At 49.9% G+C, this 61,713-nt stretch overlaps 3 protein-coding genes across 3 annotated transcripts in view; 2 read left to right on the plus strand and 1 right to left on the minus strand.

Moving 5' to 3' along the window:
* Nucleotides 1-7,670: 7,670 nt before the first annotated feature.
* On the minus strand, nucleotides 7,671-10,476 carry FOS (Fos proto-oncogene, AP-1 transcription factor subunit). The gene is made up of 4 exons (XM_080345576.1): nucleotides 10,138-10,476; nucleotides 9,417-9,662; nucleotides 9,191-9,298; nucleotides 7,671-9,070 (listed from the first exon to the last, which is right to left on the minus strand). Exons 1-4 carry the CDS (start codon nucleotides 10,276-10,278, stop codon nucleotides 8,462-8,464), a joined length of 1,104 nt encoding a protein of 367 aa, XP_080201702.1. The 5' UTR covers nucleotides 10,279-10,476; the 3' UTR covers nucleotides 7,671-8,461.
* Nucleotides 10,477-34,345: 23,869 nt separating this feature from the next.
* Nucleotides 34,346-48,352, plus strand: TMED10 (transmembrane p24 trafficking protein 10). The gene is made up of 5 exons (XM_080346114.1): nucleotides 34,346-34,607; nucleotides 38,694-38,814; nucleotides 43,202-43,275; nucleotides 47,372-47,498; nucleotides 47,968-48,352. Exons 1-5 carry the CDS (start codon nucleotides 34,386-34,388, stop codon nucleotides 48,087-48,089), a joined length of 666 nt encoding a protein of 221 aa, XP_080202240.1. The 5' UTR covers nucleotides 34,346-34,385; the 3' UTR covers nucleotides 48,090-48,352.
* A 6,622-nt stretch (nucleotides 48,353-54,974) lies between these two features.
* The window catches only part of NEK9 (NIMA related kinase 9), a 22,729-nt gene continuing 15,990 nt past the window's right edge, over nucleotides 54,975-61,713 (plus strand). Inside the window, exons 1-4 of the mRNA XM_080346264.1 lie at nucleotides 54,975-55,235; nucleotides 56,455-56,632; nucleotides 58,982-59,037; nucleotides 59,895-59,965. Coding sequence (XP_080202390.1) covers nucleotides 55,047-55,235; nucleotides 56,455-56,632; nucleotides 58,982-59,037; nucleotides 59,895-59,965 — 494 coding nt within the window. The 5' untranslated portion in view covers nucleotides 54,975-55,046. The remainder of the gene's footprint in view (nucleotides 55,236-56,454; nucleotides 56,633-58,981; nucleotides 59,038-59,894; nucleotides 59,966-61,713) is intronic.

A 61,713-nucleotide genomic window follows, 5' to 3' on the forward strand; every position in this document is an offset into this window, starting at 1 on the left:
CCTCGGTAAGCTCCCTAGAAACATAGGGGTATGTACAGTATACACGAAACTTTTCTCAAATAAATGTTCCTAATCGGGAACATACCTTCTGGGTGAGGTAGCTTGTATGAGTATCATTCTGCAGTTCTAAAAGCTATAGAAACCATCCCATCAGCTTGCCATCACCCTAAGCTCACAGACTGCAACAAAGATAAACATTTATACAGCCCTAAAATTATGTTTGGCACTTTGAAGGCAACCAACAAGGCTGATGTGGACCCAGTGAATATGAGTTGGACATTCCTGAGCTAGAGTAACATGTTTCCTTGTGTGTTATTTCACTGTATTTGTCTCCAATTAAAGCTATGTATCTACCTTTCAGTGAAAAACAAAAGTTCATGTTTCCCTTAAATCCCACCTAATATTTAGGATGATCCGGGGGTAGTTTACCACACACTGCAGTCATCAGGATTCCTTTTGGAGCACTGAACACTTCACATGACCCTTACAGTGAGAGGTAAATCCTTCTCTAAGCTGCCAGACCTCATTTATAGAGTGGTGACAAAAGTAGTATCTGCAATACCAAATGAAGCAGGGCCAGGAACTGCTCTGTGGTGGAAGGCCAGGCCACACACGCCCCACATCCACACTACACAGCACTTGGCCCATAGTCACCTCTGAACTGCGTGTGGTGTCCCCGTAGCCCTAAGGCATAAGTATTATTTGAGGGGTGTTATCTCAAACACCCAGAATTGAAGAAAAGAGCTGTGCTGTAGCCCAGAGGGGCAATCTATGGCATGAAGCTGAAGGACTCGTCATATGCCAAAGCACAGAGGTGTGCTTGATAGGATGAAATATGTTAGGATATTGCTGGATGACCCCCCAATAGAGTGGAGGGAGCCCAGTTTCACAGAGTCTTGCCTCCTCCTCATGGAAAACATGCTACCCTCTGAGCTACACCCGAGCACCATCTTGGAGATTGTTAGCTGACACAGGCCAAAACTGTTTCAGGGACCAGGTTTTTTTACCGTGTAATAGAGCAGGGTAGAAAATCAGCAGTCCAATGCTCAAGCTCACTACCTAACTCCTTTGATTTAACAGCTCAGACCTAGCCAAGGAACCCAGGCTTGTGGCACCTGGAACTTGCTGACAAACAGTAGGGAAAAAAAAAGGAGGAGGAAGGCTGAGACTCTCATGAACAGTTAAAGTTATAAAGAGCTGAATTCTTTGAAAGGCTCAGAGTGAAATCCTTATCTGTGCTGAAACTCCACTCTTGGCTTTGCATTCAACTTATGTAATGACAGCAAATTACTTTGGTTTCTCTTCCTTTGTGTCCTCAAGGTTAGTGACACATCATCATTAGGTTACATTACTACTTTAATTCAGTTGCCATACCACATGCTTAAATGCTGTAAGAGCTTGTCCTTCTTTCTACTGTGCGCTACAAGCAACTGTCATTCCTCCTACCATTAGAGTTCAAATGCTTCATAGCAGGAATTGCATCATTCTCATCCTAAAGCACCCACTGTGTTTCAGAGCAGTGTCAAAGTTGTGTTTTATTTAAAAACCCCAATAACTTGCTAATATCTGAATCTTGTACATTTCAGTTTATATGATTTAGGACTGATACTGCTACTGTATTTTACCACCTTTGCAATGCTGCTATCTATGCAAAACAAATATTTAGTTTTGTAAACAAAACCAGATAAATACTCTGAGTTGTGTTCACTTCCTTTATTCCCTAGCATAAGAAGATACAAGGTGGGCTATTTAAAAGGAGCTAAACCCTTGCCAAATGGAAGATGCAATGCAATCAGAATTAAAATGACTCCTTTAAAGTTGCAGCTGGTTGTCTTTAGCCAACAGGATCAAGTTACAAAACATTTGTATGAAAACAGAGCTCAAATATAATCAGTGAAGAAGATCTGAAAATGTTGTTCTGCAGGCCAAAGATGCAGTGGGGGGAAACAGAACAAGAGGTCCATAACTGGAAATAATAAAGATATTTTGTCCACATGATCGTTACGACCTTCTTTTGTTTTCCCACGATATCCTGTTGATATAATATCCATGTCCCTTGTGGACATCCGCTGCTTCCAAATGAGAAGAATGAGTGGTGTTAGTTTCACTTCAGCACCTCACCAGGTCACCAGCCTACCAACTGTCTGGAAAGTCTGCCGGAAGCAGCGTCAAAGAACAACCTTATCAGCAAACGATCTGAACGGATGAGGAGCATGGACAAATGAGATCACATCTTGTGGCAATTTAAACAAACTTCAAATACAATTACAATAAGGAAGCACAGAATAGGAGCAAAAGTTCAGCTAAGTACTTACAAACCCATACAGGAATAGTCATAGTTGATCAGGTCAAGCACACCTTTTCCCCCTCTCTGCTGTCAGCCACAGTCTTCTGACACTACCTGACAGCAACCACACGAAGCAGGCTGTGAGGACAAAGTCAGGGTGTAGTGCTGCCTCCCCACAGTATTCTCCAAGGCCCCAGAAATGTACAAAAATCAGGACTTCCACAGCAAAATGAGTTATTTTTATAATTAATAGTCCTCATTAGCTTTTTCTTATGTGCATTTTCAAGACTTCTTTTCAGGTCAAAAAAAAACCTTGTAGTATTCACAAAATCATGCAACAAGGTTTTCCACAAGTAATAACAATATGGAGTAAGCAACCTCATCAAGTTTGGGTTTATTCCACGTTTTTCCCAAGTTTAATTCGATGCACATCATTCTTATGCTGAAAGAAACCTGCCCTCACTCATGTCTCTGTAAAGCCCATGAGTGTTAGTTGTTTCTCACCCACGAGCTGTTTCACACCTCACATCACCTATTCAATTCTCAGCACCTCTCACAGTGCTCTACGTCCTTCTGAAGATCAGAACTGCACACAAAGTATGGGCACATGGTGGATTTAGCCCATGCCATAATGATGCTCTCTGTTTTGTTCTCTAGCCCTTCTTTCTTACTTCCTAACATTGGATTTATTCATTTACCAAGCCTTAAGCTGAGGTTTTCAGAGAATTGTTATTATTATGCCAAGATCTTGTTCCTAAGAGATAAATCAGCTTTTAGGCTGTTACTGGATATTTGAAGTTTGGATTATCTCCCATTTAAAACACTTTACATTTATCTGTGTCAAACTGCATCACCCATTCACTTTGTATTGTGAAGTTTTACTAAAGTTCCTCTCAGACCACAGGCTCCAAATTAGATCCGTGTGGAACGGCACATATTGACTCCTTCCATCAGGAAAATATTTTTTGCCCTTACAGCAACTTGTCTTTAACCCAGCATCATCTACCCATGTGAAAACTTTCCCCTCTTACTCTAGTTTCTTCAGAGGCTTTTGCTGCTAGATATTATTGAATGCTTTTTAGAAACCCAAGGAGATCACATGAGCTCTCCACACGCTTTGCCAACTCGTCACAGGACTCCAGGCGACATCTGACGCCAGGACTCCTCTTTAGAAAAGCTCTGCCACCTCTCCTGGTCCACCATTCCCACCACACACATCCACTAGATCGCCTTTTAAAATAGTTTTATTTAACTTGCCTAGTACAGTTAACAGGCTAATTGCTCAGAAGCACTCCAGAACTTTTCTAGTCACTTTTTTTTTTTTTTAATCGGCATATTAACTATCTTCACGTTCTCTGTTATCAAAGCACTTCTAAATGAGATGTTACACAAAACCATTAGTAAGCAGCTCAGCTATTTAAATCTTCCCTTAGAACTCCTGGATGAGCATCATGCAGTGCAACTGTTCAGCACTTTTTATATCTTTAATTATCCTTTATATGGACATTTCAGCTTAACACATACCCTCTGATAAATCTGTCACAAAACCAAGTATAAGCACAGGAATCTTCTTAACTTCCTCTACAGTGAGTGTAGAACAAAAACACTAATTTATTCTTTTCTAAAACCTTATCTCCTCTGAACAACTCATTTATTTTTGACTGTCCACTGGCTCGGATGACTTCTTTGGCAGGATTCCTGTTCTATTTTGACTGAGAGCAGGAGTCAGATTTATTGGCAAAGTAACAACAATACAATGAAAACCAGCAGAACAAGTATTCAGGGATACACGTAGCTGGACACCTGCTACACTGAAGTCAAGTTTCATAGGGTAGCTCTGACACTGACAGTGTAATTGTTTGCTTTCACTTAATTTCACATGGTGATGAAAGCTAGCTCTTATTATGCATTTTTTTAAGTTTAATTATGTAATCTTCGATTTTCCATCCTCATAGCTATCAGAGAGATTTGCAGGTGGGAAGGCAATGCTAGGGAAGCCCAATCTAGGACAGCGAGAGCTACAAGCTGTTACCTGTGAATCCGCCCAGTATCCAATGCCCAGCACTACCGGGAGCCAGGGAGGCTTCCACTCCTTCTCCTGATACCTCACCCCACAAAGCAGACAGGAGAGCTGGAGAAGGAGTAACGGAGCGCAGGCAGCCCGGTCAGCCCACCGCAGGCGCCCACCTGCCAGGAGCCCCACACGGAGCTCAGCCACGGGCTCCATGCCTTCCCCAGCCCGGGCACTGAGCGCTGTCCCCAGCTGTGGGGACGGGAGGGCCGGGCAGCCCGGGTGAGGCTGGAGCACAGCTCCGCGCGCCCCGGCCGTTGGACCAACGGCCCAGCCCTCGCGCGCCCCCCTCCCTTCTGGAACCTTCCCGCCCCCGAGCCCCACGCGCCAACCGAGACCCAGCAGCGGCCACGGGAAGAGGGCGCCGCCGCTTTGCCATATATGGGCACGGCCGGAAGTACTTGCGTCACGGCGTTGGCTCGCAGCGTCTCCGCGGGGAGCGGGACGTCACGTCCCTGACGCGCCCGCCGCGCGGCACCCTGGCAACCAAACAGACAACACGGCGGCGGGCGCGCAGGCGCGGCCCGGGGCGGCGGGGGAGGCGGCGGGGGAGGCGGCGAGGGAGGCGGCGACCCCCGCAGCGACCCCCGCAGCGCCGGCCGGGCCGGAGAGGGTGGTGGGGCGCCGGGTGACCCGCCCGGCCGCCCGAGGGGAGACCGACTGTGCCTGCGGCGGGGTGGGCCTGGGAGCGCCCGCACCGCCCCCGCAAGCACGGAGGGTCCCGGGGAAGGCCTGCTGGGCTGCTCTGGGCCTCTCCGCCGTTCTCCCGGCTCAGTCGCGCGGGGCTGGCCCGACGCTGCGAAGCTCCGCGGTGAATTCAGGTATCGGCAGCGGTGCCAGCTCCGGCCCCCGCGCCCAGCCCTCGGGCCTGCGGGGAGACGGGCCGCCGCGGCGCGGGGCCGGAGCGCTGAAGAGGAGGGGGGGGGGCGGGGTGCGCAGGAGCGTGTCGGCACGGCAGCCTCTGTCAGCACCGGAACAGTTCTGGACCCGCAGCACCCCCCTGTGTCCGGGGTCACTTTGCTAGGCAGGCCATCTTTGTTCTACTATAAACATGTTTAGGGCTCTTCACGTTGTTTTACAGCTCTACGTTTTGTAATTTATAATAACGATTCCACTATTCCTTGCGTTGTGTTGCAGTTTCATTTCTAAGAATTAATTACAGTACTGCCCTCAATGGGATCAGGAGCACAGGAGGTGTCAGAAATAATGTGAGCATTACCTGCTTGTCTTATCTCATTCCGTTGTTTTGTTTCACAAAGCTTTGTACTGATATCTGTGTGATGTATCAGATACAGTTTATAATTGAAGCACATGCATGCAATCCATTCCAAGCAGAGATTGATGTGTTACTCCCTCTCATGGCTCTGTTGAAGTTAGTAGAAAGATTCCCACTGATTTAAGTGAGATTTCACTACTGCATTCTCAAATGCGAGGAAGCAGATAAATCATGTCCATGACAAGCCATAAATTTTGTGTAGTACATCGTGAATTCTAGATCATCCCTGGCTGAAGGCAAGGAGTAGGGCTGGAGCCTGGGGTTAAACATGATGTGTCTCATGTAGTGCCACCCCTGAGTTTGACATAATCGCATAACAAATGCAAAACCTGACACACTTGGCACTTGCTGCTGTTGGAAATAAAAAGCCTCAGTTAGGCTGCAGGACTGCCATCTCTCAGAATTCAGCTCTAGATTTTGCTTTAACTTGTCCAGTGATCATTAGAGATGACTGAGCCAGGATCGCTCTGCCTGCTTTGGGGGAACTCTGTGATATTTAGGACTCTCTAAACCCCTGTCTTCTCTGCCTCTGTGCTGAACGTCTGGTGATTTCAACAGCATGTATGAGTGCTCAGAGAGCTCTCAGTTCTTCAGCTCTGAACCTGATGGTCTTTCAGCAGAAGGCACGTTGTGATTCCAGATTTACTGACTTCACAGGATTACTTGTCACAGAAGTCTCACTCTCTTGCAGCTACACCTACATGACTGCTTCAGAGGTCAGCACTACTGTGCATTTGCTGTGCCTGGGCGTTGCCCTTGTAAACTCAAGTGGTGATATCAAAGTAGCTGCTTCTCAGTGGGTGGCATCTCAGTAGCAAGTGGGGTCATTCTTCGTCAGTTGTCAATGCTGCCTCCAGCTTAATGTTGAAAGATGGGAAGCCGCGTGCATATTTGCTTTTTCACAGGGCTGGCCTTGTTGAGCAAGCTATGAAGCAGCAATTGAGATGAGATACATCCTGTGTGTGTTCTGATTAGGGAATGGGTGAAGAAAGCAGAGCCCGCTGCAGTGACCAGGAAATGTGGAGTTACACAAACCCAGCCATGAGCACCAGAGAAACCTCTAGCCTGCGGAGATTGCCTGAGAGCACAGCATCAAGGTGGCCTGCAGCTGGACACATGTGCCAGTGCAGGTGGCATCTTTACCTTCACCTTGAGAAAGGTGAAGAGCTGGAGGCCATCGGGGAGGTGGTGCTGCACCTGTGGGAATGTTCCTGTGTGAGCATCAAGGACAGAGCAGAGCTCTGCACACAGGGGCGGCCTGTCCCTGCTGCTGTCCTGACAGAGGGGCATGCACTTCACTGCACAGGGAGCAGGAATTGGCAGGGTAGCAGCCTCTAAACTGACTGGGGCAGGAGAGGCCATGTTGCACAGAGCCCCAGGAAGGACACATTCCCAGAGCATGTGGGCTGTTTGCTGTAACTCAGCTCATTCAAGGACTAGGCTAGCTTTAACAGAAGCTGTGGGGCAAGGGCAGTATTTTGCCTTACACCATTCAGCCAAAAGTGAGATAAAAGTGCATGAGCACTTTTCCTCCCCTCATGGCCAAAAGACAAATATGCTGTAGCTGCTCCTAGGGGTGCCAGACCAAGCATAGGTGTACCAAGAGCCAGGGTGCATGTCTAGCCTCTCCAGGCACAAAGAAGTTGGGCTGCTAGGTATATGTAAACAATTTAGTGGGCCCCAGCCCACAGATGGCCTCCTCAATTCAGAGGCATGAACTCACATGACCCTTTTTGCCTCCTTTCCAGTGAGGCCTCCAGCTTGTCACTGAAAGGCCACAGCAGGTGGCATGCAGAGGCACAGGAGAGGACCAGACTCAGATCAGATGGGGAAGGCATGACCCTGCTGCCCCCCAGGCTGAGTGAGAAGGGTGTAGACACAGCCAGCCCTGAGGTCTGGCCTTACTGGTATTCCCATCCTGATGGCTCAGGCAGCTAGCACTTGTCTGCAGTTTATAAAGCCCAGTCTAGATTAAAGGATAGGGAACCCATTCAGGGTCACAGGGAAGTGATGCAAAAAGGTAATACAAGGACAGCTCCAGTAGTCAACTTAAATGCTTTTATTGACAATGTCTCTGAACAATAATAAGCAAACAATGCTTAAGTTTCATCCAAATTCACTTTCCACATGTCAAAAAAGACCTCAAGGTAGAAAAAAATAAAATAAAAATATAAATATCTGAGAATCCATCTTAATAAATAAATTAAAAACACAATAAAAACGTTTTCATGGAAAACTTATGTCAGAACATTCAGACCACCTCAACAATGCATGATCAGTAAAGTTACAATGAACATCAATGTAGAACTACAGTACATGGATATAGCTAGTTATCTACCTACTAGAAAATAAAAGAGTCTCTTTCCCCCCCACGTAGGATGGGTCATTGCTAAGTCATTAGAACACAATATTGCCAGGAACACAGTAGTTATTGTTAATCAGCTGCACTAGATACAAGTTGGAGATACCCAGCACCAGGTTAAATTCCAATCATTTAAAACCAAGAGATTAAGTAGTTAATGCTAGTGATACTAAGGAGGGGAGGGAGTCACCTACCCAGCCATGTGGGACATGCTACAGACTACCAGCTCTCATGGATGGGCCATTGGGGACGAGACAAACTCCATGCGATTTGCTACATCTCTGGAAGAGGTACGAGGCCTCAGCGCGGGGAGCTCTGCCAGGCCCCGGGGCACCAGGCCAGATGGGGGGTGGCGGTGGTGGGGCCCTCCCCAGGCCCGGGGAGCCCCATGGGGCACAGCGGCAAGTCCGTGGGGGTGCACGGGCAGGGGAGGGGGTCCGGCAGATCAGTCAGTGCTACAGCCCCTCACAAGGCCAGGAGGGTGGGGGAGCTGAGGGAGTCAGACGAGGGCTCGTTGCTGCTGCTGCCCTTCCGGTGCGCAGCGGCGCAGCTGGGGAAGGCGTCCGCCTCGGGGTAGGTGAAGACGAAAGTGGAGGTGTAGGTGCTCGGGCAAGGGGTGCAGGTCACCACAGGGGTGCAGAGAGGCTCCAGCTCACTGCTGGTCCCGGCGCCCAGCGACTCCCAGTCCGACGCGTAGAAGGAAGAGGCTCCAGGCAGGTCCATGTCAGGCACGGAGCGAGAGGCCTCCCGTGGCCCCGTGGAGAAAAGCAGCTCGTCGAAGGGCTCAGCCTTGAGCTCCAGCCCGCCACCGCTGGTCTCCTTAGGCGGCACGGCTGGCGGTGCCTCAGCCATCAGCGGCAGGGTGAAGGTAGGCTCCTCGGGCACAGGGGGACTGGAAGTGCCCAGGTCCAGCGCCGTGGCAGCCGCCAGCTCCTCAGAGAAGCGCAGCTCCTCGGGCATCTTGCAGGCAGGCCGGTGGGCTGCCAGGATGAACTCCAGTTTCTCCTTCTCCTTCAGCAGGTTAGCGATCTCTGCCTGCAGCGCAGACTTCTCCTCCTCCAGCTGGTCGGTCTCCTGCAGAGCAAGCGGGGCTGTCAGCCAGGGCCAGCATCAACCCCGGCTGGAGTACCCCCCCCTCGCCACCCTCCCTCCCTCCTCCTGGCTAACCTCCCCGGCCTCCCGGGCAGCACTTACCGCCTGCAGCGTGTCGGTGAGCTCCCGCCGCCGGTTGCGGCACTTGGCCGCTGCCATCTTGTTCCTTTCCCGGCGTATCCTTCTCTTCTCCTCCTCCTCCGGGGACAGCTGTGGGCAGAGAGAGGCCGCTCAGTCCCACCGCCAGCCCAGTGCCTCCTGGCCGAGACAGCCCTCCGGCCTCGCCCCGCCCTCCACATCTCCCCCAGTAACCCCGTTGCCCGCTCACCTGCTCGACTTTGCCCCTGCGGCCGATGCTCTGCCCACGGCCACCCGGCGTCTTCAGCACTGCGGGGCGGGAGTAGGCGGCGGGGGCGGGCGCCGGCACGCCGTAGGGGTGCCCGCGGCTCTGGGAGGGGGCCACGGAGGAGATGAGGGTGGGCTGCACGAGCCACTGCAGGTCGGGGCTGGTGGAGATGGCCGTCACCGTGGGTACGAAGCTGGAGCTAGAGACGGCCAGGTCGGTGCAGAAGTCCTGCGGGGCAAAGGAAGTGGGGGGCTGCCGTCAGCGGGGCACCCGGACCGCTCCCCGCCACCCCCAGGGCCGCGCCGGCCGCGGCGCCGCGCTGCCAGCGCCGGCTCCACACGAGAGAGGCCTGTTATAAATATCTCTGACGTCTGCGCTGACGCAGACGCTGCTCCGGAGTCTCCTCAATGAACTCGCGTTTTATCAATGAAGCCGCTTTACACACCCGCCGCAGAGCGCGGCCCGGGCCACGACTCCCCCCGCCCGCCCCGCCACGGCACCGGACCGCTCCCCCCGCCCAGCCCCCGGCCCGGGGGCAGCCGCCACGGCCTGGGCTGCCCTGCCCTCCTCGGGGGCACCGCCGGGCCCCGCGCCGCCCGCTCCCGTCCGGCGGTCCCGTCCCGTCCCGTCCCGTCCCCTCCCCTCCCCTCCCAGGCGCTCCTGCCCCGCGGCGGGGGCGCAGCCGGTGTGCTCGGCGCCTCACCTGCGGGTTGACAGGCGAGCCCATGCTAGAGAAGGAGTCCGCCGGGGAGGGGTAGTAGGTGAGGCTGTCCCCAGCCGGGGAAGCGCTGCTGCAGCGAGAGGAGGGCGCCTCGTACTCTCCAGTGAAGCCCGGGTACATCATGTCGTCTCGGTGCGCACAAGCTGGCAGTGCGGTGATAGCAGAGCGCCCTTGGGGATGAGGCGAGGAGGGGGCCGGCTGCGTGTGTCCCTCTGTCCGGTCCGCGCCGCGCGTCTCTGCGCTCCGCCGCCGGGGCTGCCTCTGCTGCTGAGTACCGCGCGGCGCCTCTCCCTTTAATACCCTCTCGCCGACGTCACTGGGGACGTGCCACTAGCACCCGCGGGGGGGCCGACCGCCGCGCGTCAGCCCTGCACCACCCCCGGGGCGGCCCTGAGCGCCGTCCGCCGTCGCCTGCCGCGGAAGAGAGACGAGACGAGGTGCAGGAGGCGGTCGCTGAGGCGGAGAGAATCCCGCGGGCGGCGCCGAGGCGGGGGGCGGTGGCCGGACCCCCCCCCCCGCGCGGAGTGGTACAGCCTCCTCGGGAACCCACTGACGCAGATATCCTTATATGGGATACATCCTGTGCGAGGGGGCGTGACTGACGGGAAGCGCTCCAGGCTGCAGCCAAGTGCGGCGGGCAGCGCGCGGGACGGGACGGGACGCGACGCGACGGGACGCGGCGGCCCCTCCCCACCCCCACGCGTGGCGAGACCCCGCCGGGGGCCCCGATGCACCAACGTTACCCCCGCAGATGCCGTCCCGCCGCAGGCGACCCCCTCCCCGGGAGCGGGGCGGGCGGCGACACCGCAGTTAGACGGGGCTCCCGCGCAACCCCGTCGGGGGGGAAGGTGCTGCAAAGGAGATGGCAAAGCAGGGCCGACGGCCGGGCCCCGCTGCGGCCCGGGCGGGCTGGCGTGCACTTTGCACTGCGAGCAAAACTTCGTCCCGGGCCCAGAGCGAGTTCTGGGCACGGGGACACAGCGGGCGCTACCCGCGGAGAGCCTGACCTACCCTCTTTGCTGCAGCGAGGAAGGGGTTTTGCTCATCTGGCGCTGTTTACTTATCTGTTACACATGCAGAGTAATAGTCAAGAGTGGGGGTAGTGGCACAGGGTGCTGGGAAGCCCTGCCAGGAAAGCCTGGGGGCCACAGCCCTCCAGGAAGGTTAGGAGAACTTGGGAGCAGTGTTCAGGAATACTGGGACGCGCGCCAAGGGCACAGGCAAGGGGCCACCGGGAAACCACCATCAAGGAGCGAGGGTGAGGCTCGTCCTTTCCTCCAGTTTGGGTTTTGTTTTGATCCTTGTTGCAGTGAAGCTCGGAGACACCCACCCACGACGGGGATGTCAGGCAGCCCCTGGCTCAGGTCAGGCTAAGCTAGGAGCCAGACCGCAGACTCGCCTTGCACGGGAGCCAAGAGATCGCGGCTATAGATAGTAACAGGGAAGCTGCAGCAGCGAGCGTGTTTACAGCAACAAACAGAGCCTGCAGCACAGTCTCCAAGCAGGAGCGTCACCCAGCCAGGCTGGGATCCTGCTGGCAGCTTCTCCTGCTGTTTGAGCTCATGGGCTAAATGCAGTGCCTGATGCTGCTGCTGTTGCTGTTGCTGTGCAGGCAACCTCCGTTCTTAGAGATCTGGGCCACGGGGGCGGGAGAACTGGGCCAGCTGCTATTTCTGAGCTGCCTGTCAAAGCAGAGGGGACAGCCAAGGACTGCCGCAGCTCACAGCTCGCACCGCTCCCTGGGAAAGGGCCCACAGGGACCAGCACTGCCTCTCACCAGCTCGGCACCAACCCATGGGCTAGCCCTTCTCAGAGCAGGCATCAGTCACCTCAGGCCCCTGTGCTGCTGGGGGCTCCTGGCCCTGGCCAGCATTCCCCTCATCCTGGCTGCCAAAGCAGTGGAGTGAGCATGGTCTCTTCAGCAGAACCAGACCACAGGTGGGGAGGTCCCCCTTCAGCATTGCCTGGTGGAGAGACGTGCCAGAAAATTAGCAAAGCCATGACCCTGTCGTCCCTGCCAGTGTCCAAGCAGCAGGCCAGACGTCTGGAGCCATGTTCCCAGCAGGGCCTGGGTTGAGGCACTGGTGCCCAGTATGGGCAAGAGCCTCCAACACAGTTTCAAGTCCCAGACATTTGCTAGACATGTTTCAGAAAATCCCTGCTTAGACCTGCTGCTGTCTACAAACTGCCCAGGGTTCCTCTCATCAGACTGTTCCCCCAAAAGAAATGTCTGGAAATCAGGGAAGGGGGCCTGATTCACCAAAGCCCGAGATATTTTTGTGACACCCAGGCAAACCGTCTGTTGCCATCTCCGCTGGCGACCGAGCATGCTCTGTTTGTACCAAATGGAAAGTGCAAGGACGCTGCACCTTTCTAACATGTGGAGGCAAGGAAACAGAGAAAGCGAAAACATATGACGTGGGTTTGTTTTTTGCTCCAAACGTGGGGCGCACACGGTTTTACCACAGCCCATGTGAGACAAAAATGAGGAAGCAAGTGGTACCGCAGGGACAAAACAGAGTCAGAGCATGAACCCTCCTGAGAGAGTTGCCCTCGCCACCATGCCAAAGGAGCCCAATGAAGGCTCCTTGCCTGCTGGGAACAGGCAGAAGTGTCTTTCAAAATAGCACAATCTAAGGAACGGACCACGAGTCCATTGAGCATTACAATATTACTAAATCTGTACAACCAGGGCCAGCAGGGTTTTGCTGGGCTCCAGTGGTACTCAGCTGTAGGGATGCACTACTGTAGGGACTGGGATTCTTCTCAGGCCAGGGGTGTGGCTGTAAATCCTGGCATGGCCCTTTGCCCCTGCTCCAGACAAGCCCACAGCATGGCTGGGCCCTGTGCTGGTGAGGAGGAGGTGGCTGCTGACCACCACCATGAGGGAGATTGCCCTTCCCAGATGCCTGGCCAGATAAGAGGCCATGGCCACTGCACTGCTTGTGTGTATCAATGGTGCTGGCAGGGCAGAAAGAGAGCACTCATCCAACAAGAGTCTTGTCCTGGGTACCACCAGGACCCCTCCACCTGCTTGGCCACTATTTTTCCTCCTGCCATGCAGGGAGGTGGGAAAGCTTGCAGGTCCTGAGCTGACAAGGGAGCAGCGAGCTCCCCAGCCCCAAAGTACAGACGGGAACTTGGCCCTGCTTTCACACCCCTCCTTCAGCTGAGCTTGCGACTGAGCCTGGGTTTGGAAAACCACAGCAGAGAAGTGGGCCAGTGCAAACCACACAGCCAAAACCTGCTTCAGGGGCAGGAGATGGCTGAGCCTAAATTCGGCCGTTCACCAGGGGAAAGTTCATGCCAGCAGCATGGCCCTTTGGCAGCTGCATGACAGCCCTAACCCACCTTCTGTCAGCAATACCAACCGCAACGTGGTTCCACATTGCCTTTCCAGTCACACACTGTGACAGACATCTGCTCCCACCTCACCAGGGCCTGCTGGGGTGGGAAGGAGACCTGGGGGCCAGAGTCTAGCAGCAGGGCTAGCACACAGGGGATACTGCTGCGGGCTCAAAAAAGAACTCCTCACTGTCAAATACCCCTCTGCACTGAGAAACCATCACTGCCTGGCCAAGTCCCCTGCCCATACCAACAGATGATCCACGCAATACTGTGAACAACCGTTGAGGTACAGACTTCATGGGCAGGCTCCAGGGGCATTAGTACAATTCCCCCTGCACACACTTGCACACCCGCTGTTCCTGGTGCCCCCTACCTCATGCACTCCCAGCACAGTATAAGGGACCCCCTCTGTCTGCCTGTCCCCAGGGAGGTTTGTGGAGCCGGGCAAGGGCTGCAAGGCTTGGGAGCAAATGGGATGGAAAAGCAGGAAAGGGGGGCTGATAAACCAGTGGTGGGGGCGTGCCCCCTCTCTTGATGTGGCTGGGGAGTAGAGGGTGGAAGATGGGCCCTCAGCACATTATCCAAGGGGCCTGAGCTCCCCCCAAGACACAGAGCAGCTATCACCCTCCACCTAGCCTGGGAGCCTCCAGGAGGGCAGAGTTCCAACCACTGCTGGTCTTTAAAATGCAGCGCATACCCAAAGTAAAGTATAAACAGTAATTAATAATCACAGCAGCTGGGTGTGTGACAGGGACGTCCTAAAGAATAAACACTGCGAGCAGAGACATCCTGGCATCTTGTGGTTGTGCAGCCACATGCCAAGGGCCAGCAATTACTGCGGACAACACTGTTGAGCCCTCCCACCCATTCTCACCACTCTGCCTGCTGCTTTCACCTGCACCATGGTGGATACTCTAATAGCTCACCAGGCATGGCTAGACCTTGTTCCACACGCTGACAAAACCCCATGCTGCTCACAGCCAGCAGGTCCAAAAGATGACTTTGCCCATCATAGCACTTCCTCCATACTCCATTGTCCCAGGGCCAGGCTGGCAGCTGTTGCCTCACAAGCAGGGGTTCATAACCCAGAGCAATTCAAGCGCAAAGTTCTCCAGCCACAGCTCCTTCTGCCGCCGGTGCCATCCCTTTGTGCACCATGGCAGTGCCACAGAACTGGAGCACTGCAGCCAAGCTGGCCTCTTATCTCCCCGCTGGCTTCAGCGACATAGGCCCATCCCAGGGCATTGTGCATGCTCACAGTCATAATCCCAGGGCATTGAACAGCTGGGCACAGAGGAGAGGAAAACACCTGAAACAAAATGACCCGTGCATTTGTGGAACCACTTGATATTTAGAAGTGAAATCCCAGAAATGAAAGGCAATAAGCTTGCACTTGTTGAGAGGCAACATGTTCAAATCCAGTGACAGACGGACTGATTCTCCTGATCAAACAAGATCCAAATGAAGCAAGCACAGCTGCACGTTCCTTGCTGGAACCCCACAAGGAGCCTGCAGTAAAACACACACACCATTGAGAGAAAACCTGGGCTTCTTTCTGCATCCAAGAGCTTTCTGGAGGTGGCAGCTGGATGGTCCCGTTGCACAAGCTGCCTGTTCCTCCATGGGGCTGGGCAGCCACGGCGATGCTTATGGTGTGGGGTGGGCTCTGGATAAAGCGGTTGGGGGCTGGATAAAGGGGTCCTGCTCCTTCATCGGTGCAGTGGCTCTTGAAAAAATGGGCCAAAAGTAGCAAAGGAGGAAGTGCTGAGATGAAGGAGGAAAAGGCCACTGTGCTTAGCTAAGGAGATTTTGTTGTGGGCGGAGAACAAAGCAGATGAATTAAGGGAAAGGACAGGATGTTGAAGATTGTTCAGCTCAGGACAGAAAGAAAACCTCTAATTGTTGTGACTGGGGAGTGCTCTGGGGAAAAGCTCAAGGGAACTCTGGATAAACAAAGGATCACAAAGCTGAAGATAGCCTGGGAGGGAATGGGACAGCCTCAGGCGTGGCCACTGCTTGGATAAACAGCTCTGCTTCACTGGAGGTAGTCCCCAGATCACTTTCCTCCTATGCCATCCGTGTCAGAAACCAGCATACCAGGAGGGCTGCCCCAGAGTACAGCCATTAACACAAGCAAGGTCTCTTTTTTTGAGTCCTTGGCTCTTGTAGTGATGAGGCTATTGCAGGGACTCACAGAGACTCAGCCTGCCCTGACCCAGAGGGAGTCACGTTCAGTTGCTGCTGCTGAAAGGTAACAGTGAGATTTGAGAGCAGAGTGTTTGCTTCCTGCTCTGGCTGAGCTGTACCTCAGGCTGGACAGTCAGGCTGCACAGAAGGCAGAGCTGAAGGAAGCCATCAGCTCTGTGTAAAGACACCGCAACGCAGGAATAGAGACCCCAGTAACGCAGCAAGAGAATGATGAGGGGTGGCTACACAGGCAGTTGGCCATCTCTGCCCTAGGAACAAACATTGGGAATACCCCAGGAAACTGAGGTTCTTTAGATGGTATTTAAGAAATGTAATAAATACGAAATTCAATATTATTAAATGGTCTGGGCTTAACAGTGCCATGAATATACATACACGTAAACAGTGTGGAGCACTGCCAGCCCAGCCCCGAGGCTTTGATCCTCCCCAAGGATCCAGATCTGCCAAGCCATTTGGTTTGGCTGGGGGGAACTGCTGGGAGGGAGGGAGAAACATCTTTTGTGTTAACTCATTCCTAAGTATCCACGCAAGTGCGACAAGACCTAAGTGCATGCTTGCGCAGAGAGACCTGGAAGGAGTATGAGATTTGCAGATGATTTGAGGTGCTCTGCTCAGTCTCTGCATGGTGAACAGGGTCTGGAAAAGTCTCTGTTGCTCACTGCTACCAGCCCACAGCTTGTTCCACATCAAGGAGAGCACTTGCCATTATCCAGGCCCATACCAGCACCTGAAGAGATTGGCCATGTCCTTCCCTGGTGAGGTCAGATGGAAAGCATGTAGACAATAAACAGGCGAGAAAGTACAGGTCTGGAAATTCAAGTACCAACCCCCACAAAGAGGCACAATGATCCACTTCGGGACTGAGTTTGACCAGTGATTGCACATGGGGTGCCCATCCTTCTCTGTACTCCCCTCCCGAGAGCCTAGCTGCCAGGGGCACAGCTGGCAGCCAGCGGGGACAGGGTAACTTGCTTTCTCCCCACTTGCTTTAGGATCTCAACAGAGCTCAGCAGGCTGCAAAACTGGCACCTCTTGCCTGCTTAACATACTCAACCGTGATGGCCGCCTTCGGCACCAAGGGCGCCAGCGTGGACGTGGGCAGACACCGGCTGGAGAAAAGGCGCCCTGTGCTCCAGCACAAAGCCCCACTCAGACATGAAGGGCCGCCTGCAGCCGCCACTCCGGTTCCTGTAAGCAGGGATTCCCTCCTGCCTCCCCCAGGGACTGCAGGCAGCCTGCAGACAGCGGCCCAGGCCTAGTGAGGAAGTGGAGAAGAGAGACCAAGCACCAGGCACAGGGTGGGCGATACTCAGCCTCCCGCAGCAGGGGCTGTTCTCTCAGGGCCTCCTGCCTGCCTCCCACCCAGCCCCGGGGCTGCCCGGGACTCCTCTGGCCCACATGCACTGGCCACTGGACTTCTGAGGTGCTCGCTGAGGCCAACACCCTGGCGAGGCCTGTGACACCCCTCACCCCAGTGGCTCCCGTCGGGCCCTGCTCACCCCTCCCGGCCCAGGGTGGGGGGCAGGAGGGGTCCATAGGACCTGCGGCCACTCAGGGGCGTAAGTCGCTGGGCTGGGTACCCGGTGAAGCCGCCGCAGGCCGTGCCCGAGGCCGAGGCCGGGCATGCCCAGGCTGCCCCGGGCCCGCGGCGGGACCTCGCGCGCACACACGCGCACCGCAGCCCTGCCGCGGGGACGGGGATGGGCCGGCGCCGCGCAGGCCCCGCCTACCCACCCCTCCTGGCCAATCCCGGCGCTGTTGCTGGGGCCGGGCCGACCGCCTGACGTTGCCCGGGAGACGGCGGAACGTTGAAAACACACAGACCTGTTGACGTCGGTGCGTGGTTTCTGTAGCAACGGGCCGGCAACGTCATCGCTCTCCCCCTCCCTCCTCTCCCCGCCGGAGCTCGCGGGCGACGCAGGCGGCGGCGTCAGCCACGGCGGGAGGGGTGGAGCCCCGTCGCCATGGCAGCGGCGGAGGGTGGGGCTCGGTCGCCATGGCAGCGGGAGCGGCTGTTGTTTGTTTGGGAGCCGGCGGCGGCCCTGGCCCCTGTCGGGCGTCCTGCCCACGCGGCTGCCGGCGCCCGGCGGCGACTGGCCCCGCCGGCGGGGCAGCCTGCCCAGTCTGTCCCTCTGCCGCTGCCCGGCTGCCCTCTCGGCCCTGCTGGGGAAGCCCCTCAGACCGGGTGTCCCGCCGCGGGAACCCCACGGGCAGAAGGCAGCACTTTGGGGCGGGGGCTGGTAGACACCCCATCAGCCGGCACTGGGTACCCCTGCCTGGCACACCAGGACGGCTGTGGCTTGGTAACCTGAGGTGGGAAATGGGTCCAAGGTAAAAAAGGACCCTGCTGAAAAGGAGCATTTATTTTTCACTCACATCAGCTGTGCAGCCCACTGCAGTAGGGAGCCTGACCAGCAGGAGTAACCGCCTGGCTGGAGGAAGAGCCTGGGGCTTGGACAGGCTGGGATGCATGGATGGATGCATGGATGGATGGATTCAGAAGGCCATGCTGCAGGCCCTGCTCTGAGAGGGATGGATATAAGCTTTTGCAGGTGTGGGTTGAGCACCCGCAGCACATGTGCTGCAGTTTTTCTGTGCTTATCACCTGGGGTGCCACGTGGGGGGCATGTGTGAACGTCCAGGCAAACATCAGAAACCAAAAAGTGAACCATATATGTTGCAGTGTTTTCTGGTCTATCTCAGGAATAGTGGCCAGGTCCGTCCACTGCCTCCCACCAGCATCTTCTGCAAAGCCCGCTCTGCCAAACCACCTAGTAGACTTTGCCCGGCGCCAGTGTGTGGTGTTGCTCCTGTGACTGGCAACAGTGGTGCCTGGTGGCGGCCAGACAGACCAAATGCTCCTCCCTGTGCTGGGGTGGCATGGGCTGCTCCAGAGAGCCCTGCTCCCAGCACCCTGCCTCCTCACCGACTGCTGGCCTTTGGGTGTACTTTGGGTGTCTTCCCCTCTGACATCAGCTGCCTCCCCTACAACGTGCGGCAGCCAAAGACCTCCTAGGTGAAACACCCTATGTGGAGAACCACTGGTGGGGGGACCCACCCACCAGCATTTCCCCTGTGACCAGGTGGGCGGGTCACACCAGCTGGGGAGCTCCCCTGAAACCCCAAACCTTGCACAAGCACTGACAGAAGAGGAGGGAACCTCGAGGCCGTCCCTGCCTTGGCCGCTTTGTTAGGTGGCTGCAGAGTGGGAACTCCCAGCGCCTCTTCCCGCCGCCACCATCTGCTGAGGCCAGCAAACGGGAAACCAGCTGCTTGCCCAACCCTCGCCAGCAGCCAGGCTGTTGTCATTGCCGTTTGCTTTACATCAGCTCTGTTTGGTTTGGCAGGCTGAGGGCAGCAGGTTCAATCCGGGTGATTTTACGAGGGCTGGTTCCTGTCCCACACCCCTCGTCGCTGAACACCATGTACATTGAGGATACCCTTGCCCTGCAGCCCTGGGGCAGGAAAGGGTGCGGCTGAAATTAGTGTTTGCTTCTCAAGGGCAAGCCTGAAGTGACGGCGTTTGAGAAGCTAATCACTAGGTGTGAGAAAAGGCTTTCTGCATGGTCATGGCAGCTCCCCACGTGCCACTGGGTGCCCGGTCACCTGCATCTGTGGACCACTGGCCATGTGGGGAAGTGTGGGTAGACAGCCAAAGGCAGCGATCACACTTGGGGTCTGGCTGTCTGCAATGCAGACCACGTCCAAAGTCACCTCCCAGAGTGACTGAGGCCAGCGAGAGGGATGTCCCACTGGGACCGGTCCCCTCCTACAGCCCTGGCCTCAGGCAGCGCCTGCTGCTGAGGCCTGGCATGCAGGGAGTGCTTCGTTTCCATCTGAAATGCATCTTGTCCAGGCACCTTACCTGTGGTAAGGGGGGTGGTTTCTCCTCCACGTTTTACACTGAAGTGAAAAAGGGAAAATGCCACTGGTTAGTCCCACTGCTCCCCTTTTTCCAGGACAGGCCATCCACCCTCTGGCCCTGTCCCATCCCAGGGTACAGGCAACAGGGCTGCCGGCTGGGGTGCTTGCAGCTCCTGGGCTGCAAGGAGCCACAGAGGCCAATTAGCCCAGTGTTCTCATTATCCCCCACCTCATCTCAATCAACTGGGCAGCACTGGTGTCCTGTCCTGCCAGTCAGTGACCGTGCCAGGGCTGGGGTGTCTCCCTGCTGTCTGATGCAGGACCTCACCCAGGAGAAGGAGCAGTGTGGCAGAGGACGGAGAGTTCAACACCGCATAGCAGTTCAAGTCACCTCCACCCAGCCCTGCCCCGCTACTTCTTCCCAAACCTGCCCTGCCCTGCAGCACACAGGCCCAGCTGAGCAGTGATGTGGGGCAAGAGCAAGTGGCTGATGATTTGGAGTGTTAGGAGGGTGGCCACACAGCCCTGTGTTGCTCCTTGTCCCCTCCTGCCTGAGCTGTGTATTTATTTACCTTGCTCTGGCCATAGGGGCATGCAGCTGTGTGGCAGGCCAGTTCAGAGAGCTGACCCATCTGGAAATGGAGCACTTTATTTCAGCACATTGGAGATCAGCTCGGGACACTTGCTGCTCAGGCTTGCCGTGGGCTTGAGCTGTTGCCCGGCTCTCCTCCCTGCTGGAGGACACCATTCTTGCTCCTTGCTACGTTCAGCTCTTGGCCATGGGCTGAGGAGCTGCCCTCTTGTGCTACCCTCGCAGAAAACCCTTTGCCGCCTTTTATCAATCAGTCCTGTGCTGGCTTAGCAAGGTGAAATGCCTGGCAGCAAAGTCAAGAACCAGCAAGCGGTGCAGGGAGCAGGCTGGGTCCCGTGCCAGGAGGAGTGGGAAAAGCCAGCCCACGGCAGCTCGGCTCAGACTGCTGCGAAGTGGCAACCTGGGCGGCTGGGCACCCGCCTGTGCTGGCATGACACAGGGTGTGGTGCCGGCAGCAGCCCAAGTCCCTGTAAATCAGCTGATCCAAATCTGGGAGGAGCAGCTGGCACCCCCCAAGCTGAGCCGAGGTGCACGGTGCTGTTCCAGAGCCTTGTGGTGAGCTGTGCTGGCAGGCAATTAACCCCTGGAAAACAAAAGATGAAGGCTTTTCTGCCAGATCAACTCCTGGATCTGGTTTGCCAAGCAGCTGTGTATAGTGGTGTGCTGGCACAACAGAGATGATGTGAGCAAGTACCGAGGAGCTGCGATTGCTTAGATTACTTCAAACAGCTGTGGCACCAAAAAAGTTTAACCATGGCCACACAGGTGACCCTGAGCTAATAGGACTCCAGCTATCTGCTGAGGCTTTTTGAGTCCAAGCCTGGGACAAGTCTTTATGGAATTGCTTCACTAGGACAGGCTTTAATGAGTGCTGGAGCTGAGCTCTAGCAGGAGGGCTTGGGTGATGTGGGGGTGACCTGTCCTTTTACACAATATTTGAGTGCGTTTGCACTTCCCTGCAGAACTGAGAGGGAGGCAGTTGGCTGCTCTCCCATTCCAGTTTATCCTGAGTCCGTAATGTTTTCACTCCCTGAAGCATTTAGTTTCTTTGTGCATTTCTTGGTTGCTCTGAGCTCAGTTCTGGCAGTTTTAGCGGCATCTGCTCCCCGGGCAGCATTCACAGTGAGGTGCACCCGCAGCAGCATTGCAGGGGGCTGTGTAACAACATTACTCCCCTCCTGTCCATTCGGCCCAAGTGCACGCTGCCTGGCTAGCTCTACAGGGGCTTGCAGAGATGCTGTGCTCCCCATGCAAATCCTGTCCCTCCACATGTGCCGTATATGTCCTCATAATCTTTGGGATGCTCCCCTGTATCCCAGGCTGAACTACACTCATCCTCTCGGTGCTGATTGTCCTCTCCCTCCCCAGCAAGTCGGATCACTCTGCAGTGAGGCACTCGCTGCGATTGTGACTGTTGTGAAACAGTTGAACTTCCTACGGGAGCAGCAGCGCTTGCCTGTCAGCCTGTGCCTGGTGCTCACAACGCCTCCAGCACTCCCAGCCCCGCTTCCTCCTCCCTGACGTGCGCACATGCACGCTGCTGCACGCACACTCGGCCCTCCTCCAGCAGCCTTCTGCGCCCGCTGGAGTCCCAGGGGCCAGGGCCTGCCCTGGGGAGTGTGCCAATGAAGGGGACACGGTGGTGTGCTGGGGGGTCTGAGGTTCCCGGCACTGATAGGGGATGCACGAGGAAGACGGATATGGGTCCTGCTGGGAAGACCCTGAGGAGGCATCTCTACCACCCCAGCCAGCAGCTCCTTGGGTGGGTGGTGGTTGTACATGGACCACAGCCCCCTCGCCCTGTGGGTTATCCTGTGCCCAGCAGTGCCTCTTTGGGAGCAGTGGGGCGGCGGGCATGGCCTCTCAGGCAGGCACATGCCCAGGGTGGGAGATGTCGGATGCTGTGGCCGCCGCAGAAGCTCGGCTGTGTTCCCAGGAGGTGACTCTTTAGGAAGTGGGTGCGTCCCGCCGGTGCCGCCACAGGAGGCCCAGCGGGAACTGCGTAGGAGCAAGGAGAGCCCTGGAGGAGGCTGGGCCCTGGCCTGACCCCCCAGTCATTAGGGAGAAGGCGGCTTTGGTGTGAGTCAGCAGCAGAGCTGGGCGCAGGGAAAGCAGGGCCCAGAGACCAGAGGGGGAGGGATGTGCCAACCAGCATTGTGACATGTCCTTATCACTTTAGCTTCCAAATCCACGTTGTGCTATTAGATTTGCTTGCTTGCACAAGAAACAAAAGCAAGAGGCATTCCCCAATACTCCCTTCAGGCAGTGGGCTCCAGTGCCTAACCCAGATGTTGGCAGACTGTCTGTGCCAGACAGAAAAGAAGGGCCTGGTCTCACAACCTCCTGCAAAAAATTCCCAAACCGGCAAGCCCAAGGCTTGCTGCTCTGCCTCAACAGCCTGGGACCAGGCACTGGAGCATCAATGATAAAGCCACCATCCAGGAGGACCAGGCATGGAGGAGCCATAGCTGCTGTGGGTGAGGAGCCCTGCAGAATGCGTCTGCTCCCTGCATCTGGGAAGTAGCTGTTGTGCAGAGGCCAGGCACTGTGGTCAGCTAGCATGGGACAGGATCACCGCTGGCCATTCACCACCTCATGCTTTATGTACAGGAGGTCAGCCCACGGAGCAGCCCCTGGGATCTCTCAGGGCCTTGGCCACAGTGTCAGACCATGGTACACCAGAGTGCCAGGAAGCGCGGGCAGTGGGGGCAGGAGCCCCCCACTTCCCCTCCACTCCATGGGCTCCCCCAGTACAATAACTGGCTCCCAGTGCTGGGTGCTGGGCTGGCCTTGCCAGGCTCCTGCATGGTCCCATTGGCCTCTGGTGCACCCACAGAAGTCCCAAGGAGAGAGCAGCCTCCTGCTGCTCCTGCTGCTGTGGCTGCTGCTGCTGCCACCTAATGGAGCTGCTCCTCTTGCCCGGGTGAGATGAAAGCACCAGTGCTCTGCACTAGCGGGCCAAAGCGTGCCCATGCCAGGCAGGCTGCTGCCTGGCTGTGCCTGTGCCCACGCTGGCGGGGAGCGCGTGTGACACGCAGGTGCTGGAATCGGTGAAACCCTTGAGCGCATGTCACCACATGGCAGGGAAACCTGCCCTCCCCGCATGGATGGTCGCTCTTGAATCTTGCTGAACACTCTCTCTCCATGTGCACACATGTACGGCACACTGGGCCTACGCGGCTGCCGCGCGTGTGGAGGTCTCGGCTGCCAGGAGCAAGCATCCAAGCTCGCGGCGGCTGAGATGGGGAAAGCGTAGCAGCTCCTGAGCGATGCAGGTCATGGCAGGATGCTTTATATAACCCACAGCCACAGAGAACACCAAAATAGCTGCCTCCCTGCTGCTCAGTTCGTCTCTTCCATCAAACACGGATAAAATTAGAGCAGGCAGTGACGTGCACCTACGTCTGCGCAGGGACTCCAGGGAGACGGAGGGAGCCAGCTCAGGGCTCTGCCATTAGCGGCATAGCCTGCCAGAGCTTTCAAGTAAAATCCGTCAGTGAGGCTGGTGTGTGGCCGCAGGGGACAGATGTGTGGAAGAGGAGGAGGCGGTGGAGGGGGGCACAGCTGCCGAAGGCACTCGGGGATCGCTCCACGCCTCGTCACTGCCTTTTGGGAACGCAGGCAGAGCGACTGCACGCAAGCTGGGCTTCACCGCTGTGCTGACCCTCGCCCTCCCGGTGCAGGCACCGCAGGGTTGGAACAGGGCTGCTGCCATCGCTGGGCTCTGGACTGATGCATCTCAGAGGGCCAAATCACCAGGCAGAGGAGTGCCGGAGCAGGAATACTTCTGCCAGAGCTTTCGAGCAAACATGCTTCTGTGGGCTGGGACCCAGAGCTGCCGCTGTCCCCTGGGAGGAGACCCACAGAGTTGACCAGCCCTGCTCCGTCTCTGCTGACTTCGCAACCAGCTGGAGTCCCAGGCTATGTAGTACTGGAGGGTGGTGAAAAGCTGATTCAGAAAACACTGCGTGGAGGCTCAGACCCCTTTAAGAAAAAAAACTGAACAAGAAAAGAGAGCCAGGATAAAAGCCTAGGGTAGAAGCCAGAAAACAGTCACCTACATCCCTGTGTAGACAACCAGATAAGGTCTGAGCCTTTCACTGGTGACATGAGAAACTGCGATTGCTCAAAGCCTCTGAAGACCAGGTAAAAAAAATAGTGTAATTTTCCAAAGCACATGCAGGAGGTGTTCAACTTCTGCTCTTTCTTTTGGATTTGTTTGCTTTGCTTTTTATTATCTGGTTTACCAGTCTGAACAGAGGAGAGGAAGCCAGGAATGCAGTTGACCATTGTGCTGTGACATTGCCTCAGCCTGTGACCCTGGGCACAACTTTCCCTGACATCCACATGTCTGTGTGGGTGCTTTGGCGCCCATCCTTCTCTCTGGGGATAACATTCTCCATCCTGTTTCAGCTGACAGGCTAAGGATTCGGGAAGGTAAATGAGTTAATATTTGTCAAACACTGAAGATGACTAGAGCCCTGGAGAAAATCTCTATGTTAATCTTTATTTATGGATAAGCAATGAAAAAAAGAAAAAAAAATAAACAAAAAACCCAAAAGGTTTAAATTTTTTTGTCCTGGCCCGAGAGGCGTGCCCACTTGTGACGGTAATTTGTGCCCCATCCCCTGGAGCTCTGCCACCTTCCCCTTCCACCTCTGCCACACAACACTGCCGGATAACTCTGCTCTTAGAGACGTGGCTCAGATTCCAGCCAGCTCCTGGAGGCAGGAATCGCAGATCTGTGTAGCATATCTATATGGCAGCATGGCAATGGCTTGGCAGCCACAGCAGCAGCTCCTCTCGCTGACCTCGAAAAAAAACCCAAAACCACACAGAGCAAGTGGAATCTGTTCATCTTCCCCACAAACTCCTGGAGTTGAACAGCTGAACAATGGAGAAGCAGACAGATGAGAGGAGGGATACCTGCGTCATGCTGTGGGGTCCCTCCTTACTCTGTCCTGCCCTCAGCCTGCCAAGGTCACCTGGAATTTGTTCACATTTCCTTGGGGACATTGTTTGCTGAGTATCCATCACTGCCTTCTATCTTATCTCACTGATTTCTGAGGAATTGCCCTGCAATCCAAATGTCTGCCATATGGTGCAGACCAACCGGTGCGGTGTCCCTGTGTTCTCTCTTATCTCCTCCTTTGGCCCATGACAGGGCCAAGGGACGTGTGTGCCTGCACAGCACACAGAATGACTGAAGTGATGCAGCTTGGTTGTGAGTGTTCAGTGACACAGTTCAGAAAGGGTGTTTGGAACTCAAAAGGCTTCATGTGAATGTACAGCAAAATCCAGGCTCTCTGGGTTAGTAACAAAGTCCACGTGACTTCTCCCAGCCACAAGTGGCTGTATCTGCATCCCCAAGACCCAATACAGCTTTGCGCTCCTGCGATGCTGCTCGGAGCAAGCTGCTGCCTGGTGCTGCCCACACCAACCACTCCATGTGCAGGCAGAGCTTCTGGTGCTGCCTGCCAGCTGGGTAGGGGGCATTCATCCCGTGGGTGCCCAGGATACCTGGTTGCTTAATTTCACTGAAATCACTGGTGTGTTAGTAGCAGAAAGCCTCTCAGAGAGCAGAGAAGGTAGAGGTGGAAGGGAACAGCAAGAATGGGACAGGCCAGAAGCGCCCACAAAATGTGTCCTTTCTCCACAAGCCACAAATTACCCTCTCTCCTCAGACCACACTGACTGTTGCTGAAGAGTTACGAGGCACCAAAGGCAGGTGAGGCAGCCATGGGCCAGCCACTGGGAAAGCAGAGAGAGGGTTGCACAGCTCAGTGGCACAGAACATGGGAAGCCTTTGGTGCTTCCACTGCACTCACAGCTCACCTGTGCCCTCTCCTGCACACCTCTTGAGGGATGGAAGAAGTAGCACATGAACATAGATCACCGGGCGTATTTGTTGCAGGCAAGGGCGGGAGAGCACTATGATACAGTCTGGGATTCCCCTGGGGCTGTTGGACGACTCTTTTTTACTAGTGAGATCTCTGATCTCTGCTGGGACGAGATGAATGGGGGAGCAGGATTAATTTACAATCCCTCTTACGTCACTTGTCGGAAGATTTAATGACTGGGATTTCCCTCCAGTTATCCTGGGGGAATTGGAGCTCATTTTATAAACTCTCCTCCAGTGTCAGGCAAGGAGCCACTCTCAGGCTGTTTCAGCCTCTTTAGAAAACATCAGGAATAAAAATTGTTTCCTGTGAGCAGTAGCAAGGAGCAGCCTGGCATAACCGTGCCCCAAAAAGGGTACTTTACAGCAGGAGCATCTTTCTCCTCAAACCCTCAGCACACTGCTCTTTCATAACTGTTCTGTAGCTCAAAATAACCTGTCCTGGCAGCTGGTGTTACTTGCATAAGGAGGAAGCTGAGGCCCTCAGTGAGGTCGAAGGGAAGAGCACCCTGTCTAGACTAACATCCCTGGGGATTTCAGCCCCAACCTCTTGGAAAGCCCCCTGGTCCAGAACTGCCCTGGTGAGTCAGAGCCACTTGCACAAAGCCAGCACCGAGACAAACTCCAGAGCCATCCCTTCACTCTGACACCTCTCCTGTGACATACTCCTCTTGGGAAGGCTTCTGCAGGGCAAAGGAAATTTTCACGTTGCTTTTACCACTTGACCCTTATCAGCTCTTCCTAACCATTCTGCAGGACAGATGAGAACCTGCAGTTGCACATCCTGTCCTTCTTTGTTGCCTGGTTTTCCGTTCTCTCCGGTTAGAAGTCTTTCTTGTGCTGCTCACCACAAGGCCTCTCCACTAACACCCTCCATAATAGATGTTGCATGGGATGCTCAGCCATGTCTTTGGTGCTCACTAAACCCAGTGCACCAACAAGGCTCACAGGGCCCACCGGGAGTGTCTTCTTGCCTGTGGCTAGCACTAAGAAAAACAGTATCTGTGAGGTATCTCTTCCCTGGGTTTTAGGGTGCCTCCTGCACCCCCACCCAGCCCAACAGCCTGGTTTGCCCTTGCAGAAGGAACTCCGCAATGCAGAAGTTGCCCATCTGCACCGGGTGGCCACGGAGGCTGTGGTTTGGGTGAGCCATCCTGCCCCACAGAAGTCCTGCCATAGAGGAGTTATTAATATTCCTGTTGCCCACGTGTCATGCTGATGAGCTTCCAAGGATAAGTGCTCTCCTCATGTGCCTGTGGAGAGAGGGGACTTCCCAGGCCTAATTCAATGCTTCCCATTCCTGCCTTCTTACACATCAATCTGTGCCGAGGCTATGAATATGTCCTGCTGAATCAGTGTTCATCCAGCCAACTTCCCCTTTTCACAAGGGGAAATATTTATAATCTAACTCTCAAGCCACCACACAGTGCAGCTGGTGGAAGACATCCAACAAACATCCCATCTAACTGCTGCCTTTGCTGCCAAGCCTCCTCCTGAGAGCTGGTGACTTGAGTAGCATTCAACTGCGCTGTTGGGGATATACATGAGGTAATATTCCTTAAGCTGTTCATTAGATGCTGACCACTGTGATGAGCTGCATGAAGGAATGTTCCTCATGTAAATCTTCAAATAATCAGCAAAGCTGTTCTGAGCTGGAAAAAATCACACCAGTCTGGAGGAATTAATTAAGGGTTGTCTTCAGTGGAGAACCTGGCTTGGTACTCTCCATCACATCAAGCATGAAGGTATCTTTGAAATATATAGCATCCCTGTGCATAAATGTTCTCTGTTTATTATTACCAGGTGATAAGAGGATAATATAATTCAGAAATAGTGGCTCCATAGCTACAGCCGAGATTAATTTTCTGTTTAAAACAGGGATTTGAGCTCTCTCCTGTCTTGGTGTTCCCTCCTCAGTGTTCTTGCACTTGCATGTTCGTATAAGAAGGAAAGAACTGAGAACAGACAGGTACAAATGTTAAATAGCTGAGAAGATTAAAATTAGCCCTTGAAGAAATACAGCCTCTAGTAACAAACCTTTTTGACGTTTAATCATCACCATAGTAGAATAATAAAAAGACTTCAGGCTTCCCACACAGTAAAACCTTACTGCTATCATGTGCAAAGCCTACACAAGAATATATATATATATATATTTTTATTTCCTGAGCATTTTTGACATTACTTTTGATACATGAAAGTCCCTCTGGATGGTTAAATTTTCTTTTTAAAATGCGACTGAAGTCACAACTTTTCTTAACTGGGGATCATTTGGAAGAGTTGCACTTAAACACATGCACAAACCTTTCCTTGTACCTACTAATGGATTTCTCTCAGTTGCTGTCTCCCCGCAGCTTGGGCAGCTGTATTCCTTGAGAATGGACTTGACTATGTACAACTGGAGGACAAGTTTTGTGACAGATAAGCTTTCAGTTACAAAAACCTGAAACTGATATAAGGAAATACCTTCACAGACATTGAACAGCAAGTCTAGAAAGCATTTAATTAAATAATCCTGCAATATTAAAAAGCATTAAAACTCACATGGCTGGTAGGAAGATCCAGATTTTTTGAAGTCAGTGTATGTTTTAAAAAGGATAGTGAGTCTTCTTCTGAGGTCCTCTGGCTAGCTCTAACTAGTAAAAAGGTGATGCTGGAGTAAATATGTCCTGCCTTTCTGCTGTGGGCTTCGCTGTTCTCCTATGTCATGTCTATCACTAGCCATTATCAGTGGAGGAGCTAGTCTGGGGGTCTCCAGCAATTGACAGGGATGAGGTGAGTGAGTACTCCACCTGATCTGCAGGGAGGTGGATCTAGCATGGCCAACCACCTCTTATTTAAGGTGCTGTTCACTATAAATTGGCTTTATCTCTCCATTTCACTCACTTTTTTCATGAGTGAGGAGACTGCTCTGTCAGACTTGTACAGAGCAGCAATACACGATGTAACTGCTGATTAAACCTTTATTTCAGCATAAATTCGGTTTGAGGAAACCTAGGGTGGGATTTACCTCACCACATTTAGATATCCAGTTCAAGACGAGGTCACCATCTCTCTATAATAACCTGTTTCTCTCCATTGCTTGGAAAAGGGATGCAGCAGCCAAGCCCCATCAGCTGCAGAGATGGGTGTTCAACCAGTTGGATCTCAGTTCTAGTCTTTTAAGAAAAGGTAATCGTAAAGTAATGCCTCAAACCTTTAAATGTACTCTCTTTTGTGTTGTCTTGAGCCTGCACTGCGTTTCGCAACTGAAAAACAAATAGTGGTATGACTTAACATTGGAAGCTTTGCCTGTTAAGGCATGACAATACCCCAAGACTCTGATTTTTAGAGCTGTGGTTTAGGCGACAAAATTGCATGCAAGCTTTTGTAGGGCTTCTTGAAAGGCTATGTAAGCAGCAATTTGTTACCCTCCCTTAGCATTTTAATCACAGAGGTCAGCAGAGGACAGGACAGGGGCTGGGGACTGAGAGGAGGTAACAAGCCAGCTGCTTCTTGCAGACGGTGGAGGTTTCTAGGTGGATTTGTTGTAGGTGTTTGCTGGGGAAGTTCATCCCAATGCAGCTGCTGGTGAGCAGGAGAGGCCAGTGGGTCCCTGCAGGCTGGGGAGCTCGTGCGGTGCACGCTGCTGGGGCTCGGGCTGGAGCCGCCTGTTGGGAACTGGGAAGGGGAACGGGCTCCTCTTGAGCTCCAGAAGGGCAGGAGGTGAAAGCTGCTGGGAAGTGAAGTGGGAGGTTTCCTCAAAAAGCTCAGAGGGAGCCTTGCGAGCCTGCCAGGCTATTGCTTGAAAGCCAAAATCCTGCCTGGCAGCAGACAAAGTGCCAGGGAGAGGCGAGAGAAGTGTTGTGAATGCTCATCCTCAGAGGGGTTTGTGTGTGACTGAACCTGGGCTATCTTGGATGAAGGATGTTTCTTTACTCATGTTTTAGATCAAGCCACATACACTTGATTTCAAACAAAACCAATTCACATTTAGGCAGTTTTTTAAATTACTTTAGGCAGAAATTACATCAGTCACTGGGTGAAATGGAAACAGATCTGTATAAATAGATTGTAATAATAATTTATCTCCTCAAAGGAATTACCTTATAAGCTTCCTGATCTAGAGGTCATTTTGTTCCATGCCTCTTACCCAAACACTATATATTTTAGCCATATGGCCAGCACACAGTACCTGGTGTCTCTGGGACAGATTACAGGGAGCAGAGCAGCACGATGCTGTTTTACGGCTGTTTAGCCACTGATTTATTTTTAGTTGATTGAATAACATCCCTATCTGGATTGTGATCACGATGGTGACTGGGATGGTTATATCCTAGCAATGAGTTCAAATATAGCCACTTAAATGAAGAAGCCTTGCACTTTCCATAATAAGTGAATAAATAATTTTGCATGGTTAGTAAAAGCAGTGATTAGCATCGTAAAGCACGTGTAGCTTTTATAGAAGTTTCTCAGTAGCTTGTAGTGGATTGCCAGGTGCAAGGCAGAATGCAAAAAGATTAGAGTATAAAAGTAAGCATAGAATAGTTCTTAAGAAGAAAATTGTCTCAACATTTTATTGTCTAAAAGAATAAAATGCAGAAATGCCACAGCAGCTGACGCAGAAACAGTAAAAAAAAGTCTAATTACATAATTCACACACATTCATACACATTGTTTAATAGAGACAGCAAATTAGTGTTGTTTTCTGCCATTTACCATAGATAAAAGATACATTTTGGTATGGCAAAAATCGACTACTGCCAACACTCTGTGAACTTCTTTGTCTGTTGGGAAAAAAATTAGAAAAAGTGGTTGGAAAGGACACATTTTCCTCAGTGGCCATTGCTGCCTCAAACTACAGAGGGTTCCAGCGCTCCTTTGTTAACAAAGGGCTGAAAGCTGAATAACTCATTGCTCTCCTCATTATTTTCAAGGCAGCAATGAAACTGCATTAGGGATATTTGGAAATACAAAAAGTAGTGATGACCAAGAGGGTTTAAATTTTTACAATGTGTCATGATTGGCAGATGACAGGCTAATATTTACTTTGGGAATACACCATCTGGCCACACACTCATAGCAGTGAGAACGAATACCTGCTTCCAGCTAATTGCCGAGCTCCCACAATGCGTAACATGGCAGATGAGGCTGAAATAGGTTATCGCTTCATCTTGACAGTTGTGTAACAAGTGATCAATCTCTTCTTCTCTGTTAAGTGTTTCAGAATTACAGGAAGCATTTCATTTTGCCAGCCTCCGCTATGTGGAAACGTTAAGGCATGTCCCTGCAAGACTGTTATTTCTAAATCTGCAGCTGAAAAGATCTTAAAATGCTTTCCTCTGCTAGAAGTTACTTTGCACGCCCAAAAAATGCCGCCCCATTGCATGTTTAAGTGCTTTAAAGAGTGACAAGCTGCGGATTGCGGAGAGTGGCAGCAGCTCAGAACTGCTTTCTTTCACAACACGCTGAAGCACTGAAGAATCTCTGATGGGTTTTATAATTAGATCTGAACTTGCCAGCGCGGCAGTTTCTAGCATAATGCCTCCACATGAGAGAAGGCTACAACAGAAAGAGGGGGATAAATTTATTGGTCATAAATGTAACTCCTCTAAAAATGTACCATGACAAAACGGCCATGACGGGAAGGGATTGTGTTCAGTTACATATTTCATCTTCAGTGATTGACTTCAGACTTTTAGAAAACGAGGCTACCTTAATGTGAATGAACCCCTTTCTCTGATATTTTTGGTAGAAAATAAGGCATTATTGAACACTTTAAACATGCTAACAGACTGCGTATGTATCATTGGCATGAGGATATTCTACACAGAGAGATTTGTCGTGCTGTGCGTGTTTCATCAGGAATTCCGTGGTACAACATTACAACATTTCATATCTTCAGCTTCTAGTAATCCATGTTTCTTAAAACTTGTGAAATAATAGCTATTTCTGCCTTAAGCGCTGCAACGGAAAGAATGTTTTCATTGTGCAAAGATACTTTGACGTATTGCAGAAGGGACAAAATATTTATTTTGTTAAATTATTTTCCAAATAATTGTCCAAGTAATGAAAGTTTTGTGAACCAATAGGAAAAATAAAGATGTATTGAAATGTACAGCAAGTGACCATAAATCCCATCTCAAACAATAAACTGGACCTAGAAGTAAAGTAATGGACTAAACATTTGAGCACAGTCAACCTTCACTTAAAAGATACATGCTCTGCTAAGGAAAATTTTGTTTCCCTAAATGCCATTTAAATTAAGGTCGAAGGTCTAGTGTTGGGGACGTTCTTGTGTGAGGGTTCTCTTTATTTCCCTCCAGGCAAGGAGGTCACTCCATCACTGTACAGTTGGGCTTAGTTTCTGTTCCTGCACATGGAGCACTTCTTCCTATTGTCTTGGTAAATAGGAACACAAGAATAAGAAACCACAGAGCTGTTGTTTCCAATGCTCTGGCTACGGTGTCTTGATCCACACATGAACATCCAAGCACTAGGTTTGCTGCTTTAAGCCTCTTAAGATTGAAGTTTGTATTGACTCCTAGTTACTGCTTGTCATTAAAGACGTGTTTTGCCTTGAGAGAGAACTGGTGGTATTTAAGAAATAAAAGTGAGACAATGGTGTAGTGTTGTTTGGTTTTGTTTTGCTTAAGCTAATAGAAATGAAAGCACTTTTTTACTTTCTAGTGATGTTACTACCTGTCATGGTTTAACCTCAGCTGGCAACTAAGCACCATGCAGCCGCTCGCTCGCTCCCCCCTGGTGGGATGGGAGAGAGAAACAGATGAGTAAAAGTGGGAAAACTTGTGGACTGATATAAAGACAGTTCAATAGGTAAAAGCTGCACATGCAAGCAAAGCAAACCAAGGAATTAATGCACTCTTTCCCATGGGCAGGCAGGGGTTCAGCCAGCTCCAGGACAGCTGGGATCCATCACCGTAACAGTTACCTGGGAAGACAAACGCCTTAACTCTGAAGATCTCTCCCTTCCTTTTTCTTCCTCCAGCTTTATAGACTAAACATGACACTATATGGTATGGAATATCCCTTTGGCCAATTTAGGTCAGCTGTCCTGGCTGTGTCCCAGCTCCTTTATGCAGCCCCAGCCTCCTCGCTGTGGGGTGGTGTGAGGAGCAGCAAAGGCCTTGAGTCTGTAAGCACCGCTCTGCGATAGCTAGAACATCCCTGTGTTATCAACACTGTGTCCAGCACAAATCCAAAATGTGGCCCCACACTAGCTACCATGAAGAAAATTATCTCTACCCCAGCCCAAACCAATACATTATCCATTCCTTTCTTCCCGCCCTTCCTTACACCTCAACATACCCGAATATTTGCAGCCCAGCCCAGGAGCTGACTGCAGGTGTGGTGGTCATAACCACACACCTGGGAGATCTGCCTCCCTCTGTCCCCAGCAGGGCAAGTTGCTTGTTCCACTCGTGCAGGTTCTCCCCATGGTGCCGCTCGCTGGGATCCCTGCAGCAGGGCCGGGGAGGGGGGCTGGGGGAGGAGGGGGCTGCTGGTGTTGGGGCAGGGGGAGCAGCGCTCCAGAGCTGCTTGGTGGGTTATTTAGTGCTGTGGTCCTAGAGAGTAAAATAGACCAAGCGCAAAAAAAAAAAAAAAGGAAAAAGCAGATCTGAGGACATGTCGGAAAGGGAGAGAAAAAAATAATCTTTCGATTATCTTTAAAAGTCATTATATTTGCTGTTAAAACCACTTGCATACCTTTGCCGCTATTGTATTTGGAGGATGCTGACCCAAAGAAGTGACACATCTGATAAAACTATATTTTCTTGCCTGAAGAGGACCAGAGGAAAACTGCTCAGAAATTTAAAACAAACAAACAAAAAAACAACACACCAAAAAAACGCCAAACAAACAAAAAACCAAACCCCACCAAACCAGCAAGTGCATCTCTCAGAGATGGAGCTGGGGGGTTCCCAGCTGTGCAGAAGGCTCCATGAAATTCAGACTGCTCATCCACCCCCAGTGTGCTCCTCTGCATTGGAGCACGGTTTGATTTTTTTTTAAAAATTAATTTATTTAATAGATGAAATTATTATGGCTCATTATCAGTCATTAACAATGAATTAATATAATTAAGCATTTATTTAAGAATTAAATCTCCCACCCGAAGCGACAAGCTTCAGTACCTAGGTGCAGCGCACCCGCACCCCGAGGAGCGGGCGCCCATTCACCCACTAACCCCCGCCTGCGTGGGACCCGAGCGACGATCCTCCCCCCCGCGCGGCCCCGCCCCGGCCCCGCCCCCGTGACGCGCGGCGTTGCTGGTCACGTGTGGCGGAGGCCCGGCCCGCCGCACCCGGAGCCGCCGCCATGCCGCTGCCGCTGCCCGGCCGCCCCCGCCTGCGGCAGGCCCCGCTCTTGGCCCTGCTGCTGCTGCTGCTGGTGGGCCCGGCGCGGCCCATCTCCTTCCAGCTGCCGGGCAAGGCGCGGAAATGCCTGCGGGAGGAGATCCACCGCGACACGCTGGTCACGGGCGAGTACGAGATCGGCGCCCCGCCGGGCTCCTCCACCGGACCCTCCGCCAACCTCAAGGTGCGGCCGTGGCGGCGGCGCCCCGGCGGGCGGGAGCGGGAGGGGGAACGGAGGGTGAGCCGGGGCGGACGGCGTGGCCCCGCCTCCCCGGCCGCGCGTGGGCGGGGAGAGGGTCTGGGTGACGTTTTCCACGCATAACGCCGGTCCACGCGTGGGTTCAGCGCGGGCCTGGCCTCCTGCCGGCGCGGCCTCGGGGGAGCGACGGGGCAGGACTCGCCTCGCGTTAGCGGCCTCCGCTCGCCCAGGGCTCTGCCATCCGGACATCGGGTGGCGAGGGAGTAGGGCAGGCGTTTGCCTTGACCCAAATACGGGCTTTTTCCCCCCCAGATTCATCGCAGCGGCCCCTCCCGCCGCGCCACGGATAATCCGCACGCGTGGTGGCGTGGGCCGGGCCGCCGCGGTGCGGCCGTGTGAGCGGCTGGCGCCGTGTGAGCAGGAAGGAGCGAGGCTGACGTGGCTTTGCGAGGGCGGCCGGCCTGCGCACCGCGGCCGCCGGGAGCGGGCAGGGGGGCTTGGAAAACAGGTTTGGGTTCATGAGATGGCTTTTCCCGTCGTGCTGTGTGGTGGCTTCCATGGACTTTAAGGAGGCAGGTGTTTGCTGCAGCAAAGAGAACGATCCTAAAGGATGTTGAAGGAGGATAGGGGAGGGTCAGCAGAACATATGTGACTGATACACCAATGGGACAAGCGGCTATTAAAACTTCAGTAGCTTGACTTTAATTCTGTCTGCAGTCTGCCTTCTCTGGCTTTCTACAGATTTCCCAACTAGCTGAGTCAGGTCTACTGCTACACAATTATTTCATAACGTGTTTTTATTTGTTTTTTTCATTTCTGTCTAAGCTCCCAAAGGCTTCAAACATAAGCACACAAACAGAGATGAGATTATGTGCTCAGGAGTCTCTGAAATCAGTGTTATTGAATGAGTATTTGAGACCTCCCGAAGTCAGGTTTCCAGCATCTGCTCTGCCTACAGATGCCCAGAGGCTTTGGGTTATCAGCAGTCATGCTTGGTTATCCCTAGAGAAGGCTGTTTCTGGAGTCTTGCTTTTTTAAGAGATTTTGTTCTGCTGTTGTAACATTGTTTGTGAGAGGAAACTTGTCTGCGTATGGGCAGAGCCAACCAGCTTTAATGCTTAAAAATGTTTCTGTGGTATTTGCCTGGGAAGGTGCATGTATTTCAAATCGAGTGCCATGTTCTCATCTGTCTCTTACTACTTGGTGATCAGGCCTCCCGGTTCTCTAGTTGCCCCTTCTTAGGTCAACTGACTCCATGGTCTCTTCCAAAATTCATTTTTGTGATAGAGGACTTGCCTAGGGAGGTGGTGAAGCGATGAATCCCACACTTGGGTCTTAGTCTGGCTTTGCTACTGAAGCTGGTATCCAGGTAGGATCGCTCATGCAAGTTCTATTTTATTCCAACTGCAAAATAAATAAATAAAATATATAAAAAAACAACCATCCTGTACTGATTTGAAAAACTACAAAGAAGAAATAAAAATTTATGCAATTCTTGCTTTCCTTCTTGTTGTTCAGTTATGCTTGGCCTCCTGACATGCTGGGCTTATTTTAAGTGCTGTAGCCCCCTGCCAGGTGCAGACTTTGAGTCTCTGTGAGAAAAGTTAGTTCAGGGCATCATGTCTGCAGGTGGTCGCTCTCCTTCTGCACTGGATGGCCTGCTTGGGTCCCCTGGGTTGGGCCACTGAACGTAGGAGGTTGATAGTCAGCCCTGGCCAGGCTCAGAGCAGTTTCTGCTGGTGAGCTAAGCTGTGTGTGCGTGATAGCCGGCCTCTAACAGTGGGCCCCTCTGTTTCGGGAGAACCCGGGGGCTCTGCCAGCTGCCTGCCCAGGGGTGGCTGAGGTCTCGCTTGGGCCTGGCCACGTGCCTCTGCCCCGTTGTGCAGGCTGGTGGTTTGGGGAACCGTCGGGCTGTTTGTCAAGGGCGAACAATGCCCTGTCTGTAGGGGATTGCATTACCGTAAATAACGTTAGAATAGCATGAAAAATCCTTTTCAGGTCAACTCCCCCACAAGTGTTCTGGCTGGGCTATTAGCAGCTTCTCCCGCCCCCGCATGCTGGCTGAATTGGCAGTGGATTCGGCTGATTTGGATAACACTATTCAGTTCTGATGAAAGCAGATAGCAGAGCTTTTATTGTCCAGAATCCTGTTCATGAGCAGGCTGTTGCTAGAGCTGCAAAGATCAAAAATGGATCAAGCTTCATAATATCCTCTAGCTAAAGATTAGCTCTGGTTTCTACAAATCTGTAAGGGAATAGTGCTCAAAATAATAGGGACATTTGAGAACTTTCTTCGCTGTCTTCTTGTCACCACTTCTGGGGATGGAGAACCCAGTATGCAGATTGTATGGTATCACGCTGATGAAGCATCTCAGTTAATCAGGACTTCTCCATTAAATAGTGTGCACCGTATGGTGGCCCAGACTCGTTTTATGCTGTGTCTACATGGTGGGACGTGGACAGTCCTGTACTTGAGTGGGGCCTGCTCACTTGAGCCAAGTGCCTCCACAAGTCTGGTGGCTTGTGGCAGGGGGGTGGCAAAGAGCTGCCCGCGTGTGACTGTGCAGGTAGCTTTCATCTGCTTGCCGCTTGAATACAGGTAGAGCTCTGAGAAGGAACTGCAGCGTGGGAGAACGGTGCTCCTTGTTGTTCTTGCATGCAGACAAATACCATATGGCGCAGGGGAAGCTACAACAAATCCCATTACAGACATTACAAGATAATCTGTATGTAGGGAAAGCCTGTTCCTAAATGTTTGCTTACTATGGCTTATACCCTGAGGCATGAAGATCTATATACTTTATTATTTTTCCTGCATAATGCAGCAGCTCTCATTATCCATGTGAAGGTCTGTACCTGTTCTAAGTCCAAGCAGACTGCTGGCATCAGTAGTACCTCGTGGCAGGGAGTTAGTCAGGTGTTCTAATAGGAAGAAATAAGAATGTTTCCTTAGAATAATTTTGGGTACATAGCCCTTGTGTAGGGCCTTTGTACAGGGAAACAAGGCTGTTTTTCTGTTTTAAGATGGAGTAAAGGAGGATGTTTGACTTCCCTTTTCCATACTACAAATTACTTTGTACTTTTTTCTTACATACCTTTAAAATTACTTGCAAGTATTTTAGTCTCGTCACCTCTAAGCCTTTCATAGACCCCTGGTAACTTTAGCACCCATGCTTTTTCAGACATACCTGTGGAAAGACAGAGTTGAGGGAAACTGGGAAGCATTCCAGTGGGACACACGCTGTCGATTTTCATGCAATATTGTAAAGACTTTGGATTTTTTCGCCCTTCTCCATGATGAGAGTATTTCAGCTGGAAGGACTCTTTAATTGAGTGCAATGATTCTCAAGTCTGCGTCATGAATTGTGATTTCTTTTTTTTACTCTTTGTTGAAGCATTTTTTTAGAACTTCTTCAGTTTTTGCCTATTCTTAGTAATTTCATAGACTTAGCACAAAGCAGTCATTGTTCTGTCTGTGTAGTCTGAATTGTCCTCTGAAGTGGCCACTTTTATGGATCTTGGCACCCAAACCTAGTATAACTCAGGGTCACGCTGATAATTCACTTCTAGAGAAATAGATGTGTTTCATCTACTGGGGAGTGAGTCTTTTTTTTGTCTTGTAGAGCTGCTCCGTATCTCTTGCTGTGGGAGTTTGAATTTTGCTTGCAAAAAGACAGCAAGGCATGACAGTTGGGTTCAGCTAGAGTTCCTAAATGTAGTCTGTATTCAGAGGTTATAGGGGGAAGAGGAATTGGCGTGGTTTTTGGCTTTGTTGGCCAGTTGTTTTTTTGGGTTTTTTTTTTGTTTGTTTGTTTTGTGGTGTGGTTTTGTTTTGTTTGGTTTTGTTTAATCTAGGAGTCCATAATTACCTTAGAGGCACTCTGACTTTGTCTGCTCCTGGAGTGGGGATGAGGAGGGGAAGAATTGATATAGTTGCGTGGAAGGAGGGAAACAGTTGAAAGAAGAAAGCATTAGATCCAAAGGGGATGCTAAAAGAGCTCTTCCCGCATAGCACAGTGAGCCCATGGCAGTGAAGCGTTGTGTTCCTCACCCTCTGTGTCTCTCTTACAGATAACTGACTCGGCTGGGCACATCCTGTATGCCAAGGAGGATGCCACTAAGGGCAAGTTTGCCTTCACCACTGAAGACTATGATATGTTTGAGGCCTGCTTTGAGAGCAAGCTCCCTGTGGGTAAGTGAAGTGACAGGTCTGTTGGCTGCTTCATGTTCATGTAGATGTGTGGATTAGGGGTATGAGTAAAGTGATGGTGAGTGTGGTCTGCAGTACACTGGGCAGTTTCACTGCAGAGTATCTGCCATCAGAGTTGCATTTGAAGTTAGGTAATCATCTATGGCTGTTGCGCTTGGGTTTCCACTGAAAGTGAAATGCCGTGTTCCTGCCGCAGAGTTCACCACAGTCACACTGAGTGACAGTACCAGGGAGCAAACCAAACCTCTTTTGCATTTCTCATGCTTTTCCCCATCTTGTAGTCGAGCCAGGACAGAGCAGGATGCCATCATCTCCAGGACTCTGTCTTTCTCCCCAGCTGGCCATCTCTCCCCCTTTGGTAGAACGTGATCTCTCTACAGTGTGTACTTGGCAGCAATCCTGCATTAGGCTAGCTAGCAACCATTTTCTGGGGTTGTAGGGTGTGTGTATAGGGAACGTGGCCTTAGTTTGCACCCACAACTGCTCTCTAAGTGGTCAATAAAAGCGGATATGAGCAGGACGTCAGCCTTGCATTTGTGCGGCAAGGATGGTTGCCTAACAGGCGCTGAGGCTGTTTCCTGTGAGTGTGACGCATGTGCTGCTTTGAGCGGCTGGGCTCAACTTCAGGACAAACGTGCTGAAAACAGCCAACACGTGGGCTCCGGTCTCATTTGTGGTGGCGTGAGCACATGCAACTTCGTAGGTGCTCACATTTTTTTGTGGTCACTGTCAGAGTTCTGCTCCCTAGACCCAGTTCTTCTTAGGTTTTATGGTAAAAGCTCCCAGAGCATTTCACAGAGCAGTGACTAGCAACATTCCTTGTATCTCTTGAAAGGCTGCCTCAGGTTGGCTGTTCTGCTCCACACATAAGATATTGAAGGGAACTTTCCAGAAAGAGATGCCTATCTTCTTTGCTGGGACTGGGAGAGATCTGGCTTGTAACACCTCTTCCATAGTGTTTTACAGATAAGACAGTGACCCCAAATGCTCAGGGTTTTGCTTTTATTTCACTCCAAAGGAGGGCTTCCAAATGCTCCTTAATGCATCGAGACATGCAGGCACTAGTGACTCATCTAGGAGTCACACCTGCTATTTACTGTCCAACACCTGGCTATTTGGGAGGTCTCCAGACAGTCGAACAAAACCTTTCATAGCTTCAGTGTGATTGCACACTGAAGTGGGAAAGGCTTCTTTCTTTACTTGTGTCTAGACTTTTATTTCAGTGCTTGTGACCAGAGGTTTCTTGGCTAGACTGAGCCACTTGTAACTCTTCTGATTTTAGCAGATGTTTGTTACCTGGCTGCCTTGTGTTGTTGCAGGTTTGTTTTAAAGCTTTTGGTACTGATGAGGATAAAATATTTCTAAGTGTACCTTCTCCCTGGTGACCAGTGGGGTGTTGAGGTGCCAAAATCTAGAGCCGTTCAATTAAGCAGCTGAACCCTCTTTTGGGGGCCTCCAAACTGCCGTTTTCTTTTTGGATCTAGATGCCCCAAATTCCTTGCTAAAGGGAGATGCTGCGTGATGAGTATTTCCAGATTTTCCATGCCTGTGCTGGTAATCAAGGAAGTATTAAAGGGAGGTGGCATTGCAAGGCTTGATCATCTGCAGGACTTGGTTAAGGTACTATGGAAGAAGTAACCACATCACAAGGAAGTGCCTTGTTCCCTCTATACTAAGGTCAGAATGGAAATGGGGGAACTGACCAAGCACTGTTTTATCCCCATGTTGGTCTTTAAAGGTTGGGGTTTTTTTCCACAGTCTCATCAAGTGTTCAGCACTTGTAGTGTGGCAGCCAAGGAGGATGTTGGTGGAGTACTGGAAGAGAAAAACTGTTGGTAGAGGAAGCCCAGAGCCGTTGGGACCTGCGGGGTCTAAGCAACTGGAATTTCTCAATCCTTAACCACAGAAATGAGGAAGAGGAAATGAGAAGATCTTATTTAGAAGGTCCACCTTATGAGAGTGGAGGAGTTCTTAGGGTGCTGCTTGGAGCTCTGGGTGTTTGCATGACAGGCTTTTTTACCCTCTTGCAGCATGGAGTGGTCCTCTACTCCTGACCAGTGCTCTGTTTCCAGGCACACTTACTCTCTCACCATATGCTCATCTCTGAGAAGAACAGCCTGACCTGCACTACGTGCTCCCCTGTAGGACTCATCCTGTGTGCTAATCTTTACCTCTTTGCTCTTTCTGTAATCCTTCTCTTCCCAAACTTTCTTAAGAGTGTTATGGCACATTTTTTCTGGAATTCCTAAGGGAAAAATTTTTGACATCCAGTTCAACCATCCTTTTTTTCCACTGACTTTGCAAATTAGGAGCTCCCCTAATCTCCCAGGAAACAGTTACGTGCTCATGTGAGTTGACCTCCTGGGGGATGTAGGCACCAGTTTAGTTCAAGATCTCTGGGACTTAGTAACTATTTTTCTCTTTGCTGCTGATCCAGTCTGCTCTGGTGAGCCCTGGCTACAGGGAGTTGCTGAGGATCTGATGACCATGAAGGGAGCTGCTTAGTGCAGTGGGCTCAGTAAACACGTAGAAGAACAGCTTGAGTTTTTCCAGGCCAGTCTCTGACAACATTAACCTCTTGCAGAATATCTGCTTTCCATCCCTTTGCACCCAGCAGCTCTAAGTTTTCTACTTTCTTACTGCCTCTTGACAGCTCTCCCAGCATGACAAATTAATCCTTCCAATTCTATTCTGTTCACTCGCCTTTTCATCTTTCTCATCTCTTCCTGGAAGCTCCAGTTCTCCACCCAAGTTGCTGTAATTTAAACAACATTAAAAAAAACTCTCACTGAACTGTATGCTTTGGATTTTCTTCTGCAGCTACGGTTGGCTGTCCTACCTATCAGTTTCCAGGCATGCTGATATGTGTATGACATAAGTGGTCAAAACTTGTAATTAGACAAAGGAGCACTGCGTGGTCGTATACAGCCCATCTGTTAAAAGAACATTGCCAGGATTTGTGTTTGTTCTAACAGTAACCAGTCTTTTATAAGAAAACAAAAAAAACCATCCTAATCTACCATTGAACTGTTGCATAGCTGGGTTTGAATTTTCAGCTCTTCTATCCCTCATGAAATCTAAGAAAAGTTTTGTAGTTGATATGGACCATCTTGTCAGTAGGTTATGCCATGCTTTGCTAGCAGTAGAAGTTGGAGGTGATTTTACTGAGGTGTTGAAGAGCTGTTCAGTGGGTAGAGAGAAAATTTGGGCATGTTGTATTGAAGATCTGGAATATCTTCCTAGCTCCAACTGGAGTGACCCAGTGTAATCTGTACATTGAATTTGTTTGTGGACTGAAGAAGCGTCCACCTGACAGCCTCCTAAGGCAAAGTGTGAGTATTGGACATGCCCCTGGATTAAGACTCTGAAATTCATAGTATAAGTGAATTCAGACTTTATGTTTTGCTGGCAGCCAGCTGAGGAAAACTCTGTGCCCCGAAGTGCTGGAATCTGGGAATGTGTTACATACATAGATTTCTTTGGTGGGTGGTATAGTGGAATATGATACTCAGGTCAGCTGACATGCTGCATTCTTTAGTGTATCTTACATGCCTATCCTATATATTTCCTTTTTCCTCTTGTGAGTGTTCTCAGATGTGACAGTTTGTAGCAGTTAAAAGAAGCTATTAGCCATAGGTGTCCCTAGCCTGGGGGGTACAGCCTTAAAGGATCCCTGCTGTGCTGTTGACTGCAGCCTTACCCTACTTGCTGTTTGTGCAGCTCCAGCTGGCAGTTCTCTGAAGTGGCATTTTCCTGGCTTCAGAAGTTCCCTGCTATCTTGGGGTTTGCATTGGCAGTGTGAGTCTTAGACATTTGAGCTGTTTATTCCCTGAAAATATATGTTGGTAAAGGGATTGCCTTCATTTCTGCAGACACTGCAGCATGCGAGGGTCAGTGGTCCCCATATGCCATATTTCTCAGTTAGACCAGTTTATCTTCTGCTCCTTCAAATGTAAAATCATCTACCCCAGTAACCTTGAGAAGTTGTAAGTGCTCTTCCTGCTAGGAGGAAAGTGGGCTTTTCAGTTGAATATTTGTCCCTCTGGTGACTTGTCTTTCACCAGGTTGTCTCATAGCAGCTGGTATTCATCTTCTAATCCTCTGCAGTTTTTACAGTGATTTGCTTCCTACACACACTTAGCACTTTTAGTTACAGCTTGTTCTCATTATCTTTGGGAGGCTCTCCTTCAGCCAGGGTTTATTGTGAAGTCTCTGTATTTTTAGGCTGGACTGTGCTGCCTCCGCAGTTAGCTACAGACGTGGAGGGAGGGGAGGGATGTTGTGAGTTCTTCCTCAGTGGTGGGGAGAGCTGGCGATTTCCTGGCAGGCTGAATGTTTTGCACAATGAATCCTTTCATTATGCTTCCAGGAACAGGGAGGATGCCGGACCAGCTCGTGGTTCTGGATATGAAGCATGGAGTTGAAGCAAAGAACTACGAGGAGGTATGTCCCCTGGCTGCCTGCACTGCACGCTGCCCTTTCCCAGCACTCACGTGATGCCATTTGTAGATCTGGGGCTCATGATGGGAAGCTGTTTTCCCAGTGGTGATGAAAGCCTGTCTGCAACCTACAATTCCAGTGAGGCTTTGTGTGTTAGAGGAGAAGAAAAAAAAAAAGGACAAACATCAACTGAAGTTAATTCTCTACTCTGGGAACTGGAACCTAATGTGTGAATTTCTTTGCTAGGACAGCGTGACCCAGCTTCTGGGCATAGGTATTAGAGGCAACAGGAGACTGAGATGGGAATTTTCTCCAGCTCCGGCAGCAGAGGACATTTTAGGTTAATATAAGATCCTCCTGAAGGTCAATTCACATTGTTACTGTTCTTACCCTTCCTGACTGTAAGATGTACTGGCTCAACAGCCCTGAAAAGGTGCTTGTGGGTTCCTAAGAACTGGCAGTGTATCGATATAAAGGTGTTTGGCGGAGTAGTAGCTGGTGTGAAAAAGGTATTTGGTTTGAAGGCGTGACACTGCAAATAGGTATAGAGCCTAAATGTTTCCATCTTAGGAGGGCAGAACTTTCTTAGACACAAGAGCAAACTCTGTGGAATTGCAGTTGCTTTGTGGCTGGAACAGTACTGGCTGATTTGGATGCTGAATTTTGGTGGCTGCTAACATGCTTTTGGCTTAGTAGAATTTGGGGTCAGTCAGCCCCTAGCACAAACCTTGTGCCTGAGAAAATGAGAGTTGTTGTTGGAGGAAGCTTCCTGCAAATTATTGCTGTGTCCACTGTGCACAACAGCGTGGGAGATGCCTTGGGAAGGAGAGTGGGTAGCAGAGGAGGCTGTGTATGGTGCCAGTTAGGAAATGAACACATTTCTGAGGCAGGCATGCTGGAGTTTTTTTATCCTTTTAAGCCGTGGGCTAGCTGGTCCTACGTGGCTTAAGTCAGTCTAGAGCACATCCTACATGAAGAGTAAGAAAGTGCTTGAAGTCAGGGAAGAGCAGAGCAATCATTGGGCCAGCTATCTAGCAACCAGCTACTGAAGGGATTACAAGATGTTGAAATCTTACGGGATGACCCCTGAGAGTGTAACTGGGGAGGATTATGTTGACTGCATTTACAGAATCTCTTTAAATACAACCCCACAGCACACTCTTCAGTTACATTACTGTAGTGCCACCTAGAAGCATTGCCCCTGTACAGAAAGGTTCTCTTATGCCTGTGTATCTACACACTCACTAGTTGTACTGATAGGACTGTCTTGGAATAAAAGTAAGTATCCATTATGCTCACCAGTGTAGGTAGATTGATGACAAAGGTCCATGGACAAACATGGGAAAAGAAGGAGTTAGACATGCAGTCCCACCTGATATCAAATTGCAGATCTTGGCAGCACTGGCAACCATCCTTGACTTGTGAGGACCTCTCAAGAGTGGCAGACTGTGTTGAGCCTTGTTGAGCAGCATGTCTATAAAGCACTCAGATGGGTTTAGTGCTTATACAGCTGCTATAGATGTTTAGCCACACTGCTTTTCAGTGTGATTTATTTTTTAAGCCTCTCCCTCCCCAAGTTGCAGTAAGGCCTAAGAAGGAAGGACTGTTGCTCAGGTTTCTCTCATGTAATTGCTGCGTTTCTGAGCCTTTTGCTTGTGATGTTCATCTGCTGTAAGGTACCAGTGGCCTGTCTTCCCCCCGAGTTGTTCTTGTTGAATTGCTGCAGGGAGACTCAATTTCTGGAGTTGAACAAGGGTCACTGACACTGTCCTGCTTGTGCATGGGTACGTGCAGTCAGAGGAAGGATGATGTCTAAGTCTGGCTTGCTAAGCTTTCATGAGCCAGACATTCTTGGAGCAAAGCAACTGGGAGAGTGAGCTGGGTTCGAAAACCTAACTGCATGGCAGTGTCATACCTTAGGTCTCTGGGGTAGGGAGGAATAACTTTCTCCATTCAATAAGCAGAAATGAAGGTGGTGAAAAGACTTTTCAGAGGGCACCAAGAAGGCTTGGCAATCTAGGTTCCTTTCCAGATCAGCTACTCCTTGTCAGCTTTTGGCTATAGCATGTCTTTTTCTATGCTAGGAAGTGAGTTAGGCTTTGACAAATCTTTGAATGGCCCCTGAGAAGTTCAGTAGAGTTCTTGTCTTGGTTGTTATGGTAGTCCAGATGTTCCTTTTAGGATGATGGCGTTCTACCATCACAGATGCTTGGTGGACTTTTTACGAAATCCCTTGGAGCAGCTGTGCATATTGGATGAGGGAGGTTCCAGAATGTGTGTCTTGAAGTACATGCAGGACTGACAGTAGCTATCAGATGTTTCTAGCCTTACCTATTAAGAGCAGCTGAAGGGATGCAGGCTGGAGCAGATAAGCCTTGTTTTCTTTTTTTTTTTTTTTCCCCAGTAGAACTTCTGTAGCGCTCTGTAAATGAGGAAAAGTGCCCTCCGGGAAGATAACGGAGCTGGTCAGTGTGGGGTTAGCTTGTCAGTGGAGCTGTCTGAGACCTTGTGTGTGTTGCAGACCTGCTGCTCTGGCTGTGTCAGCAGAGTCTGGGCCATAGGCGTGCTTACACTGGTGCCAGTTTCTCAATAAAGCTCTGCTGGCAGATATATGTCCAGGCCACAAGGTTTTGACAGTACAACCAATTGGCTAGAAAGCAGGAGGGGTTTAACCTCCTGTTTCCTACGCCTCCTTACAGACACGCTCTGCATTGACACTGCTGTGCTGGCAGGGCTGTGATACACAGCTCACCTCAGTATAAAAATCCTCAGGTGATTGCTTGGTGGCCTGCTGCTTGCCAGGATACTTATGTCATGGGGAGACCCTTCAGTGAAATGGCTGAGCTAGCACTGGCCTGGTGACCAGCATGTCCTCAAGTGGGCTCTGACACCCAGGCAGCTGCCTCTGGAGGTGGCATTTTGGGGATGCCGGCACCCTGGGTGCTCCTTTGCCTCCCTGTTGGCACCTGAACCACTGAGGGATGCTGTCCTGCGGCTTATGTCTGAGAAACGCTGTGTGGCGGTAAGGCTGGCGGCGAGCTGCAGGTGCTCTGTGTGTCTTCTGCAGTTTTCTGTAGCATATCTCTCTTCTGCTGCATTACTTGGGGACGTGGCATCTGGCCTTCATGGCAGGGGCCTGCCACTTGTTGGTGACAAATTCCACACAAGGGCCAGAGTTACCCAAAGCCTACTCTGTAGCAGTGGCAGGAATTGCAGTTACCTTCTTTTGAGTCATGTCCTTCTGTCACAGATTTTACATCGTGTGTAGTCAGGTTACAGCCAGGACTTGGCCAGGGACATGTGTTTACACATTTAGCTTTAAATAGTTGCCATTGTGAACTGTGCCTTCTGATTGAATTTCCTGTAGATTTTTCTTTTTGGATTCAAATTTGTGACTTGTAGTACTGTAGGTTGCATGTTCTGCACAAAAATGATGTCCTACAAAACCAGCTTTTATGAGGGTAGTGTGTTTTTCTTTCAAGCTGGCACAAAGGCAGCCCGTCCCGTCAGTGTTCCAGCAGCGTCACCTGGTGGTCTGAGGCCGATGGGCACTTGGTGGCTGTACCAAGAGCAGGTTATCAGTCTAAGTGATAGAAGCCCTGCGCTCTTGTGGGTGTAATCAAACCACTGCTACTGGGAATCCAGGCTGCCCAGGCTTTCTGGGGTGTGTGGTGACAGGAAAGCAAGTCAGTGCTAACATCCTGTGTGCTTGTAGAACAGTATCGTATGTGTGTTAGTCACCTGTATCTCAGTCTGTTCACTGGAGGTTTAGTCATGTGGCAAACTCTTCTACCCACTCCTCAGAAGCCAACTGTGAATTAGCTAACATTAGGCTGAATAAGGAAGAAATGTGCTTGTATGTGTACTGTGCTCCTCCGTTGTGTAGGAGGGGTAATAGGAAAGTGTGTTTCAAAGAACAGGTGGGAGAAGTGGTAATGTTTTATGCAATGGTAGTTTCTGGCTTACAGAGGTGTTTCCCTGGGGGAAGGATGTCCCAGATCTGTACTATGTGAGAAGGAGTGGTTCAAACTGGCAGTAAAAACCCACATGGGAGCTTTTGTTTTTAGCTCAGTGATTGCCTGACTCTTCTGTTTTCTAGATTGCAAAAGTGGAGAAGTTGAAGCCTCTGGAAGTAGAATTGAGGCGTCTGGAAGATCTTTCGGAGTCCATTGTTAATGACTTTGCCTATATGAAGAAACGAGAAGAGGAGATGAGGGACACAAATGGTAAGAGACGGTGTGCTTCTTCAGAGGGTCAGAGCTCTAAGACTTCTGCTGAATGTGTTCTTAGGACAGCATTTGGAGATCAAGCAATTATCATGGTCTCTGCCTCTTCTGTTCGTAGTAGGGGAAACCTGCTGATATTTCTCTCCTTCTGAAGCAGTTGCCAAGTCTCATGTGTCCCATCTCTAGAGATCATTTATTTCTGTCTCCATTCCTCGTGTTAGTTACTCTGTACCATTTAATGTTGCTCATTAACCAGTTTTGCCTTGTTCCCTGTTGTTATCCTCTTCTTGTTGTTCCCGCTGTTCTTATTCTCAAGTACTGCTGGTGCTTGGGTGCTCTTGCCTTCATGCTGTGTATCTTGCCTTTGAAGTTTCGCAGGGGTGGGGAGGGAAAATCCTGGGAACTTTACCCTCTTGAGGTGCATCCTGTGATGTCAGACTCCTGTGCAATGGTTTGTTGTCTGTTTCAGAGTCGACAAACACCCGGGTTCTGTACTTCAGCATTTTCTCCATGTGCTGTCTCATCGGACTGGCCACCTGGCAGGTTTTCTACCTGCGTCGCTTCTTCAAGGCCAAGAAACTGATTGAGTAAAGGAGCAAGTCCTCCTCCCCCTCCTCTCAGACCCAGCTGGACACCGCTGGGACGCGGCCGTGGCCCCGTGGAGCCATCTCAGATGATACCCACTGACTGGAGCTTTTCTGCAGGAACTTGGACCCTAAAGGGGAAGGGGAACCTAAACAGTGGAGGCAACGGGGGACTTGTGAAATCCTATTGGATGTTGAGGGTGGGGGAGGTTGTGATGGGTTTGGGGATTCCTGGGGCAGCGATTAAATAAAAAAAAGATATTTCCATGACAGCTGCAGCAAGCTTTTGCGCTGTCTGTTCTCCCTTTATAATCTTGGCTTGATGATGTCTCCCATCTGTCTGTGACTGTAGTGTTACTCTGAGCCACTTGACCCTGCTGAGCTCTGGAGGTGCCGTGCAGGTCACACCGGGGCAGAGCAGGGGATTCCCTGTCCCGACCAGCTGGGATCTAAGCCTCGTGCAAACGGAGGTGAGTGCAAAGCAATAGGATTCATCATTCCAGCAGGGCCTGAGGATAGAGGGAGGTCCAAGGTTTGGTCCCTGTGGTGGACCTCTGTGTTTCTCCCTGTGGGAGCTGGTGTCTTTGTGCTGACAGGTCAGGGCACTTGAGCATAGGGTGGTTCAGCCTGGAGGAAGGGGAGCCTTGGAAGGAGGGCTTGGGAACATGTTTGAGCTTGGAAAGGAGAAGCCTGCTTTGCTCAGATAAGCTCTCCAGCCTTGGTCCTGCCCTTGCTCCACGTGTTTGTCTTGGATTTGCCTCTCTTGTTTTGAAATGATGCAGCAGTTTTCCTGAAAGCCTTGGTCAGGGGACGGCCTTTTGTGTAGACAGGAGGCCTCAGTCAGATACAGTCACAGAGCAAATAGGAGCAGGTTATGCTAGGAAACTTGGGTTTACATTGAGCAGGAGACTTTTCTCATCTAACAGCATAGCGTTTATCCAGCAAGCAGCTGGCCAAATCTCATTTTCTGAGACCTCAGAGCAAGGTGGGCAGCTGCTTATGTGAAGGATGGGGGCCCATACTCTGTGCTGAGGTCCGAGGGTTGCAGGTTCACAGAGAAGTTGGAAGAATGTAGGTGAACTCAAAAAAGCAGCACAGGGTAGGAACAGGCTAATTCTACATCCAGGGAAAGGTAGAACTGTGCCCTCAACAGAACTGTTATTCTATGTGGTACTACAAAGAGAGCAAACAGGTTCTCTTCGTTTCTCAGTCATCCAGGTGGCGTGATGTTAAATAAGCCAGGCTGGGAAAAAAACAGGCAGGTTAACTTCCTGGACTTACCTGCTGCAGTTTTTTAGGTGGTGATTAAAATTCTTTCACCTTCTCTGCATTCCTGCAGAGCAAATGGTTCAGCAGCACAGCATTCTGGTGTCATGTGCCTAGACACTTATGGCTAGGGAAGGGCTTGTCATGGCCCTGGGACTGGCCTCCCATATTGAAAAAAGTGTGGCTTTATAATTTCTGACCTGAGTCTGATCTGTTGCTGGGGAGGAAACAGTTGTTCAGGGTGAGGCAATGGGAAAGAGGATGGAAAGATTACCTCCTGTCATCTAAATACATTAGTACTTGGCTTCCTCTTTGCCATTGCCAAGTTCCTGGAGTTGTTAGTTCCACTGGCTAGTGCTTATATTGCTTTTAATTAGTTTCTTTTTTGATAAAGCCATATTAAGAACCCAAGTCCACTTCTCTGCCGTTGCATCCACTTTATCCTTGCACGTTTTTGAAGGCTGTTGGAGTGCAGAACAGCAGTAATGCCACAGGACTGAATTACAGAAGTCATTTGAAGGTAGTTTTAGGTCCTACAGTTTGAAGCCTGGACATGTGTTAAGGTTTCGCTTTTGTTTTTATATATAACTTGAAAAGACAGTACAGGAAAGGGCCTTTTCCAGTCTTGTCTGTTTTGATGTCCTTTCCCTGTCCTTATCTGAGTACAAAGATATCTTTATCTTAAAAATGGTGGCGAGGCCTTAAGTTCCCCAGGTGACTGTTACACTATTGTCGTTCTGGTGTTGCGTTTTGTTCCTCACCGTACTGGTATGATTAATCGGGAGCAGGTATGGGGGGCTGATATGAATTTACCTGTAATGGCTGATTGGGGGATTTTTGTCAACTTTCCAAAATAAAATTTCTCTGGGGAAAAACAACCCACCTCAGTTGTCTGAGTCTTGTCTGATTTGTGCACATTCCTACTGACTGCTGCTTCCTGCAAGCTGAGCTGTCGCAGGAAACAGCAAGTACACAGACTCCCTGCAAGCCTTTGGGGGTTTCTCTAGCGAAAGTTAATTTCTAAAGAATTTGAGAATTCTGGACTTGGGAAAGGCAGCAGCTGCATGGACTTCTTTGTGGAGTGGGACCAGCACAGCAAATGCAGTGTCTCTAGTACAGGCTACCATTTGCTGCCTTTCTTTCCACTCTTCCTAATTATATTCCCCTCTGGAGGAATTTTGAGGCTGATAGTACTCTCTAGAGTACAAGATCCAGTTTTTCACCACTGGCTCCCGTGTAAAATTTAGTTCATTAAGACAAACAGAATTGCTTTCAGTTTTGTGCTTTAGAGGAAATTTTAAATGGTTGCAAAGATGAGCTGGTCCTATGTGAGTGGCAGATGCTTACTGAATGTGGGGGACTATGGTGGGTCCTTGGATTCTCTGACGGAGGGCATGGCAACAGAAATTAGCCTTGAAGAAATTAAGGCCTACCCATGAGAAAGATGGGAGTAAAGGAGTATCCAGAGATGTTAAGGATGTACCTGTGAGAGAGAAGGGAGTAAAAGAGTAACACTGATGATAGCAGAAATAGCCAATGAGATGTTACTGCTGTAACTTTTAAACAATAGTGAAGAGACACATGAATTGGTAAAACTGTATAAAAATGCACTTGTGGCAATAAATGGCATCTACTGCTTTCATCCCCGAAGAACTTGGTCTATGTCATTTGTCCGTCTCAACCGCAACAACTGAAGAGCGTGGTTAGGTATTTACCGAACTCCTGTCAGCTCTCTGCTGAGCCTGCGAGCCTTCTCTCGTGCAGCAGCCGAGTGAGATACGCCATGTAACAGGAGCAGGGGCACATAAGCACTGAATAACTAGTTGGTATTATTAGGGTGAATTTCAAGAAGGAAAAATCCCAGATCTTTGGTTAAGGATTAGCCTCTGCAAGTTCTTGCCTGGATGAATATTTGAGTATGCGAAATCATACAGCTGTTCTCATGTGGTAGGTTGGCAGTGGGTCCGGGCTGTTTCGCAGCACTGCAGATGCAGAGCTGGTGTCTTCATTCCATTCTACTTCTGGGAAATGGGCTAAAGTTCAGCTGTTGCAGGTACTTGGTTCTGAGCCCATCTTTGTGTGTGACGGATACATCACTGGTAAATCTATAATTGCCGGCAGCAAACTGCATCAGAGGTTTCCAGCCTCTTCCACCCACTTGCCAATGTGACTAACGATTTAATTATCACACTACTTAACGCAGTGCGTGAGTATTCCTAAGCAAGGTATATCTTTGTGCGTTCCCCTCCTGCTATGCCAACGTAGGCTGCACTCTCTACAAATCTGTACAAAGTGCCTGTGCGTGCACGCATGAGGGGATGAACGTTTTACACACTATTGCTCATTTCTTACAAGCTGCTCAAGTATGTGAGAAATAACCCACACATACAACACCTGTGCTGTCTCCCAACTGGCAGATGGGGGACTTTTGATTCAAACTAGTTTGGCAACTGGTTGGCGAGATCATTAGGGGATTCTTGCCTGCACATTTCACGGGGTCCTACAGCAGCGGTTTGGGAAAGTAGCATGGCCTCTCTTCACCCCTGCCAGTTGATGCGATGTATTTCTTTCTGTCTCTCCTCTTTAGTTGTGTCCCCCCACTCGTCTTTCAGATGCATGAGATGGCCTTGCCCTTAGTGAACCAAGCCTCTGGGAAATGAATTTCCCGTACATCGAGGGTGGCTTGTTGGGAAGGAGAGAGCACACACCTGAAATGGATACGTCTTTTACAGGAGAGTAAAAGTTAAGTCTGAAGACTGCAGGAGCTCAGGGTTGGTAGTTTTATCTGCTGCCCCTTCTCCAACTGAAAAAATGTGTCTGGCTTGTGGTTGTTCCACTGTTCCTCCCCCAAACCACTGCTGGCTGTGGTGCGGTGGCTCTGGCAGGTGCCTTTCTCTGAGCAAGGTGGAAGGAGCAGAGAATTTGGAAAAACTGCCTGTTGGCATTTCTTGGACCTTCTTGTAAACCTGGAACAAGTGAGTCCAAGCTTTTGCTGCAGCAATAAATTACTTGTATTTGCTCAGCAGTGTTTGTAGGAAGCCTGCTTTGCTTTGCACTGGCAGGAGCTAGAAGCTGCTCTCTTTCAGCTGTAGCTGAAGTGACAAACTTTCTGCAAAATGGCAATAACAGATGCCTGATTGCTCCTTCTGTTGCCAGAGGTCCATGTTGTTTATCACCTTACACTCAATGCATCAGCTTCTTCATTTCCAGCTTGCTGACACAGCCTGCCAGGGGACCTGTGGTCTCCAGGTGTCTGTCCCAGTGACCTTTGGTATGAGGATCATTTGTTTAGCTCATGTTTGGAGAAAGCTGCTGTATCCTGAAGGATCCCTCTGACTTGTATTTCAGTTTTGTTGCAATCACATATGTGTTGAATAACTTCCTTTGGGGGCGTATTACTAAAAAAAGGCAACGACAGAACAATGCTCACATTGCTCAGTCTCACTTCTGCAGTTTCCTGTCACTTAATTTCCTTTCATAGCTGATATTCCTGAGGTACCTTTTCCCTGAGCTTTTAAATCAGTAGCAGTATGATCTTTGCATGAGCTGCACCATGATGTTCTCCTGGAACTGTCATGACATGAACTTAGTTCTTCTTGGTTACATGGGGGATGCTGTTCCTATGGCTATCACACAGACAGAGGGGGGAGTGTGTGCTTATGTTTTCCAGCTATCTCCCATTGCAGCTCTGGTCCGATTTGGTGCAGTTTTACTGTCTAGGGCTTTCTCACTCACACAAGTCTTTTATTTCCCCCTGAATATACTATGTTTGGATAATTTTCCCCCAGGTGCAAGGTATTTGCTATACATATGTAATTGGAATCTCATGGTGTTGTCTCATTAATTATAATTGACCATGTAGATGCCTTCCAAGTAACCATTTCTTCCTTCTCAGTGTGGGCTGCTCTTGTGTGAGTAACATAATCAATGTACTGTCTTGACTCTGAAAACCATGAATGAGATCTTTGAACTAAGGCAGATACTTGCTATGATTTGATTTAAATGCCAATGTTCCCACTCTTACCAGATTCATCATTTAGTAACCATTTTGCAAGAGGCAGAATGGCACATTACCTCTAGGTGGTGTAATTTTTTTTTTTGAATGCTTGAGTAAAAAAAAAAATCAGTGTAAAGTCAAGTATATGTTCTTCAGTCATATTCCAATAAACCTGAGTGGGCAGCGGCTGTTACTTTCCCTTAGGGGCATCTTGTTGTGAGAATTGCTGCCCTGCTTTTTAAAGCATAGTAAAGGCAATGCTGTAGGATGGCTAAACCTGATTGTAGCTACTACTGTGATCGTTTTATGGAAGAATTTCTATGATGCTGTAGATAATAATGGGCAAGATAACTTTACTATTCAAATCATAAAACTAAAGATTAACTTTTTTGATTAGTCTTCTGGTTTTCTACAATTGTTGCAGATTCCTTAATCCCATTTCTGTGAGATTTTGCCATCTAGAGTTTTTTAAATTATTATTTGCCAGATGACATTTTGCCAGGTCCTCCCCTTGCAGTGGGGGGAGTGAATGATCCTTAGCAGAACACGTCTGAGATTTTTCATGCGTTCCTACAAGCTCCTTTATTCTAAAACTGACATGCTGCCTTTGCTGCTTGGAAGGTCAACGTCTTTGTATGGAAATAGTTATGATGCACAGCAAATAAACTTTGAACAAGTTGCTCACTTTGTTCAGCATTATACATGCCTGTTTTAAGCTCTTTAATCCTCACCATGTTGCAAGGAAGCCTGCTCCTTCTTTCATGCTCTGAGCAATGAAGCATCTTCCCAAGGTAGTGGGATAAGACCTAACCAGGCTTTGTCATACTTGGTTTTAGGGGTTTGTGCTTCAGCTCCTGATGTCTCCTGTAAGTGTAGGATCACTGGTCCTGAAGTGAACGTTGCCCTTGATTCAACTCTGCATTCCCTTCTGTGGTTGTGACTGCTGAACTTTGAAAACAAAATACTGAAATGATGAAGGTGTGCATTGTCTATGAATAAATCACTTACCTAAAGCTGCTAATACTTCCCTCTTGCAGCTCCGGATCTCAAATACTGTTTAGGAAGCTTTCAGTTTATTTCATCTTGGTTAGAGAGAAATGCCACGGATGATGAGTGGTGTGGCAGCGGCACTGCTGCCTTGTATTGACGGTGTGACACCCCTGGAGGTGCCCTCATCTTTCCAACAGATGTTTGAGCTCGGGACACAGCTGTGGTGCTCATCAGTGTGGTCTCCCTTGTAGCAACTATTTTTCAATAATGTATATTATGTGTAGTAAAGAAAAAGAAAAGTTAGCATCTGTGCCATAAGGAACAGTAAAGACTTTTCTGATATAAAAGTTACTTCAGACAGTTTTTTTATTGCCAAAATTTAATCTGAAAGCTTTTTGGGAAAATAACCTTGAACTCTTGACTTCTTGGGAAGCGAAGCACCTTCCGTGCCGGGCGCTGCGGCCGCTTCTGCTTTGCGCGGGGCTGCGGGCGGGGGGAGGCCGCGCAGCGCGCCCTGCCGGCCCTGACCGCTCCGAGCGCCGTGCTGGGGGCGCCGGGCGGGGCTGCGGCGGGAGGCGGGAGCGGGAGCGGGAGGTCGCCGCGGCGGCGGGAAGCGGTTCCGGGTCGGCGGCGGGAGCCAACATGGAGCCCGTGGGGCTGGCGGGGCCTCGCTGAGGGAGAGCCGGGCCGCCGCGGGGCCGCGCCGCCGCCATGTCGCTGGGCGAGTACGAGCGGCACTGCGACTCCATCAGCTCCGACTTCGGCAGTGAGTCCTCGGGCAGGGGCGGCTCCCGCGGCGGCGGCAGCCTGCCCGGCGAGCAGGAGGAGCTGCACTACATCCCCATCCGCACCCTGGGCCGCGGCGCCTTCGGCGAGGCCACCCTGTACCGCCGCACCGAGGTAGGCTGCCCGGCGGCGCGGGACGGGCCCCTCCGGCCCGAGGAACGGGGCCCGGGGGCTGCGCCGAGGAGGGCCCGCGGCCGCTGGCGGGGCGAGCGGGGCGGGTTCCGGAGGCGGCTGCTGGGAGGCCCCGGCGGCAGGAGAGCCGCAGCGGGGTCGGCCCCGCGGTGACACCGGCCCCGGGCTGGCTGGCCGGCCCCGCGGTGACACCGGCCCCAGGCTGGCTGGCCGGCCCCGCGGTGACACCGGCCCCGGGCTGGCTGGCCGGCCCCGCGGTGACACCGGCCCCGTGTGAAGTGAAGCAGCATCCGTCGAGGGGCGCAGGGTTAGGGCTTCACGCGTTTGAGCAACAGCTTTTTAGTCCCCTGAAGTTTTGTAGGAAGATGTGGAGGCTCTTGTGATGCTTCTAAATTCCTCATTTTTCTGTGTTTTGTTCCAGTCACAGGGGGCACAGGGGCATCTCATATGGGTAACTCCCTCCTGTCATTAGCGTATCAGCATAATGAGGGGAAAATAGCTGAAAGCCAGTCCTCCCATTGCTCCCAAGTCATCTGATCCCATCCAGTTTGAGCATAGTTGTGCTTTCTATTAGCTGTCAAACAAATGCGCTTGACTTGGTTCCCAAGGGAAGGAAGTTCTTCAGGTTTTTCTGAGGCAAGGCCACCCTAAGGTGTCACAGCTCAAACAGTTGTAAGTGAACACTGTTCACTTAACAGGTCCCTCATAACATATCTGACAACATGTTGGCCTAACAAGGGCAAAGGAAATGTGTTCTTGTTTCCTTTTCTTTTTTTTTTAAAGGAATACCTGAATATTTGTAGTGGCTCGTGGTCTGCTACAATATCTTACAGTTATGAGACAGGAAATACACTGTTCTCCCTTTATTGAACTGCAGTATGTTTAGTCTTTATTGAAACAAAACAAACTCTGTGCCTTCCGCTGGAAATCTTGTAGTATGTGGTTTTTTGTTTTGTGTTTTTTTTGTTTTTTCAAAGTGAGCGCTGGCCAGCTATAAAGATGGCTTCAGGCCGTCCCTGTTCCTAGCGACAAACACAAAACCTCAAAACTCATTGTTGTGAAGAATCTTTGTCTGAAATCTGTAAGAGGCAGGAAAATCCCTTTACCTTACCTGAAATTGTAATTTCCTGCTAAAAGGCACATACTGTTCTCTTCATAGTAGTGTTTTTTTAATTAAAAGATGTGTGGTTTTGTATTTCAGGATGACTCACTTGTAGTGTGGAAGGAGGTGGACCTGACCCGGCTGTCAGAAAAGGAGCGTCGTGATGCTTTGAACGAAATCGTTATCCTTGCCCTGTTGCAGCACGAGAACATCATTGCGTACTACAATCACTTCATGGACAACACCACGCTGCTGATCGAGCTGGAGTACTGTAACGGTGAGATCCCCGCTCCCACTCACAAACAGGTGGCTCCCCCGCGGATAAGTCACCATCCTGCAGAACCTGCGGGGAATATTCCTGGGGTGCCCTCAGGGGAGCGGAGGAGTAGAGGTGGATTCTGCTGCATAGCTCCTGAAGGAGAGATTGAGAACCTTCTGAGTGATTTGTGTCTCAGGTGCCAAAGAAAAAACCTGGTGATTAGTGCAGGCAGTTCTGCCAGTGAATGATTTCTCAAGTCTTGAGTAGCTGGTGCAGTGGAAGAAGTGGGTTATTGGTATTTAACGCTCCTAATGCGCTTTGCTGTGTTCTTTTTAGGAGGGCGGTGGGAAAAGACCATGAGGTTATTCAGTCCTCTTTGACAGTACAGAGTGGGGCTGTTTTTCAGTAGCATCACTTAAATAGATGCCTTCATTTGGCAATAATAAATTTAAGCTCAAAAATCTACTGGCACACTGCAGTCAGGACGTTTTCCTGCCTTGTGCTATCAGCTTCTATGTTTACTATTTAAAAACCAAAACTGGTCCTTCTGGTGGTCGAGAAAACTATAAAATGCCATCCAAGAGCAGATCAGATGGTATCGTTTGGAGTTTGCAGGGGAAACAGTCCCAGCTGGGATGGAGAGGTAAAAGGATTTGATACACTGACTGTTTCAGTAGTTTTCTGTGTGAGTTACTTGTCTGCCCCAAGAAGACTGGATGCTTGGGGCCATTATAAATTCATTGAAGGGCATAGAGAGAAGCTGCATAGTACTGATGTCTGTACACATTTGTTAACGTCTCTAGACTGTTTGCTTTACTTTGGGACAATAACCAAGAGGTGAGTGTAGAGCCCGTGTTGCTTGAATATGTCTAAGTGGTACAAAACTAGAGACATGAGAAAGAGGGAATCTCATTTAGGCTTATGGATATTGGTTTTGCCAATGTGTTAATAGTTGTTTCTGTGGCTTTTTTTTACAGTGTACAAGTCCAAGATAATTTTTGAGTAATTTTTAAAGTAAAGCTAGACTAGTCGCTATCAGACACTCATCAGAAACCAAAGTTTTTACTGCTTAATTTAGCACATCTCTTCTGGAGATCTAGGAAATACTTTCACGTTTGAGTAAATATTGTCTCCGTTTTACAGGGGAGTTATTAATTTATTGCCTATAATTCTGTGTATCATGGTACCATAAGATTTGAATTTATCATGAGATAACATCAGTGAATACATCTGAAATAGATTTGGGAAGAAAAGTCCTATACAACACATTTGTTGAAGAGAGAATACAGTGTCAGAAGATTAGACACAATTAGATGAAACAAAGAAGGAAATAGTTTGGTTTTCATTTTAGTATTTGTGCATAGAGATATTGGTTATCTGAGTTGAGATATAATTTGTCTCCTTGTGTAGGATTTTGGCGATGTAGTACCTGTCATACTGTGCTTTGGTTCACAAAAGCTGCAAAAAGATGGCAAGTCAGAGTTGAGGGAATTCACTAAAAGCCTGCATAGTCTGAACCACTAGGAAGGAGGTTCATAAGAAGAGGCAGAAGTGAATAGTTGGGTTAAATTGTGAATGGGAAGAGTGATTTATAGGTAATTTGCAAATGTGAACATGAGGCAGAAGAAAGAAATGCTGAGAGCTAATAACAAGACTGAAAGATAACAAATTAAGCAAAGGGAATCTTAATTAAATATTGGAAAAATCTTCCTAACATGGAAGTCTGGTGTTTGTTACTGTTAGGACATAATACATGATAACTGGGAAATGGAATAGCAACAGGATGTGTTCAGAGATTTGGGGTTTACTGGTAGGATGCTAATCTGATAGGGAGTCTCGCTGCCTGCAGCCCTCAGCAAAATTTCTTTTAGCTCTCCTTGATTTTCAGACTGTCGTCTTGAAATTGTCAGGTGCCCTGAAGAGCCTGCTGATTTCAGGGCAGATGAAGGAGAGAGGGAGGTCAAAGCTGGGCAGTAAATGGGTAAAGGCAGTATTAAAAGGTAGGGTTATAAAAGAATCATCTCTGCTTAAGCATAGGTATGACAGTGAAGTTCCTAGAGGAAGATGAACTTAATTTTGTGATTAAACTTAAGTGATGAATGCTCAGGGAGAGGCATAGTGATTCATCACATCTCTTAGGGCAGGGCTGTCAAACTCATTTTCATGGGAGGGCACATCAGCCTCGTGGTTGCCTTCAAAGGGCCAAATGTAATTTTAGGACTGTATAAATGTAGGAGTAGTAGTGAAAGTGAATTTGACACCCCTGTCTTAGGGGATTTGAGTATTCCCAGAAACACCTGAGCAGAGTAACTGCTGCCGTTAACTAAGATGAACCTTTCTGTCTCTCTCACTCACTTATAATTACAGGAGGGAACCTCTACGATAAGATTCTGCGGCAGAAAGACAAGTTATTTGAAGAAGAGGTAACTTGAACTGGTTTAAAGGAGCAGTGGGGCTGGCCTAATGTTCTGGGGATCTGTTTCGTTATCTGTGTATTTATACAACATTTTTTCCCTAATGCTGGTGGTGAATTTCTGTGTGTATCTGAGGACTGGCATCCTTCATCTCCTGTTGAACATTGCAGTTATTTATGGACTATCAGAAACTTTTTATTTTCCTTTTTACGTGTCTATAAGCAGTATAAACTTCCAAGGGAGGAATAATGAAAGGGAGCGCTCAACTGACTTTGGTCACCTTATCATCTTGGCTAACATTTAACTTTAAAACCTCTTTCTGTGTTTCTTCATAGTTGGTACTCAGTTTCTCTCTCTTAAACATTTTGTAGCTTATTTTCTGAGTAATTACCTTGAATCTGTCTCACCATGGATTTTTTTTCTTGTTCCTTTTTCTTTATTCTTTCTAAACTGATTTTCTGGTCTGCTTCTACCTCATAATGAGGTGGTTAATGTTTATACTTATCTTCTATAATGATTTCTGAGGCCTTCCAGCTCATGGTGAATATTAAATGGTCACAGTTCATATTCCTGGGAGCCTAACTAGATCTTTCCCAAGTGGTCATTAGCTGTCATTCCTAAGGCTTTTCACTTACTGAGCTCTGTGATGCTTGTCAGGACAGACACTGAGCACCACTAGAGCAATCTACCTTTAGGAGTATCCTTTCAGTGATTTCCAAACCAGGAAATTCTGGATTTTCATGCTTCCGAAAGAGCACTTGAGTGGTTCAGTCAGACCCTCTTGCTGTATCTCTGTGTGTCAGGGGCATATGGGGTCGGGGGGGCGGTTTGAGCCTCACATAAGGGTTTTATTCCTACCTTTGCAGATGGTGGTTTGGTATCTCTTTCAAATTGCATCAGCTGTGAGCTGCATTCATCGAGCAGGAATTCTTCACAGGTAAGTGAGACATGCAGTAAAATGAAGGTAACCAGTGTGGTTTGTTGATGTGGGTGCAGAACTCCTTTGAGTATTCTTTGCTTCTTTGTTTAAAACAAGCATTGAGCTTCTCTCCAACACATAGCTGAACTGCCTAGATATTAAGTATCACTTCTGTGAAGAATTTTTAGAAAACCCCATTTGATGAATGTGCAAGAAATTTTCAATATGAAAATGGAATAGCTCTCTTTGATGCTGCAGCTTTGTGAACAAAGAGTTAATCCATGTAGCAAGGAAGTAAATTGGCTCTTTATTGCCATAGCACATAAATGATGTTTGCTAAAGTGTGTAGCAAAAGCTGTTTCTACAGACCAAAGATACATCCCACCCACTCCACAATTAATAACTTCAAACCAACATGTACATCCTTCTGTAATTCCTGGAGGCTAATAGTGATGGAGACTGTGAGTTGCTGTAATATAACCCATGCAAAGATTTGTCCTACATTTGGCTGAATCTCATTTCTTCGACATGCTATTTAAGGAAGTAATATAGCTTATTAGCTGGTAGTAGTAATTTTGACATTGACTCTGAGAGTTTAATGAGTAGCTGATTACCTTTTTCTGTTGCCCTTTTCGGTTTGGGAGGGGTAAATGTCTTCGCTTATGTGTGCTTCAAGGAGGCCGCGATAATATCCTGGGCAGTACTGCACGCATAGACAGCTGTTTTCAGTGTGGTTGGGTCGTGTGCTGCACAACCTCCTTCTCTCACACAGCTGTGTGAGGATATTTTCTGTGGGACAGCATCCTGGTTGCTGCAATTCTGATTATTTGATAATTGGCAAGCCTTGCTAATGAAGGGTTGGTACCCTTGACAAAGTAGAGCCCAAATTTTTGACGTAAAGCAGATCTCACGTCTGTCCTGCTTTGCAGTGGTTTCTAGCTTACCAACTCTGTTGCCCATCTTCACAGCAGGGTTCGCAGTCTAGGAACACATGTGGCCCCACATTCCTCCATAATAATTAATTGAACAGTTATTTAAATGTTTGCAGTGATTTCCTTCTGCTGCAGACATTGTCAGAGTGACCCAGGACTTTGCGATGCCCCAAGTGGATGAATGCAAAGTGCTGCTTTACTTGATGTTGTCCTGATCTACACTGAGAAGTTGTTGATGGTACGTTAGGAAAAGGGGTGTTATGAAGTGTTGGCCATGGGAAGCGTATCATACAGCGAGGGCTTCCTCTCTGTATTTAGAGCCTCTTATATTGATCTGTGATACTCCATGTAAGTTATTCTGTCTGGGAGAAAGTGTTTTCAGTGAATTTTGGAATTCAGCGTTTTTGTGGCCATCAACTTTTTGATCTTCTGGGCATGGTAGAACATGATATAAAGTGTTGTTCTTGATACATAAGGCAGGGGGATGTTATGCTTAAGTTCTAAAGTCACATCTGTTTCACACCCTCTGTGTGTGTGTTTATATTTGCATACATACATATTCATGCATACATTTATCTTTTTAGAGAGCTCAGCGTCTCCTGGCTTGTGTCTATTTATAAAACCAGGAAAAATAATACCTGCTCAATGACCTTCACATGAGAAGAAACTGAGAGGGGGAAAAGAAGTCTTTGATCTGTGACCTTTACATAGGTGTCTGGAGCCTGAGCCTTTTAGACTGTTGTGTTTGTGTGGGGATGTGATAAAACATGGATAACTGCATTTACTGCCCCAGTACTTGGGGTCAGATTGCCTTTGCAGAGTTCTGTGTGTGAG

Source organism: Nesoenas mayeri (assembly GCF_963082525.1).
Source record: "Nesoenas mayeri genome assembly, chromosome: 5".
In the NCBI taxonomy this organism is placed as follows: domain Eukaryota; kingdom Metazoa; phylum Chordata; class Aves; order Columbiformes; family Columbidae; genus Nesoenas; species Nesoenas mayeri.

Coding starts and splice junctions, on each gene's coding strand:
- FOS (XM_080345576.1), bottom strand. CDS start 10,278: ATGATGTACCCGGGCTTCACTGGAGAGTACGAGGCGCCCTCCTCTCGC. Junction 9,299..9,416: donor GCAGGGGCAAAGTCGAGCAG/GTGAGCGGGCAA, acceptor CTCTGCCCACAG/CTGTCCCCGGAGGAGGAGGA. Junction 9,071..9,190: donor TCACCGACACGCTGCAGGCG/GTAAGTGCTGCC, acceptor CTTGCTCTGCAG/GAGACCGACCAGCTGGAGGA.
- TMED10 (XM_080346114.1), top strand. CDS start 34,386: ATGCCGCTGCCGCTGCCCGGCCGCCCCCGCCTGCGGCAGGCCCCGCTC. Junction 34,608..38,693: donor GACCCTCCGCCAACCTCAAG/GTGCGGCCGTGG, acceptor TCTCTCTTACAG/ATAACTGACTCGGCTGGGCA. Junction 38,815..43,201: donor TGAGAGCAAGCTCCCTGTGG/GTAAGTGAAGTG, acceptor TTATGCTTCCAG/GAACAGGGAGGATGCCGGAC.